At 50.9% G+C, this 55,783-nt stretch overlaps 4 protein-coding genes across 5 annotated transcripts in view; 3 read left to right on the top strand and 1 right to left on the bottom strand.

Annotated features, from left to right (window-relative positions):
• Positions 1-4,760: 4,760 nt before the first annotated feature.
• On the top strand, positions 4,761-14,804 carry Icmt (isoprenylcysteine carboxyl methyltransferase). Its single transcript, XM_028757916.1, has 5 exons — positions 4,761-4,955; positions 6,147-6,235; positions 7,212-7,381; positions 8,074-8,291; positions 10,573-14,804. The coding sequence occupies exons 1-5, from the start codon at positions 4,761-4,763 to the stop codon at positions 10,753-10,755; spliced, it is 855 nt and encodes a 284-aa protein (XP_028613749.1). The 3' UTR covers positions 10,756-14,804.
• A 17-nt stretch (positions 14,805-14,821) lies between these two features.
• Rnf207 (ring finger protein 207) lies at positions 14,822-35,189 on the bottom strand. The gene is made up of 17 exons (XM_028757914.1): positions 34,999-35,189; positions 34,383-34,515; positions 31,299-31,443; positions 31,131-31,212; positions 30,983-31,058; positions 30,774-30,899; positions 30,389-30,435; positions 29,558-29,630; positions 29,417-29,485; positions 28,926-28,994; positions 28,745-28,842; positions 27,934-28,120; positions 27,603-27,788; positions 27,288-27,339; positions 26,884-27,001; positions 24,424-24,504; positions 14,822-15,840 (listed from the first exon to the last, which is right to left on the bottom strand). Exons 1-17 carry the CDS (start codon positions 35,187-35,189, stop codon positions 15,651-15,653), a joined length of 1,923 nt encoding a protein of 640 aa, XP_028613747.1. The 3' UTR covers positions 14,822-15,650.
• A 6,939-nt stretch (positions 35,190-42,128) lies between these two features.
• On the top strand, positions 42,129-49,251 carry Rpl22 (ribosomal protein L22). The gene is made up of 4 exons (XM_028757994.1): positions 42,129-42,187; positions 43,710-43,814; positions 46,342-46,466; positions 49,051-49,251. Exons 1-4 carry the CDS (start codon positions 42,176-42,178, stop codon positions 49,193-49,195), a joined length of 387 nt encoding a protein of 128 aa, XP_028613827.1. The 5' UTR covers positions 42,129-42,175; the 3' UTR covers positions 49,196-49,251.
• A 6,406-nt stretch (positions 49,252-55,657) lies between these two features.
• The window catches only part of Chd5 (chromodomain helicase DNA binding protein 5), a 49,359-nt gene continuing 49,233 nt past the window's right edge, over positions 55,658-55,783 (top strand). Inside the window, exon 1 of one of the 2 annotated variants that reach the window (XM_028757833.1) lies at positions 55,658-55,752. In XM_028757833.1, coding sequence (XP_028613666.1) covers positions 55,674-55,752 — 79 coding nt within the window. In that variant the 5' untranslated portion in view covers positions 55,658-55,673. The remainder of the gene's footprint in view (positions 55,753-55,783) is intronic. The other variant, XM_028757834.1, reaches the window with a different exon arrangement.

Below are 55,783 nucleotides of genomic sequence, written 5' to 3'. Positions count from 1 at the left end.
ATTTTGTGAGCGGGTGAGCTGTTTGCTTATGTGCCTGTGTGAAGTGTCAATGTTTGTCTCATCCCTGCATCTGCCTGCTTGCCTTGGGCTTGTTCTGCTCTTCATGGTCTCTTTTGCTCAACAAAACCCTGATGCTTAGGAAACAAAAAAACGCTGGGGGCTGGAGAGGTTGCTCAGTGGTTAGTGTATACTGGAGGGCTGGAGAGGTGGCTCAGTCTTGTAGAAGACATCTTACGACCACCTGTAACCCCAATTCCCGGGGGGTTCAACTCACCTCTGGCCTCCTCTGGCACCTGCATGCACACACACACATAATTTAAAATAATAAATATAACTCTTAAGCCCAATGAAATAAAACTTGATTTCATCTCAGCCTGTGGTTTAATTTTGAAATGTTAAGGTGATAATCTTTTTTTGGAAGTAGTTTGGAAATGTCAGTGCTGTTAATTTCCTCGGACAATGAGGAATCGAGGCAATAGCCACTAGCCACTAAGGATTGCTCGGCCCCAGCCTGACCATTCTGTTCCGCTTGCAGAAAAAACATGCCCAAATATCAAAAACGACCTGCCCTGCTTCCAGTCAAACTACAAAATACCTGTAACTCCCTGTAGCTACTTACATATGTGTGCATATGTGTCGTCAGCACACATCCCCAGCCCCATTAAGTGGACTCAAAAAAAAAAAGCAAAGCTCCTCTGGCTGGGCCCAGGCAGGAAAGCTGTGTTAGCCTGTGGCGGTGGCATATACAGACGGGGAGAGGCACTGGCTGCCGAGGGACCCTACCCTTGAGAAAGAGGACCTTTTGTGCTTGCCTGGAAGCTCCCAGGACAAAACATATTCAAATGCTTATTTTCAAGAAAAGGCAAGCAGTGCATCCCAGAACTGGGCATTTTCCCTTTCTGTCACCTCTTCTGGGTACAACGTAAGTCCTTTCCTCTCCTATGGGAAAAGCCTTTGTTTCCCTGGTCATCTGGGTGTATCTCTGTGTGACTGTGTCCCTGGGTGATATGCACGCTCCCCGTGTGACTGTTCCTCTGGGCATATGCACTCTCTGTGTATAACTGTTTCCTTAGGTACATAGGCTCTTTGTATGTGACTCTGTAGCTGAGTGTGTGTATGCTGTGTGTGGCTGTCTCCAAGTATATGCGCTCTCCAATGGGACTGTGCCTCTGGTTATATGCACTCTGGGTGTATGATTGCTTCTCTGGCCACAGGCAGTCTTTGGATGAAACTATTTTTACTGGGCGTATGCATTTTCTGTGTGAAGTTTTCTCTGGGTATACACATGTCCAGATGTGTATAAAATGCCTGTTTGCCCCTCTCTCTCAGCACTCCACTCTGAGTTCTGGGCCCTGACTCACCAGTTCCCATCCCCTGGAGCTCAGCCTTTCCTTTCTCCTGCCTCTAGGATAGGGCTGAAGAAGGCTGGGGCCTCCGGGGGAGATGACAGGCAGAGACAGGATGGAGTCCCTCAGGCTCCCCTAATCCCCAGCCCTTAGTCAATTACACTTTGCTTGGTGCCCAAGAGTGGAGGCACAAGCTCAGGGCCTGCAAAGGCCTGAGGAGGGAGTCCTGAGGAGGGGATCCTGAGGAGGGGGTCCTGAGGAGGGGCTTCCTGAGGAGAGGATCCTGAGGAGGGGCTTCCTGAGGAGGGGATCCTGAGGAGGGGCTTCCTGAGGAGGGGCTTTCTGAGGAGGGGGTCCTGAGGAGGGGCTTCCTGGGGAAAGTGTCCTGAGGGGGGCTTCCACCACAGAAGGTTTTCTGCCTCAGAGTCAAGAGCCCTCCCTCAAGTGAGGGGCAAGAAGCACCATCTAGTGGCTCTGATATGTCCTGAGTCTGGGAAGGCCACGAGGAACAGGACGGTAGCCCAGACTCCAGCTCTCAGCCTTGTAACATTAAAGCCTACCATGGCCTCACAGTTGTCACCTTTATGTCCTGCTTAGCCTCTAGTGTCAAATTAACACAGCCTAGTTATCTGAGAAGAAAGCCTAATTGAGGACTGTGCTTGTCTGTGGGGAAGGCATTCCTCACCCAGGTGATACTGGACTGGATGGGAAAGCTAGCTGAGTATGAGCAGATGAGCCAGCCAGCCTGGAAGCAGCGCTTCTTCATGGTTCCTGCCCTGACTTCACTCAGGAATGGACTATGACCTGCAGCTGTTAGGCCATGAACCCTCTCCTCCTCAAGCTCCTTTTGGTCAGCATTTAACCAGACTAGAACACCTTATTTGGAGTGTGTGTGTGTTGCTAGGGTTTTGTAACAAACCATTACATCTGTTTCTACTTCACCTCACTTTGACAAATGTCTCCCAAGCAACATCTCAACACCTCAACACAGTGCAGGGCTTTACAGGTTATTCCAGTGTTATTCGTCCAGGTCCTTGTCTATCACTGAAGGGAGTCAGGATCAGAACTCAAACAAGAGCTCAGCAGAAGTCACGGAGGATGCTGCTTTCCGTTAGTAATCAAGTTGCTCCCTCACAGGCGCACCCACAGGCCAGCCTGACTCATGCACCTCCTCCATCGAGGCTTGTCTTTTCAGATGACTCTAGGCTGTGCCACTGTCACAAAATTTAATAGGACAACAGACAACTGTCAGTCCGACACAGTGAAATCAGGACTCCAGTTTACAGAAGACAAGGTTCCTAGGAGTCACCTGCCTAAGGTCACCAAGACAGGATGCAGAATGCTGGAATCTGCGATAGCAGCCCAGCCTCTCCATCTGTGTGCCCGTACATCAGATGACCTGCTGCTGAGCTGTGTGCATGCAAGGCTCACCCCAGCCCTGCCAGGGCCTGTCTCTCATCTTGGTTAGGCTTGCTCTTCCTGGCTCTGCTTTTCAAATCTAGCACCAGCTCTTGGCTCCTCAGTGGTGCCCCATTTCCGGGAGCTGGCAAGTACTGGCAGTTCCTAAGGCCTCCCATGCAGCTTGCCTATCCTGCAGCCCTCCCAACCCAGGGCCTCTCTCCTGGACTCAAACCAAACCAACCCCACAGCTAGCCTATCATACAAGAAGTCTTCAGTTAGAAGGCATGATCCTGACTTCTCCAACACCAGATAAAATCTGGGGTGATGGCTCACGCCTCAAATTCTAGCCTTCAAGAGGGGAGAGACTGGCATCTTTCAGGTATCTAGAAAGTTCGAGGCTGTCCTGGACTACACAGGATACACTGTCTCAAAGGCAAAACAAGGTTGTGTGCAGTCTGCGCCTTTCATTCCAACAACTGGGAAGCAGAGGCAGGAGGATCTCTACGAGCTAGATCTGTTAGCATCCCTTCTAGGCTCTGCCCCACAGTTGCCTGGCAACAATCGGGAAGGCCTGGCTTACTATAAAAGCTGTTTGCCACCCCCCACCCCCACTCTCTCATTGTCTCTCTCTTATTCTCTCTCTCTCTCTCCCTCCCTCCCCCCCTCCCCACAAGTTCCTGGCCAGCCTCTTTTCTCTCTGCCCTTCTCTGTCTCTACGCCCTCCCTTCTCAACTCCCCTTCCCACGCCCTAAATAAACTCTATTCTACACTATACCTGTTAGCATTCTAAACTCCACCCCCACAGTGGAGTTGGCAACAGCCAAGTAGTCCTGGCCCACTATAAAAGGGGCTGCTTGCCCCCTCCTCCCTCTTGTACTCTTGCACTCTTGCTCTCCCTTTATCTCTTGATCCCTCTGTCCCCTCGCCCCTTCCCCCTCTCTCCACGTGATCATGGCCGGCCTTTACTTCTCTTCCTCCTCCTCTTCTTCTCGCTCTTTTTTTTTTTTTCTTTCTCTCTCTGCCTCTACTACCCTCTTAACTCCCCTTCCCATGCCCCAAATTAACTCTTCTATTCTATATCGTCGTGTGGTTGGTCCCTCAGGGGGAAGGGATGCCTCGGCATGGGCCTGCTGAGACACCCACTTCCCCCATACCTCACCACACACTCACGGAACATATTCTGTATCTCTTTATCTTTTTATAAACACATCAATACCCGTCGTATGGCAGGTACCTCAGGGGAAGGGATGCCTCAACGTGGGTCTGCCGATGCACGCCACCCCACAGCTCACCACACCGCGCTTCTAACAGACGTATCTTGTTCTCTTTATTTTTTATAAAACAAAAAGATTCCAGCCCGGTCAAAGCACCTTGTGTTGTGCCTCATAAAGATGTACAAATACATAGATTTTAAAACGGTGTAAAACTTAACACGCACATCTAACTATAGGCAACATGGAAAACACGCACACACAACTTATGTGGATCAAGGAAAACCGTCCAGAATGTTGCCACCTAAAGGTAGCTCGCCGAGTTCAATCGTTCTCCCCAAATCAAGCGAGGACCGCACCCCACTCAGGAGGATCTCATTTCAGGGAAGTCAGGAAGGCGAGCGCTAAAGCGTCTCGCCCGCCCCGCTCGCGCCTGCGCGGTGTCTCGGTGCGCGCCGGCGGTCGGTTACGCCCAGTTGTCTCTCGGGATCTAAACTTGGGACGAACTTCTGCAGAGCGCCGAGGCTACTTCCGGGTTGCTGCGTCGCTCCCCTGCGACGTCACGCTGTCCCGCGCTGCGGGGGCGGGGCCTTCGGAGCGCACCGCTCGCTCTAATTCCGGCCCTCAGCCGCGCGCGGCGGCAGTCTCGCGAGACCTCGCCGGCAGCGCACAGCTCCGGGCACTTGCCCTTCCCGAGCCGGCGTCGGCGGCGGAGTGCGCAGGCGCGGCCTTCGGGTTTCCCCGGCTACAGTCGGCGCTTCGGCCCGCTAGTCCGCCGCCGGCTCTTCCGCCGCCCTGCGCCATGGCGGGCTGCGCGGCGCGGGTTCCGCCGGGCTCCGAGGCGCGCCTCAGCCTCGCTACCTTTCTCCTAGGAGCCTCGGTGCTTGCTCTGCCGCTGCTCACGCGCGCCGGCCTGCAGGGCCGTACCGGGCTGGCGCTCTACGTGGCCGGGCTCAACGCGCTGCTGCTGCTGCTCTACCGGCCGCCGCGCTACCAGGTGCGGGCTGGGTGCGGAGGGACCGGGCGGTCGGGGGGGACCGGTGGACCGGTTGACCCGGACACGGACCAGGCACAGGGCGGGACGGACAGGATGGTCCGGTAGACCGGGACTCCAGACTCGGACCCGGACCAGGATCGGGGTGGACCGATAGACCTGGAGAGGGACGGACGGGTGGACCTGGACCAGGCGGGCTCGGGGCAGAGTGGGCGGAGTAGGTGCGGACAAGGCAGGACAGTGCTAGGGCAGGGCGGGACGGGTGCGCTGGAGCTGGAGACAGATGAGCCCGGGTCGACGGGGATCAGGAACCGGACCGATCAGGCAGGGATGGGGCAAGGGTAGGTGGGACAGGTACATTAGAACCGGGAAGTCTGGGCGTGGGGACCAGGATCTGTCAGGCAGGGCTGGGTAGATGGACTGGGGACCCGGACCGGACAGGCGGGGAGCAGGTATGGGAACTAGTCTAGCGGGAGTGCGTTAAAGGAACATTATATTACCTAGTCCGTCGGTAGTAGGTTCATCCCCTTTGCCCCTCACCGCGGTGATGCCTTCCATGGGCTTCTATGTCAACCATAAGTTGAGGTCACAGGAGGGACACACTTGTAGCTGTGGGTGTTAATTGCATTTCCTGCCGATCAGCAGCTTCGGCAGATGCACGTCAGGTGGGAAGTGAGCTAGCCCACGAGATTTTAATTTATGGGATGTCAGGTGTGGTGTTTTACCTGCTGGTCAGACGCCCCGCTTCACAGAGGTGACGGGGCACAGAGTTCGAGAGTTGGAGTCTTTGACTTGGGAGCATCAGCCATAAACTGGGCTTAAACAGTTTTTCCGTAGTTAGACCTGCTGCTGCCGCTAGCACTAATAATAGTTACTGTGGCCGTTAAAATTGGTTATTCTTAGGTGCTTTGTATGGTGAATCCTCTGTGCCGCCCTAAAGCACAATCCTGTTGTTATTCCCATGATTTAGATGGGTAAACTCTTAGTAATTAAAGTAACTTGTCCAAGGCCAGAGCCGGACGGAGAAGGACAGGGTTTGAGCCCGAGCAACTGTATTTCATCCTCTTTATCTCTTGAGCAAATGGACTCTCCTCACTGAGGGCCTTGCTAATCCAAGACAATCTGCAGTCTGGGTTTCAGCTCTGCAAATGGAACATCTGGTGGTGACTGAGGCCTTTTCTGGGTGTGTTTCAGATAGCCATCAGAGCTTGTTTCCTTGGCTTTGTGTTTGGCTGCGGTGTGCTGCTAAGTTTCAGCCAGTCCTCTTGGAATCACTTTGGCTGGTAAGAGAGACTTTGGGAGCGATGGTGTTGAGGTGAGGGTTGGCAGCAGTGGGCAAGTAGTGGCCTCTCCTCACCCCCGGCTGGGCTCTTGACAGAACAGGAGGCTGGTTAGGATTCTGAAGAAGCAGCCTCTTGCCTTCCCCGAATCCCCACACTTCAGATCGTGAACACGACTGTGCATGTTAGTGGATTATGTCTGTGGTGGATGGAAACGGGTCTCCCTGTGCCCTCTCCAGAGGGCCCCTCACCTGAAGTTGCTGTGACGAGCCTTTCTCTGAAGGGGTGCAGGTCCGCGGTGATGGGCAGGGGCGAGTCTCCCGGTGTCTTCTAAGCCTTTTCCATCTCGGTTTCTATTAGGTCCCGGCTAGTGCTCCCCCCACAGCCAGTGTAGGACTTTCCCCTACACTATGAGTTCAGTCCCTTGAGCCTTCTAGCCTCTGACTTGGATATGAACCGTGGCTTCAAGGTAAAAAGCTTTATCTCCTACTGTCAGTATGCTGAGCCATCTAATCCTTCTTTGCTGGAATTATTTTAGTTCTGTTGAATTTTGTTCCCCACATGCGTCACCACTTTGTTGATCTCTCCCCTCTCATGTTAACATGTGAAGTTGTCATATTAAACGAGTAAAGGACCAGAGTTGCTCCTTCACCTATGGAGATTCTTTTAGTTTTGTCTGTGACATTCAGAAACATAACAGCACCACGGAACCGCACTTGTGCCTGCTGGAGAGGGAAGGAAGAACGTGCATGCGTGCGTGTGTGCGTGCGTGTGTGTGTGTGTTTTTGTGTGTGCCCGTTCGTGTGTATGTGTGTGTGTGTGCGTGTGTGTGTCCGTGTGTGCGCGCGTGCCTGGTGTTGCCCAGGTGGGTGACAGCAGCACCACATGCCGGTTCGGGGCAGCTGAGCAGCCCAGGACTGTGCTTTTGCCTGACTCGGTTCTCTTGTCTGCTTTACCTCTTCCTTTTTGTTTTAAATAGGTACGTGTGCTCGCTGTCTCTGTTCCACTATTCTGAGTACTTAGTGACAGCTGTCAATAATCCCAAAAGTCTGTCCCTGGACTCCTTCCTCCTGAATCACAGTCTGGAGTACACAGTAGCTGCCCTGTCTTCTTGGATAGAGTTCACAGTTGAAAACATCTTTTGGCCAGGTTGGTGTGCCCTGCTTTCCTTGGTGTGGGAGAGAAGGGTGCCTCCAGAGCTGGCTGAGAGGGTGACATTGACTCACCTCTCAGGTCTAATCTCCCCTGAGCTCTTCTCCCCGGCCCTCTCCTCTCCCTAAGCTATTTATAAAAGACAAACTCCACTTGCTGGAGAATTCTGCTTCTGGATTTCGAATCCAGGACGTTGGCATTTTGCTGTAAGCCTTGCATAACGCAGGGTACTACCTAAGATGGAGCCCTGCCTGGATGATTGTAGTCTTGACTTTGTCATTGGACTGGATGAGGTTTGGGCCTGAATACTGTCTGTAACACGAACATTTCACAGGGTTTTGTTACAAAATCCTCTGAATTGGGACCACACTTAAACTTCCCAAAAAGCCGGATGTGGGTCCTAGGGCTGACTTTGGGACCCAGGACTGTCTCTACTTTTCTCAGCAGCCCTTACTCCTTAGGGAAGGACAGAGCCAGTCCGCCCAGGCAGGGAGAGCTGCTTACAGCTCATGTGTTAGCACTTAACATAGGGTTGGAGTTTTCTTATAATCAGGTTTAATGTGTGAGAAACGCCAGTTGCCCCTGGGTGGTTCCTGATGTTCCTTTCTGTAGGGAGTAGGTTCGTTTCAAACAGTGAAGGGGGGATCGGCGCCCCAGGGCCCCCACTCCCTCCTTGTCTGTCTCTGCAGAGCTGAAGCAGATTACCTGGCTCAGTACCACTGGGTTGCTGATGGTGGTCTTCGGAGAATGCCTGAGGAAGGCTGCCATGTTTACAGCTGGCTCCAACTTCAACCACGTGGTGCAGAGTGAAAAGTCAGACACCCACACTCTGGTGACAAGTGGGGTGTACGCTTGGTGCCGGCACCCCTCCTATGTGGGCTGGTTTTACTGGAGTATCGGCACCCAGGTAGAGTACCAAAGTTGACGCTGCTTTCCTGGGAACTTAGTTTTCTAAGTTTCTTTCTTTTTGGTATCTTGACACAGGGTTTTGCTATGTGGCCCAAGCTAAGTTTGAACTTGTAACCCTTCTATCTAGACCACTTGACTTTTTTATGTTTCTTAAATTGAAGTGTAATAGACACACTATACACCCACCGTTTCTAAGTGTGCACTTTTTTAAGTGTCCTCGTGTGTGCACAGGCTGGTTTGCTCATGTGCTCCCCGCCATGTTGCAGGCTGTGACTCTAAAAGCTGGAGACCAGATCTAGCTTTTTGATGTTTTAGAAGTAAAATCAGGACGTTGTTTTGAGTTAATTGTTTTATTTGTTTTAAACTTGAGGACAATTTATTCTTTAAAAGGAAAACCACAGGCAGGCACGTGATATCTTGCAGCTTCCAGGAGCACAGAGGTGGAGCATCTGCAGGGAGAGAGCTTTAGGACAGGAAGAAGGGAGCCCAGGATGCTAGTCAGGGGGTAAAGCACAGACAGTGGCCAGCAGTGGGAAGAGACAGCCGTACTGCCTTCTGAAAGGCATCTTCTAGGACTGCCTGTTTCTGAGTGTGGGACCTCTGGTGGCAGAGGTACAGTTCTGCCCTGCATTGGGCCCCTTTCTGCCGCTCTGACTCGGGTCTGAAACACCTTGGTCGAGGGAAGGTAGGCTTTAGGGAGGGAGTGTCCTCAGCCACCCTCTGGTGGCTCAGTGGGTTTTTATCAAAAAATAGGTCTAAATGAGGCCAAGGTCCTGCCAGGTTAATGAGTGCTGTGGGCTCACTGTCCCGGATGCAGACAAGCCCTTGGTTTTGACAGCTGTCTCTGGATTCTATACTTAGTCCTAGAACAGCTTGGCCAGAGTGTAACTAGAGCCTGGGTAGCTCACCTAGGGCCCAGACATCCCAGCACTGGGGCATGGGCCGTGGGGACTCTGGTGACCCTATAATCGTGTGGGAGGGGCAGGTGACGGTAGCATTTCTTTCAAAGCTTTGTGTTTCTGAGACATGTCATGATGTTTTCTTTCAGTCACAGCCCTGGGGACACACTGAGGGGAGGTGATGAGTGTGATTTGCCTTAAGTGCTTGTGTGTGCCTAAGTGCTTTAGAGAGGAAGGATTTCTCATACCTTTTTTGGATGATGGGTATTTTCTACATTGTTCCCTGGTACGTGTGCTTGCCTGGGTGTGTGTGGGTGCTTGCATGCACACGCATGCACACGTAGAAGGTAGGTCTCACTTGCAGCAGTACTTACCCCTCATACAACACACGAGCTTTCCTCTTGACTGGGACGCTGCTGGTGGACACTGGAGTCTGATGGCCTAGCTCCGTAGAAGGGTTTTGCTGATGATGAAGAAACTTGCCATCAAGGCTGCCCAGCTATGACTTTGTGCTGCCAGGTGGGCGGGGCCTGGTCACTGAGGCTTCCCTTGCCTACCCTAAAAGCCAGGACACTGGTGTGGGAATGATGCTGCCATGTCAGCTGGGTGAAGGGTTAGCCTCTCAGCATGGTGCTAGGAACTCAGTGAGCGGTGCAGGGACCTGGTAAGGAATGGGGGGGCGTGTCTGGTACCACCAGGACTGTTCCTGATGCCTGCTGTGGGTAGGACTGGGTTAGTGGTTTCCACAGCAACAAAGGAAGCTTCTAGGAGCTGGGCATGCTTTCAGCCTTGAGGGACTTTTTGGCTGGAGAACCAGGTAGGGCAAGGGTGTGTGTGTGTGTGTGTGTGTGTGTGTGTGTGTGTGTGTGTGTGTGTAAGTAAAGAGGAAACCATGTATAAAGACAGGCGGCTAGACACAGCCTTTCTGACTTGTGGACACTTTGACTTTCTGAGCAGAGTGACCTCTGAAAGGAGATGTTTTGGAAGCTCAGATAGTAGCGTAGCCTTTGGCTTACGTGGCCTTGAGGGGAGGAGGCAAGGGTCCAAGACTGGTATGTTCAGATGGGCAGAAGTCAGGGCAGACAGAGACACCAGTGTGAGTTCTTCCATCAGAGAATTCATACCTGAGTTCACACAGGGGCATGTGTTACCTATGATTGAAACCCAAGCGCTCCTTCCCTGTAAAGGTGGTCTCACTTACTAAGGAGAATCACAGAGACAGGCACAAAAGGGTGCAGCCGTGAGCATGGCTCCCAGGGGCGAGAATGCCGTCACACACAGTACTCAGAGTCTTCAGGGCTCCAGCAAGAAGTCCTGTGGGGAGAAGATGCTCAGGCATTGGGCTGCTCTGACCGTGGGTATCCATGATTCCTCTGCCAGGTGATGCTGTGTAATCCCATCTGTGGTGTGGTCTATGCCCTGACGGTGTGGCGCTTCTTCCGTGATCGCACAGAAGAGGAGGAGATCTCGCTGATTCACTTCTTTGGGGAAGAATACTTGGATTATAAGAAGAGGGTGCCCACAGGCCTGCCTTTCATAAAGGGGGTCAAGGTGGAGCTATGACGGGCGAGGCCCTGTGGGACCAAGGACCCTCTGGCCTTGCGCAGCCGAGGACAAAACTGTTTCAAGTTGGGCACTACAGAGTGAGTTTTCTTAATTGTTTTATATGTAGCTAATTACTCCTCAGAACGTCACCCAGGACCTAATGTTGAGAAGACCTTAGGTCCAAAGGAGCCTCGGCAGCCGTCTCCTGCACAGGCAGAGCAAGGAGGGTGTCAGCACCTCTTCCTCCGTGCAGGATGATGACCCAAGCCACAGTCTTCTGCCCCTCAGGTCAGGGTGTGTGTGCACGGTGACCAGGCCACTCGGGAGATGGACACTGCCTTGACAGCACTCAGCCCGCTGGAGGAGTGGTCAGAGTGCCGGATGTCAGCATTCGAAATGCATAAAACCCTTCCTTTCCCCCCAGCCCAGCACAGCTCTAACCTCTGTCTAACCGCCCGTGAGTGCATGAGCACCTGCATTGACTCGAAAGACCTCTGCCCTCAGCTCACCGTACATTTAATCATATTTACACACCAATTTTATAAAAATAGCAGTGTAGATTCCAAGGGACACTCAGCCTCCATGCCTTGGAGTTTCTAAGTCCGGCTTTTACACGGCAGCAGGCAGCACAGACCCTCTGCAGCTTCTGAGTAGCCATTGAACCTGGGCTGAGGATGTGGGCCCCAGGGCTCTCCCAGGGTCCTGGCCTTGGCTCGTCTGTTCCCCTAGGAAGTAATGTCCGTGCTAACGCCTCCGAGAAGGCTGCCGGCCCGCCGTGTGTGAGGTTGTTCTCATTTATCATAGCTTGATTTTTTTATTTTTATTTTTATTTTTTTATTTCTGAGTTGCAATGAGTCTGTCAAATTAGTTTCCTGTGTTTTTTCAAAGTAAGTCACCCTACTGCTGCAGCAAGTTTTCCCAGAAGGTTTGGGCGTAGTTCACACACCTGGAACTTGAGGCAGTTTAACCCTCAACAGTCCACAGTAGAGAGGCCTAGTTGAGTTTTGTTAGCATCTTGGATCTGCTGGCCTGGAAGAACATTGGCTTTCTCTGTGTTTAGCACAAAAGCTTTCAGAGGTGCGGCCCTTGATTAATCCTGGACGGGACAAGAGCCTGGTCCTGGTGTGAGGTCCTTCCAGATTTGGTTTTCTTTGTTGTCCTCAGAGCATCTGCCTTGAGGTGTAGAAGAGTCTTAAAGTCTGCAGGACTGAACGGATTGGTGTACCTCCCCTTCCCCGCCAGTTCCAGCAGAATCCAGATCAGCCTGCATAGCGCTCTCTGCAGCAGCCAGGCCCTCTCAGACTTGAGAAAAACCTTTTCCTTCTCCCCTGTACCACTGAGCAGACATTGCTGGGTTGAAAATAATGAATCTTAGTATTCCTGGCCTTCAGCCATCTGGTAGTCCTTAAGTACAGTTCTGTCTTCCCAGGACTCGGAAGACTCCTTCCTTCACAAGCACACCAGTGCACAGAAGCACACTTGGTACATCAGGTCAGGCAAGCCCAGGCCCCAACAGTGGCCATGGTGTTGCTAAGCACGCTGGCAGCTTGCTGTACGTAGGCCAGGTCTCCACCAGGACACCAAAGTGGGGTTGGTAATGAATGCCAAGCTGGAATTGAGCAGGACACAAGTCCACATGGGTGCTGACCTGGGGCTTGATGTTGGCAGTGGGAGCACTGGCATCTTCAGGAACAACGTGACAGTCCTGCCCCCGTGGGGGACGTTGACTTTGACGCTCACAGTGTACTGGATGGCCGGTTAAAGCAGGACTGCTGTTCTGTGCCACAGTGAACTGCTGCTGCTGGGCTCTTGGCAGCGCTAATGGGCACGTGTGGCTGGGCTTGCAGGTCTGTTCTGTGAGTCCTCAGAGGCCCATTGGAAGGAAGCTGGGGTGGAGGTGTGCTCTGGCAAGAAGGTGGGCAAGGTTAATATGGGTGAGTGTTCAATATTGAGATGCTGTAAGACCTTGTCAGACCGGGAAGAGTGGTCAAGTGGGCGGTTAGTACTGTGTTGTAGGATGCAGCCAGAGTTGACAGAACCTCAGGAGCTGGGTAAATGGGTAATTCTAGTTTATTCTTGACATAGTAGACAGGCATTCCATCAGCTGGGAGGTGGCCCCAGCATCGGTTCCTCCACCAAAACTTCTGAGAATTCAGAACCCTCAGTGCCCTAGTCAGTGTAGTAAGCAGGGAAGCCGTCAGGAGGGTCTCAAGCCAGCCCAGCTGCAAGTGTTCCCTGGGCCAGCCTGCAGACATGGATGCTGCAGCCAGAACTCTGAGACCACCTCCCAGCTCTGCAGTGGTGCTGACTGCTGTTGAGGTGGGGATGTGGCCAGAGCACTGTTCATTTCCACACCCTCCTGGGCTGGGGCCTCCCATCAGAGTGGGGTCACGACTGCCTACCTCACAGGGGTGTTGTGGGAAGGTGAGCTGGACAACAATGAAATCTTAGAAGGAGAACCAGGTGTGTCTATGTGAAAAAGCAGTGTGTGCTAATGTGTGTCCAAAAAACGTTCTGCCAGCTTGGAAGTAATTTATTTTAGATTTTATGGCTTAATTATTTTTTTGTTCTATATACCAAAGAGGCTTACGGGTTTGCCAGTTACCATGTGAGGCCAGTTGGCTCAGGGGCTGCCAGCCATCAGGACCTGAGGCTTAAGAGCGCTGTGGTAGCCATGGCTGTTGTCCACACCAAGCTGCCCGGGAATAACCATGGTCATATGAGTGGAGACAGACCACACTTCCTATAGCCTACCCCACTCACTAGGCTGAAAGCGAGAGGGAATGGATTTTTGGCAGTCGTACCCAGCTCTTTCTCAGTGCATCTAAGCTGGGCTGGCTCCAGCCTCCTGTTCCCCTTGAGGGCCATGAAGTTGTCTTTTTGATGGATGGAGAGTAGCTAATGACAGCCCTTGGCATTGTGGGTGGTAAGGCTGAATGTTGGCATTTGATGTCACCCTCCACCTGCCAGAAGCCAGGAAGTTCAGCCTTAAGACAGCCCCACAGAGAGGGAACCCAGGCCCTGGGATCTCTTGGTGAGATACGAGATTGCACCCTAGGAAAGGTGAGGTGGTGTTCTTTAAAGAGCATCCCAAGGGTGTGGCCAGTGGAAGACCGGGCCACCCTTCTGACACTCCCAGGATGCCAGTTGGCCAGCCACAAGGGACTATGAGCCTCTTCTGGGCAGGATTTGCTAGGTGATTGGTCTCTGCTGCTGTGGGCTGGAGGTTATCCTAACTTAGGAATGCAGCCGTGACAGGTGGCAGCAGAATCCAGTTGATGAGGCATTTCAGGTGTTATAAGGGCTGCTGTGTCCTAGGGTTTCCACAAAGGAAGGCGTTGTTAGGAGATTGATTTGTCTACGTGCAGGCTTCAGAGTAGAGGATTTTGTGTGGAAACTGGGCACCTTACAGAAAAACAGCTACTTGGCAGTCATGGGGCAGGAAGCATTTAGAGGCCCTGTGGCAGCTAAAAGCTGGTGTGGCAGTTTGTGATGGCCTCCAAGCAGGGCAGGAAGTTTAACAGCGGTGTCCTTGGTGGGAACTGCTGCTTGGACCTAGGGTATAGCCTTATCAGTTCTTCCCACTTATTGCTAGCTTGGCCACTCAGGGCAAATCCCTGAGGGCTCAGCCAAAGCTCTTGGGCTGCCTCCTCCAAACACGAAGCGAGGCCTCCTCCTCCTCCTCCTTCTCCTCCTCCTCCTCCTCTGCATTCTCCCCTGCCTTAGGTATCTCTGCTTCACAGTAGCGGCAAGGTAGAGCCCTCAGCCTCCCCATGGGCGGGCGGTGGCTGCATGGCTGTGAAGCTTGTCCCTCGCTCGTCCTGAACTCGGCAGGCCTCCGTCCTGAGTGGAAGCAGGCCTCCGTCCTGAGTGGAAGCAGGCCTCCGTCCTGAGTGGAGGCAGCTTGTCTGACCCATTGCAAGGAAGGAGAACTATAGAGTAATCACTGTACTCTTCTTTTTACATACAGAAATGTTTATTTAAATATATTAAATGGGATTTTCTTTCACAGATACTGAATATTCTTTCTAATTCTTAAATAAAACTGTACTTGGTTTCACTATGAACAAGTGTGACTGTGTAGACCGTAGAACTATACCCGATAATCGTGTCTAGAGAGTTGGGCACCACCAGCATCAAATCATCTGTATTTTGTCTATTGGCTGTCTTCTGAGCCCAGTGGTTCTCAACCTTCCCAGTGCTGTGACTTTCTAGTACACTTCTCATGTTGCAGTGACCCCCAACCATGAAAGTGTTTCAATGCTACCTCATAACTGTAATTTTGTTACTGTTATGAATAGTAATGTAAACACCCGACATGCAGGATAGCTGATACAGGACTCCACAGGGGTTGCGACCCCCCCCCCCCAGGTGAGAACCACTGCTTTAGCACTGTGGGTACCTGAGAGCTGTTCAGGAAATCACACGGTAATTGTGTGATGATGGAAAACTGGCGTTGGCTGTGTAGGTGAGTCAGGCTGAGTGCTGTCTTAAGACATGAATCGGGGGCATCGTTTACCCTCCCAGAACAGACTGTGGGTCATGAAGCTTCACAAAGTTTTTAAGATTTATTTGTGTATGTATTTTACCTGCATGTATGTCTGTGTGCTATATACATGGTACCCATGGGGCCCAGAAGAGGGCGTCGGGTCCCCTGGACTGGAGTTCGAGGTGGTTGTGAGCACCATGTGGGTTATGGGGTCCGAACCCCAGGTCCTCTGAAAGAGCAGCAGTGCTCCTAACCTCTGAGTCAACGCTCGCAGCCTGTGTGCCAGTCTTGAGAGAGCTGGCTGCCCAGACCCAGTGACTAAGCTGATCTCTCTGCGTGAAGTCACCCTCATTGGGATTTTGCATGCCTCCTTTATTGCATATGTGCGCAGGAGTCAGTTCTTCTGCCATGTCCGTCCAGGTTGTCAGGCTTGGTAGCAGGCCCCTTTAGGCCCTGAGCCAGCTCTCCACTGCTCATCTCCTGCTTCCAACTTGGGCCTGAGGTGGTCTTGGTTCTTTAGTGAAGGCCCTTCAGGGAGACTGCTCAGGGGCCAGCTGCCTCCACTGGGTTCAGAAGCCTTGTCTCTCTTCTCGATGGTGCATCCCGCGTCAGTCCTAAAGAACAGTCTGATGTGAGCTGGGTGACCCCACCCCTGTCACCTCACTGTGTCCAGCTTTTTTTTTTGTTTGTTTGTTTTGTTTTGTTTTTGAGACAGGGTGTCTCTGTGTAGTTCTGGCTATCCTGGAACTCACTCTGTAGACCAGGCTGGCCTCGAACTCAGAAATCCGCCTGCCTCTGCTTCCCAAGTGCTGGGATTAAAGCACTTGGGAGGCACGTGCGCCACCACTGCCCGACGTGTCTAGCTTTCATAATGGACATCCACAGAGATGATACAGTGCCTGCCTCTCGAGCCTGCCATCTGCAGTGAGTCACCCCAGGTCATGGCTGTTGGCAGCTCAAACACCAGGGCATCTAAACATTTCTGCGGCTCAGACTGGTGGGGCCCATGGCCTGGGGCCTCCCTACAGCACATCAACTTTGTGCAGAAGCGGGAGACCCTCCTGTTCTGCCTTCAACACTACTTCAGACAGCCCTGAGTACAAGGCCTCTGCAGTCCTCACAGTGACTAACGCCTGCCTGTTTGTGCTTCATTGTTTTGGTTTGGAGTGTTCGTATTGCAGCGTGGCCCCAATAGCCTAAATTCTCCAAGTAGCCCAGGCTAGTTTTAAGCCCTTGCAGTATTCCATCTCTCTAGTATAGTGGTTAAACGTGTGTGTGTGTTTGTGTGTTACACATTACATACGTGTGCATGTGGAACCAGAGGACAACCCAGGGTACTGTTCCTCAGGCCCCAGCCACACTGGGGGTCAGGGGAAGACAGTCTCACTGGCCTAGAGTTTTCCAGGTAGGCAGGCTCTGATGGTGGCCAGGAAGCCCAAGGGTTCCTCCTGTCTCCAGTGCTGAAATGACACTCAGCCGTTTGGTTTGGTTTGTTCTGTTTTTAGGCAAGGACTCACTATGTACCCCTGGCTGTTCCAGGGGGTTGGGTGTGGGAGATATATGTATGTGTTAGGAGCCGCGTCCGCCATCGGAAGATGGCGCCAGTTTCCTGCTTCCTGGTTCTTCTGCAAAGAGCTTTAGCAGAACACCAGGATAGCCTATCAGAAGCAGAAAAGGAAGAGAGCGCTAAGAATGGAACGAAGAGAAAGGAAAAGAAAAAAGAAGAAATTAAAAAAGAAGTAGCTACAAAAGTGGAACAGAAAGGGCCTAAGAAAAAGTTGTACCCAGTGTTAACTGAGTTTCGAAATCTAAGAATTAACGACTCCGCCTCTGAGGAGACGTCCTCGGGGGACGAAGAAGATACAGAGGATACCGACACCTCATCCTCTGATAGTGTGTTAGATCTTGAGGAACAGGCAGAGTTAGATAGAGAAGCAGCTCGTTATGAGTCTGAAAGATACGGGCTGGATTCGCCTTATGCACCGGGGTATGCCCCATCTGCCCCACCATTGGAGGAAGTAGTTAGAGTTAAAAAGAAAAAACCAAAAGAGAGACAGGAAAGACTGCCGTCCAATTCTCTTATTACAGCTAAGGAGAGAAAAAAGATAAGAGTAGCCTTTCCTGTATGGGAAGATGCTAACCAAACTAGGCAACATTCACAGCTAGATTTAAAACAATTAAAAGCGCTAGCCGAATCAGTACAGACTTATGGAATCAATGCCTCTTTTACTCAGGCATTAATAGAAAGACTTGTGGTCAGTGCCATGACACCAGATGACTGGTATAATACTGTTAAGGCTTGCCTGACTATGGGACAGTATCTAGATTGGAAATCTATTTTTCAAGAACTCTGTGCTTCACAGGCAAGACAAAATTTAGCTCAGGGGCATCCACAATGGAACTTTGATATGCTTACAGGACAGGGACAATGGGCCATCAATCAAACGGCCTACCCTGTAGAAGTATATGAGCAAATTAATAAGGCAGCTGTAAAAGCATGGAAAAGCCTACCTAACAAAGGACAGGTTTCAGGAAACTTGACAAAAATTATCCAAGGGAACACTGAGCCATTCTCAGACTATGTGGCTAGGATGATGGAGGCGGCAGGAAGGATTTTTGGAGATCCTGAGACAGCCATGCCTCTCATAGAACAACTAATTTTTGAACAGTGTTCTAGAGAGTGCAGAAATGCTATTACACCTTGGAAAGGAAAAGGACTAAATGCATGGATGAAGGCTTGTAGAGAAATAGGAGGACCTCTATCTAATGCTGGATTGGCAGCTGCTGTTTTAGCGGCTCAGAGGACCTCTAATGTTAAATGTTTCAGGTGTGGAAAGCTGGGACACATACAAAGACAATGTAGAGCACCTGGCACTACTAATAACAATCGTCCAAAGGTGCCTGGAATGTGTCCTAGGTGTAATAAAGGAAAACATTGGGCAAATGAGTGTAGATCAGTTAAAGACGACAGAGGACGTGTAATTTCCCCTCTGCCAAAAAACGGGCAACGGGGCCCACGCCCTCAGGGCCCACAAATGTATGGGGCGATAGAGAACCTACAGAACAACCCTCAACAACATCAAAGGATAAGACAATCAGGAGAGCCACGTCAGGCTCGGCAGGACTGGATCTCTGTGCTACCACCAGAGCAGTACTAACACCTACCATGGGGTGTCAGCCTATACCTTCTGATTTTTCAGGACCCTTACCTGAGAATACAGTAGGACTAGTGCTAGGAAGATCGTCTACGACTCTGAGAGGATTAACTGTTCACCCCGGAGTCATAGATCAAGATTATGAGGGACAAATAAAAATCATGTGCTCATCACCAAGGGGAATTAGCTCTATAGCTCCTGGTGATAGAATTGCACAGCTATTGGTCCTCCCTAGTTTACATTCATTCTTTCCTAGTAAAGGTTTAACTAGGGGCATGAAGGGATTTGGCTCCTCTGGAGGACAGAATGTATTTATTTCATTAGATTTAGATAAACGCCCCACCTTAGAGTTGAAAATTCAAGGAAGGCTTTTCACAGGCCTCCTAGACACAGGAGCAGATACTACCATTATCTCTACCAATTGGTGGCCAAAAAACTGGCCTGTTAATAGCTCTTCACAAACCTTACAAGGTCTTGGATATGAGTCTGCTCCTGATGTTAGTGCAAGAGTATTGCATTGGGAAGATTCTGAAGGCAGACGAGGGACAGTTGTTCCTTATGTCTTGCCACTTCCAGTTAATTTATGGGGAAGAGATATCCTTAAACAATTGGAATTTAGGCTCACTAATGATTATTCTACACAGAGTCAAAAAATGATGAAAGAAATGGGGTGTGTCCCTGGAAAAGGATTGGGGAAGGCCTTACAAGGCAGGATCAGCCCTGTTTCTATTACAGAAAAACAAGACAGGAAAGGGCTGGGTTTTTCCTAGGGGCCATTGAGGATGCATTGCCTATACCTTGGTTGTCAGAGGAACCTGTATGGGTTCCTCAATGGCCGTTAACCTCTGAAAAACTAGCAGCTGCAAAAGCTCTAGTTAAAGAGCAACTAAAACTAGGACATCTGGAGAGTTCTCAGTCACCATGGAATACACCTATATTTGTGATTAAGAAAAAATCAGGTAAATGGAGGTTATTACATGATCTTAGAGCTATTAATAATCAGATGCAATTATTAGGATCAATTCAAAAGGGTCTGCCACTGCTGACAGCCTTGCCTAGACATTGGGAGATTATAATAGTAGATATTAAAGATTGTTTTTTCTCTATACCTTTACATCCCAAGGACAAAATTAGGTTTGCTTTCACTCTCCCAAGTATTAATCATGAGGAACCAGACCACCGATATCAATGGAGGGTCCTGCCACAAGGCATGGCCAATAGTCCCACTATGTGTCAAATATATGTCTCTTCTGCTATTGAATCAGTTAGAAAACAGTTTCCTAAGGTTAGAATTTGTCATTTTATGGATGATATACTCTTGTGTACTAATAACAAAGAAGTTTTACACCAAGCGTTCTCTCTGTTAGTTTCTACCTTAAAACAGAAAGGACTATCTATAGCGCCTGAAAAGGTTCAGGAAGGAGAGATAGGAAATTTCTTGGGAGCGATAATTACTCCTGAGTATATTAAACCACAGAAGGTTACTATTAGAAGAGATAAATTAAAAACGTTAAATGATTTTCAAAAGTTACTAGGGGATATCAATTGGATTCGTCCCTATTCGAAATTAACTACAACTGAACTTCAACCCTTATTTAAAATACTTGAGGGAGATTCTAACATTACTTCATTGAGAACTTTGACCCCTGAATCGTCTAAAGTATTGGATAAAATAGAGATGGCCATACAACATGCTCAACTAGATAGACTTAACCCCGAATTATCTTTCCAGTTATGTATTCTTCCCTCTCCTCAACAACCAACTGCAGTACTGTGGCAAGAGGGACCCTTGCTATGGATTCACCCACATAGCTCTCCTGGAAAGACTTTAGGCTATTATCCTACCTTAGTTGCAGAATTGGCTTTAAAGGGACTTCAACTGTCCGTGATGCATTTTGGACAATATCCTAATACAATTGTATGTCCTTATACTATGTATCAAATTCAAGTTTTATGTGCATCTCAAGATGCTTGGGCAATTTTAAAATGCTCATTCCCTGGAAATATTGATAATCATTATCCTAAACATCCCTTGTTACAATTTACTCTTTCTAACTCATTTATATTTCCCAAAGTTACTAAGACACATCCTATTCATCAAGCATTGGATATTTATACCGATGGTTCTAAGACAGGCATTGGTTGTTATGTGGTTAATAATGTCCCTACTCGAATTCAGTTTGATTATACATCTCCCCAATTAGTAGAATGTGCTATTGTAGCGATAGTGTTGCAAAGATTTTCAGAGCCTATAAACATAATTTCAGATTCGCATTATGTTGTAGGAGCTGTTAAACAATTAGAAGTGGCTGATTTTATCCACCCTAAAAGCATGGTTGCTGAGATATTTAAAGATATTCAACACCATATTCGCAATAGGTGTCACCCATTTTTTATTCAACACATGAGAGCACATTCATTGCTTCCTGGGCCTATGTCTCAGGCTAATGCTATTGCTGATAAAGCCACTAAAAACCTATATTGGGTAAGCTCGCCATTAGAAGGTGCAGTTGAATTCCATAAACTCTATCATGTACCAGCTAATACCCTAAGATTAAAGTTTCATTTAACTCGTGCAGAAGCGCGAGATATTGTTCTGAAATGTACCTCCTGTGCAGAATTCAGAACCTCTCCATCTATAGGGGTCAATCCCAGAGGTCTGCAACCTCTTCATATCTGGCAAATGGATGTTACACATTGCAATGCCTTTGGAAAACAAAAATTTATTCATGTATCTGTGGATACATGCTCTGGCATCATTCATGCCACCCCCCTTGCGGGAGAAAAAGTGTCACATGTTATTACTCACTGTCTTGAAGCCTGGGCTGCTTGGGGCAAGCCCCTTCAGCTGAAGACTGATAATGCACCAGCTTATACATCTAAAACTTTTCAACAGTTTTGTCTGAGGCTTGGTGTCCGTCATATAACTGGCTTGCCATATAATCCTCAGGCACAAGGGATTGTGGAACGTGCCAATGGCACGTTGAAAACTTATTTACAAAAACAAAAGGGAGGAATAGGCCCCAACATGGGACCTAAGACATCTATCTCCCTAGCCCTATTTACCTTAAATTTTTTAAATCTGGATTCTGATGGACAATCTGCTGCTGACAGACATGTGGCTCCAAGTCCTCAAAAAGAATATGTTAAATGGAAAGATATCTTAACTAACCAATGGAAGGGCCCGGATCCAGTTTTAGTGAGATCCCGGGGAGCGATCTGTGTTTTCCCACAGGATCAAGAAAATCCAATCTGGATACCAAGCAGACTGACCAGAACTGTGAAAGAGGACTCACCAACCCCTGAAGAAAATGCTAAAGATCCTGCTGATGATCTGCCTGCTTGAGAGAGCGATAAGTATACCATTGTGGGCTGTGGTAAGATCATGGCCAGTTCCCATCCCAGTACATTCCCACTCTAAAGTACTGCCAATGTTTACATCATCAAGCTGTCAGCTGGAGGCACCATGTGCCATACCTTTAAACAAAGAGATTGTCAAGTATAATGCATCAAAATTTAGATTAAATGATACTTTGTGTTTCACCATAACAAACAGGGCAGAGACCCCATGCATTGTACTTCGCAATGCTACATTGGGACACTGGATTGATCCACTTGGAGATTCTCAAATAGGCACTGGTGTCCTGCTCGAGGTACTCAATAACATAGTGGCAGGACAATCTGAGGCCAGTGGAGATACATCTAATAAAAAACAGTCCCCTGTGAATATCACTACATTATTGCTAAAAAGTAAGGTAACCATACTTGAACGATCATATTGGCAAACCAATAATGCCACTAATGTCAGAGTGTGGCCATGGTGCCCTCCAGATCAGTCATTTCCACCAGTGTTTACGCACTGCCAATCTAAAAGGATGCCTAAGGTAGAAGTATCTCGAGGCTTCACCTTATCGCCACCTCTAAAAAGGATGGCTATGACAGGAAATAAAACAGGGAAGGTAAACGAATGGCCATTTTATCAATGGGTGTTGACAAATTTAGCGGGGGCTGCTACCAGTTTATCAGCCTTTGCAACTCTAGGTGAGTCACAACATGACATTTGGAATGTATCAGCAACCAGAACTGATACTACACCAGTGATATTGAATGATATTAAATATAATAACTTGTTGGCAAATTATTCAGCCAAAAGGGCAGCAGTTTGTGTTTCGGCTCCCTTCTTTTTTATTTTAGCAGAATTTAAAAATAAAAGCAGCATATTAGATTGTGCGAATGTCACCTGCCATTTGACAGAATGCTGGAATGGGTCCGCATCTTTAGCACTGCTGGTGCGGGTTCCGACCTTTGTCCCTATACCGGTGGATGCCGATCCCGATAAATTTCCAATAATCTCTTTAATTAGAGAAAAGAGAGATTTTGGCATCACGGCGGCCATTGTGACGGCCGTTGCAATGTCGGCTGCTGCAGCGGTGACTGCGGGTATTGCCCTAGCCAATCAAGTTCAAGCAGCAGAAACAATAAATAATATAGTGAATGCCTCGGCAGATGCTATGGTAAAACAGCATAAAATGAATAGCCATTTGATTTCTGGAATACTGCTTGCTAATCAGCGAATAGATCTATTACAAAGCAAAATGGAAGAAATTGCTGATATTCTTCAAGTAAGCTGTGTAAGTCATACTAAACACATGTGTATCACACCCTTGAAATATAACAATGAGTCTTTTACAGAAAGTACTAAATTATCTAATTTTTTACAAGGAAATTGGTCACAACAGGCTGAGGAGCTACAAGAAGAACTCCTGCTCACGATTGCTGTTTTGAATGGGACCAGAATAAACCCGATTGATGTTGAAGACTTCACTTCCTGGCTCACGTCCGCCTTCTCCCTTTTTAAGGAGTGGGTGGGGGTAGGAATGTTTGGCTGTATGATCTTTGGGGGAATGCTGATCACACTCTGGTTGCTCTGCAAATTTAAAAAACAACATCGTAGAGATAAAGTACTTATCACTCAAGCACTGCTTGCCTTAGAGCAGGGAACATCCCCTCAAGCTTGGTTGAATATGCTTAAACAATGAGACACTATCATTCAATGGGATACCCTGAGGGCTCGTGTTCCCATTGCACCAGGAATCCTGAGTGGTAGTCCTCCACACTTCCCAGGGCTCGGGTTCCCATTGCACGGGAGATAAGTGTGGAGGGTCTCACAACTGTTTAACTGCCTTGAACGCCTTACTGCTAGAACAGTGGGCTTGATCGGCGAAATAACAGTTGGAAAATTGTTGCAGCAATTTAATAAAAAAGGGGCAGATGTTAGGAGCCGCGTCCGCCATCAGAAGATGGCGCCAGTTTCCTGCTTCCTGGTTCTTCTTGCGAGCCTTGCTTGAATGTGCGCCTGCGCAAGGCGTGAAAATCAGTATGCTAATTTGGCGACATCATAAGAGCCAATGAGTGTGCGGCACATCTCCTAAAGCGCTATATAAGCCACTAGCTTTTGGGGCTTGGGGTCCCTCGCCTCACTACCATCTAAGAGAGCTGTAACACTAAAAGAGCTGTAATAAAAATGCTGCCAGAAGAATCCTGAAGCGTGGCGTTCTCCTTTTCGGCGAGGCGGCACCCCGCATGTATGTGTATATATTTATACATATATAAATATGTATATGTTTACATTTCCTGCCCTCAAACTCACAAGGATCCTCCTGCCTCTGCCTTCTTAGTTCTATGACTAAAGGTGTGCACCACCATTGCCTGGAGTGACACTCAGCAATTTTCAATGTGGTCGTTGAGGGTCAAGCGTTTATACCTGAGCCATCTCCCCAGCCCGTTTGTTTTACAACCTATTTCTTTTATCTCTTTTGTACATTCGCAGAACATGGCTCTAGCTGTTGAGCCTCTTCCCTAATTCTCACAGTGTCCTGGGAGCAGCCAGCTGACGCTGCAGGTGAACCTGGGTGTCTGATGGTTTCCAGGAGCTGTGCTGGCAAACCATCACAGGGTTCAGCACGCAAACCTTGTTTGTCCCAAAGTTTGCCTCTCGCCAGATCACTCACTCCAGCTCAGGCTGGAAACAACCTGCCTTACCTGGCTGGGATCTCACCATTCCTGCCCTCGTCATACATGTTCTGCCGGTGCTCCATGTGCTCATCTGCAGGCACCTGGAACCTGAGAGAGAGAGGCCGTCTAGACTGCGTAAGAGCAGCGAAGTCCCAGCTGGTGGCTTCAACTTCACACTGCACCGGACCAAGAAGCAGCAGGTCACCCAGGGCACACTAATGCTTCTCCCTTGGTCTGGGAACATTTGCCAAGATCCAGAGGCTTGTTGGAGCCGCTGGTCAGGCCTGGCCCTCACAGGCTATCTGGTGGTAGGGAGAGACACCTCAGGACAAAGGAAACAGTGGGCCAGGTAATAAGGAGTGACAACGTCCCAGGCCTGCTTTAGCTGGCAATATGGCGAGTCTTTTGTTGACATCAGTGATGAGGCCCATGAGACAGCCTGGAACACAAAGCTTTCAAGCCGAGGTCCAGACATGGGAGCCAGTGCAGCTGCTCCATGGGGAGCCGAAAGGCCACTGTGGCCTGACAGAGGTGGGCAGAGGGGCCCCAGAGAGCTGCCATGCCCTGTTGCGATAGAGATTGTAGGTTCAAAATGTTGTGACTATGGGGCACCTTGAAGGGCACAGGAGGGTTGGCTTGTCACAGCAAGGGACAAAGAGAATGGGCTGGAATGGAGAGTTCAGTCTGGGTTTTGGTATGGGTTAAAAATGGGAACAGGCAGCTGGGTGTCATGGCTCACGCCTTTTATCCTAACACTTGAGAGGCAGAGGTGGTGGATCTCTGAGTTCGAGGCCAGCCTGGTTTATAGAGTGAATTCCAGGACAGCTGAGGCTACACAGAAAAACCCTGTCTTGAAAAACTAAGAGAAAAAAAAAGTGAGAAAAGGAATCAGGCTTTGACCACACATGATGCCATTGAGGAGTTGGATGTGGGGGGGGGGATGTCCAGACTTCTGTTGGCCACTGCTGAGCTGAAGAGCCTTGGACACCCTCACAGAGACACCAAGGAGGACATAGCTGGAGGTGAGTCTGGGGCACAGGAATGCTAGGGTGCACTAGGGAGTATCTGCATCACTTTTTGGTGCTTTTAAACCAGAGCCCCGGGACCGGGTATGACAACCCAGCATAGTGCGCATGCTTGGGTCACCCAACATCAGGTTTAGTCCATAGTGTGAGCATGCACATAGGAGAGGAGGGGGACAGGGTCATGAGTGGGGTCACCTCGGAAGAGAGAGGAAGGTGAGAAATGCCTGGGTTGAGCCTGGGAGAAACCACCATTCAGGCAGTGGGCTGAGGAGCGTAGGGCCAGGAACCAGGAGATGGCTAGCCACAGGGAAGCACAGCAGAGAATGCAGAGAGAGAGAGAGAGCGAGAGCAAGAGAGAAGCACCCAGCCCCACACAGAGGCCTCTAGGAAAGGACCAAAATCTGCAGGTCTTGAAGTGTCCCTCTGGTGCACCCTGCAGGCCTAGAGCTGTGTGGATGAGCCAGAGTCACCTGCAACACTTAAAACCAGCACCTGAACAAGGAGTAATTCAGAGAAAGTGGGCCTTAGCCACAGCTTCCTGAAGAAGAAATCAAAGCTTTCTACTCAGTGGCAAGAGAGTGTCCCCAGGAAACAGCACTAAGAACAGAGTACCAAAGGGAACTTGAAAGTCAGAGGGGTGCTCCCAAGCTGGAGGACCTCAGTTTGATTCCCAGAACCCACAGGAATGACTCCTGCTGATTGTCGATCATTCCTTTACACGAGCTCTTTAGCACATGTGTGTGCCTACAGATACATGCACACAACCTACAGATACATGCACACAAAATATCATTATTATTATTTTGGAGATAGAGTCTCACTATTTAATCCTGGCTGGCTTGAAATTTGTCATGTAGACCAGGTTGGCCTCAAACTCACAGAGATCTGCTTGCCTCTGCCTCCTGGATTCTGGCACTAAAGGTGCACAAACACCAGGAACAGCAGAAAAGGGAAAGAAGAGCCATGAAATGAGCAAGAAGACAGAAGCAAGTTCAGGAAATACACAAAACCTACAGGGTGAAAAGGTGACAGGGAAGGCCAGTGTCCCATACAAAGGAGAGACGGTCAAGTTGGCACCAAACCCCAAAGCAAAAGACCTGGACTTCAGACTGAGAGGAAACAGTGGCTAAAATCACCTCACCCTGTGAGATTTCAAGACACAAGTTAGACGGGTCTGTGGGCTTCGGAGAAGAGTGAGGTCACAGTACATGGTTAGGAATCGGAAGAGCTCAGCCAGCTCATAACACAGCACTTCCTGGACCTGGCCTGCTCAGTTAAGCTCTTCGGGAGTTTTTTTTTCCTTTGTTTGAGAAATCTGGCTGTGTGAGCGAGGCTGCCTCAGCCTATAGGGTGCACTGCCACTTCTTAGGCAGACCTTTGCAGATTCTAATACTGGGTTTGCCAGAACCTGCCAGCCTGGGCTGCCGGCTTCCCCACTGGCATCTTTCCCATATATTCTCACCTGGGCTCCAGTCGCTCCTTCACCCGGGCAATGGAGCGGATGTAGGGCGTGATCTGCTTGGTGATGGTAGTAAGGTAAGCATTCTCCTGCTTCAGCTGGAGAAGGTCATGGAGCTGGGCTGTAAGGTCCAGGCCAGAGTGTTGGATGTAAGCTGGTGTTAGATTCTTGTTCCCAAGCCTGGCACCACCTAGAGACGCTAACTTAAAGTGACATCTGTGACCCAAAGGAACAGCGTGTGGTGTGGACATTCCACTGGCTGGATCCTAACCCCAGATGCAGATGTGAGGCGAAAACACTGGGAAAGAGCAAGGGTGTGCGTGTGTGCATGTGTGTGTGTGTGTGTGTGCTGGCTGGCCCCTCCCCTGCTTCCATGGGGATTAACACTGAGCACCACTGCCAGGGACCTTCATAAATCTCCTGCTGGGTAGCTACTCGCTGGTAGGAGTCCTCCCAAATCTGAAAGAGAAGAGCGGTGTTCTGGTTGGGGTTGGGGGAGAGACATTTCGCTGGTGGTGTTTCTGCTCTGAGAGCCACACACACACACAGACACACACACACGCCACACGCCAAGCTGGTCCGCGTATTTCTCAGGAGCAAAGCCTCCAGCCACAGAACCCCCAGCATGAGAGTCTGGCAAGGTACCATACCAGGTACTCTCCCTGCTTCCTGCCGCGTGCCTTTTGTAGCCAAGGCTAGATTGAGCTCCTGGGAGAGGTTACCTCCTGGAAGACGGCTCTCATGCCTTCTATGGAGGCATACTCGGAAGCGATCTGCGTGTCCAGCAGCAGGGACCTGTGCAGGACATCCCCCATGATCTCCGCCTTGATGAGGGAGTGGTGCTTCGTGAGGTCTCGGTGCAGTTCCTGGACCTGGTCCTTTAGGTTCTGCACCTCCACCTGCAGACCCTGTGGCAGGAGATGAGAGGGGGCGTGGATACTGCCGGGTCCTCCGGTGGGTCCTCCGGTGGGGGAGTGGCTTCCAGTCAGACAACAGGCTCTTAACGAAGAAGGGGTGGGGCCTCACAACCCCGCCGTTGCCCAGCCCCCTCACCCGAAAGGAATCCTCGTAATGGCGGCAGTGTTCTGTGAAGGGTGTGTCCTCGCCCTCGGCCAGGAGCACCTTCGTGCTAATGGAACGGTGTGGCGAGGGTTTCTGGACAGGTGACCCTGACATCTTTCCCACTGGAGAGGGACAGCTGGGTGTCTTCAGCACCTTGGGGCTTGAGCCTCCTGCCAACCTGCGGAGAAAACCGGTGTGCATAGGGTCCTCTCCTCCTCCGACTCCCTTGGCTGCTCAGGGAGCCTCTGACCCCTCGACCCACCTGCAGGATGGAACTCCTGGAAGCTCGCAAGGGCCCCTGGCAAGGCCAAAGGAAAGGAAACTACGTGATTTTAGTGGTTTCTAAAAGCCACCCCCAACCCCGGGTTGGATCTGGGTACACCGAGGTGCGCTCCCTCCCATGACACATAAGATCTGAACTGACTGACAACTGGTCTCACTTGCTCTGAGCTGGAGGGCCCAGCCCTGTACATGCTGGCTTCACAACTTTAAATCCCTCGGAGGCCCAGGCTTTCAACTGTGCCGGAAACATTCCGATTCACAGTGACTCTGCACTCCCCCCATACACCCCGGAAAGTGGTCCAGAACTGAGCAGCACCCAGTCTCTCAACCGTTCCTGACCAAGCTGCTTGCCTGCCCCGGACTTCCTGTCCCAGCGTTCTCAAGGGCTAGGCCACGTCCCTCCCTCCCTCTCAGACTGTCGCCTGGCCCAGACACCAAGTGCGGAGCTGGGCGCTCTGGCGGGGAAGGGTGGTGCGGGAGCCCTTCTCAGTGATCCCGCTCGCCCGCCTGGTTGGCTCACGTGTTGGCACCGCCCGCGGTGGACACAGCCCGGCGTGGCCCCAGCAGCAGCAGCGGCTCCAGGCAACGCGCGAACTCTGCGCAGTGGTCGCTGGCGATCTGGACCGGGGATTGGGTCATGAGCGGCTCTGCTCCTAACCCTGTGTCCCCCAGCCCCGACCCCCGACGGGGCGCCCGCGCACCTTGCTGCTCTGAGCCGGTCTTAGGCGATGCGGCTGCGTAACGATGCCTTGAAGTCTCTCCATCAGCTCCTGCCACAGGGGAAGAGCTCAGGACGAACTCAGGACGAGGGGGTGTGACAAGGAGGTGGCAGCCAAGGTGGGAGAGAGAAGTGGAGTCACTGGAGCTAGTCTAGCAGACGTTTGACCTCGTTTCCCTTAGAAATTCCATCCTTCCTCTAGGAGTGGTCCAGAAACAGGCACTACCCACACCCATAGGAAGGGAGGTGGGGCTCCCGCAGACAGGCGCTGCAGTTTGGTGGAACAGAGGCTTCTTATGCTCACTTTTAAAAGGGATTCACCTCGGCCGAAAAGGGCTTGTAGTGGAAGGAAAGAGAAGCCCAGAGACACCCCCCCCCCCCGCCACCCTGCAGGCGATGTAAGACACGAAGCCTCAATGCAGGGTGGACTCTACATGAGGACAGGAGAGAGGGGATCCTGCCGGAGACACTCACATAACCCAGATCCAGAAACTCGGCTTTGCTGGCCAAGCTGAGGAATGAAGAGCAGATGACCAGGTGAACCTGCAGGGGTGAGGAGCGTGCTCAGTGTCTGGGCTGTGGGCTGTGTCCAGCCCTACACACCCTCAACCTTACCTGTAGAGTGGGCAGCAAGGATGCCAGGTGGGTCAGCTGTTCCTTGAAGGCTTTGTCCTTCTCTTCATATTGGCTGGGGGAGGGGCAGGCTAGGCTGCCGTGCTCTCCAAGGGAGGGGATGCCTGCCCCACCTGGAGGATCTTGGAATCTACAGCCCTGTCTTTTCATTAGCGTGTGTGTGTGTGTGTGTGTGTGTGTGTGTGTGTGATATGGAGGACAGAGGCCACCAGCAGGTGTCTTCCTTGATAACCTCAAATCTTGCTGTTTGAGACAGCGTCTCACTGAACTCGGTCTTACTGAACTCGGTCTCACTGAACTCGGAGATCACTCATTGGCTAGGCTGTCTGGTCAGTGAGCCCCAGGGGTCATCTCTGCTTCCCTGGGGTTGGGAGTACAGCTATGACCACTGCGTTGTTTTATTAAACTGTGTACCGGAGGTGTGACTTTGGTTCCTTGTGTTTCTGTGGCTTTTACTGATTGAGCCATTTTTCTTAGCTCGGAGTTTTGTTTTGTTTGTTTGATTGTTGAAGCAAAGTCTTGTGTGGCCCAGGCTGGTTTTGAACTAGCTGTGTAGCAGAAGCTGGCTTTGAACTCCTGATCTGCCCGCCTCTACTTTCCAAGAGCTACAATTACAGGCTTGCACCATCACCGCGGGCTTCCCCGTTTCTTCCTTTCTTCACAGGGAACACCCTGCCCACTTTTGGTGACAGACATCTGTGTGTCCTCCACCCCTCCCCAACCCCCCACCCCCGTGTGAGGTGGAATTGCCTGCCAAGGCTCAGGCTCAGAGCTGGAGGTCGAGGGTGGGGGCAGGGACTTTTCACTACTCACCTTTGCACAGTCTGCAGCAGCAGCGCTTTCCTCTCTGCCAGTCTGTCCTGGGAGAGAGAGCCCACCACTGACCTTCGGACCTGGCTCTGCCATCCCCTACCATAATGCCTTGGGGCATAGGCACAGGCAGCATGCTTAGCATAGAGCTCTGCCGAGTGACCTTCCTCCTTCCTGCATGACACTGCCTGAGAGCCTAGCTGCTTCCACGTCTAAGTGTCTCCTCTCTGGGGCAGTCTTCTAACAGCAGACTAGGCTAGCCTCTGGCATCCTCTGGAACTCTGCTGGCAACTGTGATTAATGTCTAAAAGGCACTGTGACTTAGCACCTGCCACTACACTGGAAACGCCATGAGGGTCCCCGGGAAGTTCCTGGTCCCAGCCCTCACCTGCATGCTGCCAAAGAGTGCGTGGATGGCTGCCTCCTCCTCGGCGGCACTGTGTCTCACCTCCTCCACCATGGCCTGTAGCAGCGCAATGGCCTCTTTCGTGGCTGTCTGCAGGGCCTTCACCGCCTGGGAACAGCAGGATCTCAACTCCACTCCTCCAGGTTCTCACAGCCCCCACCCCATCCTGCTCCATGGTCCCCCGCTCTCACCAGCACCGCCTGTTCCAACCGCTCGCAACCTTGCACATAAGCGGACTCCAGGTCCTCACAGTGGGCCCGGCTCTCCCTGACGGGAAGCAGCTACTAAGATCCGCTCCGTCCACGGTCCGCCCGTTCCCTGCATGCTCCCTCTACCCACCCCTGCATGTCCCGAAAGCAGCGGATGCACAGCAGCGACTTCTTGTCGGTGGAAAACATGATGTAGGGCTCCGAATGAAGCTCTGGGGGCGGGGGCGGGGCGCAGTGATGAGAGCCCGGAGACACGCCCGCCTGGTGCCCGCCCCTGGCCAAGGTGTGCCTCACTCACTACACTTCTGGATCACGTCGCGGCTGCGCTGGCCCAGGGCTACAATGTCGTGGTGCGCGAACATGCGCGCGCGGTGCGTCTCTTCGCGGCAGCGCGCGCACAGGGGCTGCCCGCAGGTGTTGCAGAAGTACGTGGTCTCTGCGTTCTGGGGACCGAGAGCTGGCTCAGACCGCCCTGTCCTTGGGCTAGAGTTCTAAAAACTCAACTGACCACAGTCACCGTGTCCTTGAATGCATCAGTCCTAGCCCAGGCAAGGGTCCGACTAAACCCAGCTCCTTCCTCCAGTCCTCAGTAGCAGAATTTACATTAGTTAAAAATTACATTTATCGCCGGGCGGTGGTGGCGCACGCCTTTAATCCCAGCACTTGGGAGGCAGAGGCAGGCGGATTTCTGAGTTCGAGAGTTCGAGGCTAGCCTGGTCTACAGAGTGAGTTCCAGGACAGCCAGGGCTACACAGAGAAACCCTGTCTCGAAAAACCAAAAAAAAAAAAAAAATTACATTTATCGATTCACTTGTGTATGTGGATGAGTGCCCAAGTGCCACACCATGCGAGTGGGTTCTGAGAATGAAGGCAGCAAGTGTCCCCGCCTACAGTGCCAACTCTCTAACCCTCCTCCCTGGGCTCCACTACACCCCAGATTAAGATGAGGATGTTGGGGGCTGGACAGATGGCTCGGCAGTTAAGAGCACTGGCTGCTCTTCCAGAGGACTTGGGTCCGAGTCAGGATGCTCACAACTGTCTGTAACACCCACCCTAGAGGATCTGAGGCCCTCTTCTGGCTTCTGAGGACGCCAAACACCCACTTGGTGCACAGACATATAGGCAGGCAAAACGCCCATACACATAAAAAAAAAAAAGTAAATAAAATTTTAAAAACGAGGGCACTGGGGCTAGGGAAGTGGGTGTAAGGAGGGCAGGGGGCTTAGAAAGGCAGTTCCCAGAGACAAGAGGCAGAAACTGTAGCATAAAACCTTCGAGGAGAGCGCACAAGCGTCAGGCCCCCTTGGTACTCTTAATAATGGACATGGTGTTGTGCCCCGCCCAGGCACGGAGCATTGGCTCCACAGGAAGGCCCGCTTGATCACCTTCTTTTCCCAGCTTGGCAAACTAGGCCAAATCACAAGCCCTGTCAGGCTCCCAAGCTCTGAATACCCCTCTCCCTACAGGAACCAGCTGTGGATAGAGGCTGACGCCTCAGTGTCTGACAGCAAGGTGCATGATAGCGTGGAACCCAGGGACAGGGAGAGGAGGGGAGACCACTCATGAGACCATAGCTCCACTCACATTTCTTAGGCCATCTGGAGTGAGAACTCAGTGGGGAAGGGCGTGGATAAGCACCCTCAGGGGCATCAGGGGACATCGGGGGCAACCCCAGGGCTAAGAGTCCAGAGCTTGGGGTGTAATGAACATAGCTATGGCTGTGATCCGTTGAACCCTACTTCTTTTAAAAATGTTTATTTTCTTTTCTTTTTTTTTTTTTTATTTATCTATTTTATTTGATGTATGAGTACAGTGTAGCTGCCTTCAGACACACCAGGAGAGGGCATCGGATCTTATTACAGATGGTTGTGAGCCACCATGTGGTTGCTGGGAATTGAACTCAGGACCTCTGGAAGAGCAGTCGGTTCTCTTAACTGCTGAGCCATCTCTCCAGCCCAAAATGTTTATTTTCATTTCACGTGCCCTGGTGTTTTTTTTCCTGTATGTATGTCTGTGTAGGGGTGTAGTATCCCCTGGAACCAGAGTTATAGATGGTTGTGAGCTGTCATGTGGTTGCTGGGAATTGAACTTGGGACCTCTGGAAGAGCAGCTGGTGTTCTTAACCACTGAGCCGGCCGTCTGTCTCCTTAGCTCTCAAGGCTCATTTGTCATTTTTTTTTTAACTACCTGTGTGCAGGTACACGTGTGCCAGAGAATGTGCGTGGAGGTCAGAGGTCAAACTCAAATCAGCAAGTTATTTCTACCCACTGCTATCCAGCTGGCCCAATACTGGTTTTCTTTCCCTCTTTTTAAAAAGGATTTTCTAGCCGGGCAGTGGTGGCGCACGCCTTTAATCCCAGCACTTGGGAGGCAGAGGCAGGCGGATTTCTGAGTTCCAGAGTTTGAGGCCAGCCTGGTCTACAGAGTGAGTTCCAGGACAGCCAGGGCTACACAGAGAAACCCTGTCTCGAAAAACCAAAATAAATAAAAATAAAATAAAAAATAAAAAAATAAAATATAAAGGATTTTCTTTTATTTGCCTGGATGTCTGTCTGCGTAACGTGTGCATCTCTGCTGCCCTTGGAAACCAGAAGGGTGACTGATTCCCCTAGGACTGGAGTTACAGACAGGTGTGAGCCACCATGTGGGTGCCCACATTTGAGCCCCAGTCCTCTGGGAGAGTAGCCAGTGTCTTCCACTGACCCCTCACTCCCGCCCAGAAGCTTCCCAGTCTTTATATCAAGAGCCAAGACCATTTCCTCATAGCCCCGCCTCCTGCCTTGCCTGTCATCTTTACTCCTGGGTGAAGCTTTCTCAGCATGAGGTGTGTACTCCTTCTGAGCTTCTTTCCAGCTCCAGGGCTATCAAACCTCTACATGCCATTCCATAAGGGCCAGGGGGCCTTGCCTTCAGCCCCCTGCTGTCCCTCCAGCTACTTACAGCTGCAAACACTATTGGCTTTAGCTACCTCCGTATGCTTAAGTAGTAGGGGCCATCAAGAGTCCCCTAGGCCTGGGAACTAAGCCACTGCTCCCGAGAGAGCTCATAACTCCACCCTGACCTAGAGACTCTAAAGTTAGCGCTCCCTAAGTTGAATGGCCTTGACTCCTGTTCCTGTCTGGGTATTGGCTTAAGTCATTTTTTCCCCCTGGATCTTGCTCTCCTCACCAGTGGGAATGACGGGGGCGTGACTGGAGTCCAGGGGATTCCAGACAGCGGCTGGAGACTTCCCTGATGGATGTGTGTTACCAGGGCACATCTGGACATGCTAGACAATGGCTGGAGACTCCCCTGATGGATGTGTGTTACCAGGGCACATCTGGACATGCTATAAGTGTGAGGGATCCTTTAATCTGACACCCACGGCCTTCTGCCCCCTCACCTGCTTGCTGCACTCCAGGTCACAGTTGGCACAGCGAACGGCCTCCACGCCATCCCCAGAACTATCCACCAGGAACTGCAACAGCCGGTCCACCGGTGGGAGGCCACTGGGACCCTTCACCAGGGTCTGGTGCCTGCAGAAAGGCTGCAGCCAAGATCTGGATGCCCTTGGAGGAATCTCTCCCCACTACCCTTCACATTCCAGGCAGGAGCTAAAAATAGCAGTCTCAGGGTAGTGGGGTCTGATATAAATACAGCAGCCAGCTCGTCCTGAGGGCCCTACCCTGCTCAGTTACTGCGTAAGCCTGTCTCTGTTATAATGGGAACAGCTACTCAGCAGACTTCTTATCTCACTGGGACATTCCGAGCACCCTTACCTCTCCTCCAGCCCTAAACTAGCCCCGATGACTCTGGGAAGGTTGTGGTAAGGGCCACCTAACTGCCTCCGTTAACCTGACTAAGCTATGGGGGGTGTGTTGGTAATGATAATGATAATTCTGTTTATGATAACAGACTGTTCTCATCTCTTTTGCCTAGGCTGGGAACCTCACCGTCTACACATAGGCCCTCCCCAGGATCAGGGCAAACTTCATTCTCTCTGGGTTTGGAGCACTTACTGGCACAGTGGACAGGACAGGCGGCCATCGGTGGCCCGGCCACGCAAGCAGCCAGCGCAGAAGTTGTGGAAACAGTCCAGCAGGCACGGGCGCTCGTACTGTGCGTGGCACAGCGGACACACGAGTGGATGGCCACTCGCAGCATCCAGGGCACCTAGGCCCTCCAGAGGCGCAAAAATTGCTCCAGACATTTATGTGGAAGAACAGGACAAACAGGACAGCGGAGCCCCGGTCACGTCCAGGACCTGGAGCCCCGGTCACGTCCCTCTTACCTGGTCCTCCTGGGTACGACTTAGCCAATGGCTTTGGGGATGTTGGAATTCGAACCCAGTAGCGCCCCAGCAGAGACAACAACGTTGGGGGGGGGGGCAGGATTGATTGGGGCCCAGGCCACCGGTCACCTACCTCTCTCATAGTCTCTCTGCTGTGGCTCTGCGGGGGAGTGGTTAGCCCTAGAAGGTCAGGTTGCCAGGGTGGGCAGTGCTTCCTCCCCTTCGTCACATCTTCCACCTCCTTTCCTTTTGCAATTCTCCGCCCTACGTCCTCTGGGTGACCGAGAGTGAGGTTGATGTTCCTTCCTCAAAGTGTTGTAGCTTTGTAGAGCGAGGTCCAGGACCAAACTGATGCTAATCTATAGTCTCCCCGCTCTACCCGGCGCCCGGAAGGAGTGAAAAACCCGGTGCATGGTGAGGGTCTCCGACTACACTAGACCTCACGGGAGACTGGAGCCCAGAGGCCGAGGACACCGGGTCCCGGACCGGATCTACAGCCAGCGGGACAAGGTTTCCCTGGCTAAGCAGGAACTCTTCAGCTAAGGACCTAAGAGGGAAAGGCGGGTTTTGTAGGCTCCATTTTCTCCATGGCCGGCTGGGGGCTCCAGAGAGCAGTCCAAAATCTCTAGTGCGGTTTGGAGTCCTAGGCCTGGCTAAACCCGGTGTGGTGTTCAGTCTAGTAACTGATCTCTCCAAGCTGGTCTCCAGGTGATGGGGTGAGACTTCCCACACGTGTGAAAAGCCCCGTGTTCAGAGGTGTGGGTTTGGGTGGGAGGTTGGGACCGAAGGTTTCTTCTGCCCTGCCTTGTTCATCCACGGGCCTCTACGCTGGGTGCCCTCCCTTCCTGGGGGGATGCTCTCATCTTTCTACAGTCATGTTTCCCTAAACTCCTAAAACAGCTCATTTTCGATAAATCAAATCCAGGGCTTGACCCCCAGAGAAGTCTTATTCGCTTGTTAGAAAAAACTGCGGCGGCTGGGTTTTGAAACACGAGCCAGAGTTTGCCTGAAGGCAGTAAATTCTAAGTGGGATTACCAGTTCTCTTTCCTGAAAAGACTCTACTATGTTATTTATAGTGTGCATGTGTGCATGTGTGCATGTGTGCATGCGAGTGGGCCTGTGGAGATCACAGGGTAACTTGCAGAAGTCCATTTTCTCTCCTCCATCCGTTTAAGTCTGGGGGTTGAACTCAGGACATCTGGCCTGGCAACAAGTGCCCGTTATCTTTTGAGCCATCCTGCTGGCTCTACCTGTTTTTGTTGTTGTTTTGTTTTTAAGATTTATTTATTGGGCTGGAGAGATGGCTCAGCGGTTAAGAACACTGACTGCTCTTCCAAAGGTCCTGAGTTCAATTCCCAGCAACCACATGGTGGCTCACAACTATCTGTAATGGGATCTGATGCCCTCTTCTGGTGTGTTTGAAAACAGCTACAGTGTAATCATATAAATATAATAAATACATAAATCTTAAAAAAAAATTTATTTACTTATGTGAGTGCATGCACAGTCATGATCTCCAGGCACACATGTGGTTGCTGGGAATCGAACTCAGCTCAGGACCTCTGGAATCCAGGTCAGTGCTCTTAACCACTGAGCCATCTCTTCAGCCCCTTCCAAGAGAGCAATGGTGCACTCATATACATAAACTAAGGGTAAATCATAAAATAAAAGGAGTGGTCCAACAGTTTCCCATGTTCAAACAAAGATTTTTATGTTTTTTTTTAATTAACTTATTTCATTTACACTGTAGCTGTCCTCAGACACACCAGAAGAGGGCATCAGACCCCATTACAGATGGTTGTGAGCTACCGTGTGGTTGCTGGGAATTGAACTCAGTCCCTCTGGAAGAGCAGCCAGTGCTCTTGACAGCTGAGCCATCCCTCCAGCCCTATATGATATATATATATATATATGTGTGAGTGTTTTGCCTGCATTCATGGCTGGGCACCACATGCATGCAGTGCTGGTAGATGCCAGAAGAGGAAGCCAGATCCCCCGGAACTGGAATTACAGATGATTATGAGCCACCATGTGGGTGCTGGAACCCCTCCTCCATTATCTGCAAAAGTGCTCTTCTGAGCAATTTCTCCTGCTCTGTTTTTGTTTTGGAGACAGGGTCTCACTATATAGCCCAGGCTGCCCTCAAATGTTGGATCCTCCTGCCTCTACCTCCTGAGTGCTGGAATTATAGGTGTCGAACCACTATGCAGACACTAGATATTCTTGAACTTGTGTTTCGTTAATCCATGTGTTTATGTATTAAATGAGCATCTACTGTGGGCTGGATACTGTACCAGGCATTGGGACATAGAAAGAAACATAACAGTTATCTTAATTAGGGTTTTACTGCTGTGAACAGAAACCATGACCTAGGCAACTCTCATAAAGACAACATTTAATTGGGGCTGGCTTACAGGTTCAGAGGTTCAGTCCATTATCATCAAAGGTGGGAGCATGGCAGCATCCAGGCAGGCATGGTACAGGAGGAACTGAGAGTTCTACATCTTCATCTGAAGGCTGCTAGCAGAATACTGACTTCCAGGCAGCTAGGAGGAGGGTCTTAAAGCCCACAGCCACAGTGACACACCTACTCCAACAAGGCCACACCTTCTAATAGTATCACTCCCTGGGCCAAGAATAGACAAACCATCACACCAATCAGGGTTAAGTGAGTATACAAATAAACCCAGCAATGTCAGACTGTGTTAAATTGCAATATTATTTAATATTGTAATAAGGGAGATGTGAGGAAGAGTGGGGGGGGATTTGAGGGAGAGCAGGGGAGGGGAGGGGGCTCCAGGCCACACTAATGTATCAGAAGCGGAGGAGAATACTGAACTTGAGACTTTGGAGGCCACGGACATCCCAAGCAACTCCAAGGCCCCAAGACCTTGAATAAATTAGAAAAAAGACCAGAGTGGACAGAGATGAAGTTGCAGTACTGGGTAGGATGAGACACTGGAAGGCCTGGTGGCAAGCTCAGCAAGGAGGAGAGAAGGGTGAGAAGTCTCAGGTCAGGACGAGAGATTCAGGAGGAGTAAGACGGAGAAAGGAGGTCAGGTGACCTTTGTAGGAGCTATCCTGGTGCTGAGAGAATCTGACCTGAGTGCATTCATCAGAAGAGTGAGGGCAAAACTCAAAGCCATCATCCCCAACCCAGGCTCTGTGCACAAGGGTGGGGTGGCCAGCTGCAGGGACATCGGGGTCCTGAGCTAGGCAATGTTTGGAGTTCTTGGGGGAAGGGAGCACTGCGGGATGAATGGGGTGGTCTTCCCCATGAGGAGGGACTGCCTAAAGCAGCAGGCAGGAAGGCAGAGGCTGCAAAGGCTGCAATGTTCGCACAGCCTCCTCGGGTGCCAAGGGGAGCCATTAACTGTGAGGAAAGGTTGGCAAGTCAGCCGTGTTCTAGTCAGGGGACCTCACACTGCCCCTGAGGTAGTGTCAAGTCCCAGTGAACTCTGGAAATAAGGTAAGTGGGGGCTGGTGAGATGGCTCAGAGTGTGGAGATGCTTGCTGCCAACTCAGATGACCTGAGCTTTACATACACACACACACACACACACACACACACAGAGAGAGAGAGAGAGAGAGAGAGAGAGAGAGAGAGAGAGAGAGAGATGCACACACACACACAGACACACAGACACACACAGACACGCACACTTTTTTTTAAATTGAAAAGGGGAAGGAAGCACAGTGGTTAGTGACTGCTCTTCATCCAGAGGAGTTGGGTTCTGGCCCCAGCACCTACATCAGGTGGTTCATAATGACCGTCACTCCAGCTCTAGGGCATCTAATGCCCTCCAAGCATGTACACACACACACACACACACACACACATACACACACACACACACACCCCACTCTCCATCCACATAATTAAAAAAAAAAATGCTGCCAGGTGGCGGTGGTACACAATCCCAGCACTCAGGACACAGAGGCAGGCAGATCTCTCTGTGAGTTTGAGGCCAGCCTGATCTACAGAGCAAGTTCCAGGATAGCCAGGGCTACACAGAAAAAAATGCTCTCTTGAAAAACCACCACCACCAAAAAAAAAAATCTAAACCCATTGAAAACCTGAGCCTGGCACAGCAAAGCGGAGCTCGCCCCTTGTAGCCTGAGGTGGGGCATTTCCGCAAGTGAAAACTGTGAAGAGAATCAGATCCCCTTCCCACCACCGTGGAGTCACTGAAGGAGCGCGTGGGTCTCTGGAGTAATGAACAAACCGTTTAGTTCTCCTCTGGGTCTGGTTTTCTTGACTTTCATTTTTCTTCCTGGGAGCCATTCTCTCCCTCGGGCAGTTAGGCTAGATTCCAGGAAAAAAAAAAAACAGACGGATAAACATCTTTATGATAATCTCTAAAAGTATCCCCCCAGGCAGAGCGAGCCTTGAAGGTCAGGTCACTTTACCTGAGGAAAATCGCCTGGAGCAGGAGTGACCTCTAGGGAACTGACGGCTTTTTAGCCGGGACAGCAGGGCTTCCGAGTCCCTCACAGAGCCAGAACCCTGAAGCTACCCAGCCAGCCCACTAGCCTGACTGGATTACCCGCTCTGCTGCCTCTCCTCCCCTTACAGATAGACTTGGATTCACTCCACCCCTTTTATCTGTCTTCCCCAAGAAGCCATGTTGACTAGATTGCCTTTCTTTAGTATTTGTCTTTTTTCTCTAGTACATTGGACAGGTGAGTGTCTAGGCTTGTGGGATTCCTGGAGCTGATGGATTTTGCCCTAAATAAATCACGTTGGACCTTCCTAAGCTAGGGCTGAGTTCTCTTTCTCCGTAAGACAAGCTGGCCCTAAATTTGTAGTAATGCTCCTGCCTCAGCTTCCCTGGTGTCTCCTTTACAGACATAAGCCACCATCCACACCCAGCTTTTGTCCGTGGGCTTTAACAGAATATTTAAGGGATTTTTAAACTTTTTTTCAAGGCTCTTAAGATGGCCCAGAGGGAAAGGATATCTGCTATGGAACTCAGCAACCTGAGTTTGGATCCTCAGGTCTCTCTCTCTCATACTAAAAAAATGTTCTCTATCTCTACACATGAGCTGGGTATGTTGCCCCCACCAAAAATGATAATTTTTTTTTTTTGGTTTTTCGAGACAGGGTTTCTCTGTGTAGCCCTGGCTGTCCTGGAACTCACTCTGTAGACCAGGCTGGCCTTGAACTCAGAAATCCACCTGCCTCTGCCTCCCAAGTGCTGGGATTAAAGGTGTGTGCCACCACCGCCTGGCAAGAATATTTTTTAAAAAGGTTTTTTCAGGGCTAGTCAGATGGCTCAGCATGTAAGGGCACTTGCCACCCAACCTGACTTCTTGGGAAGGAAGGGACAGACTCGCACAAATACACTAGCATATATTAGCATGGTGTAAGCATGGTGCTGTGGTCTCAGACATGTTGGGCTGAATTTTTTTATAACCATTCTGGAATATATAGTGTCTTCCAGCCACAGGTTTGACGGACACCATAGTCCCTCTAAAGAGGGGAGACTCAGACGAATGAGGAGGGTTATCTGGGGGCTATGAGAGAGAAGGGAGAGCTGTTTCTGCAAGTATTGGAATAAACGAATATCAACGCTGCTTCTGGAATGTTCCAACTCCCTCTGACAGAATAAAGCAAGAGTGGGTAATGCCAACACTCAACAACAAGGAGGAAGCAAAGCCAATTCTTATAGAACTTAATTGTCTGTAGCATCACAACGTTAAGAACAGCAGGCTGCCCCTGGGTACGTCGGTCCATGCGTGTAATTTCAGAGTTTGGAAAAATGAGGCAGGAGAATGCTGAGTCTAAGGGCGGCTTGCAGTCAAACCAAGCAGGAGATAAAACAGCAGGCAGCTTTAAAGCCTGATGAGTAAGCACAGACACTGACTTTACCCTGACCAAAAAGCAAGGTGTGTTTCCTTTAAAGATTGTAAATCAAAGCCGGATTTTTAGGGAATCCAGGTAACAGAACTGGACGGTGTGGTCACAGTTCAGGATCCTGGAGGATATAACTCTCTAGGAACACAAAGGGCCATGTCAATGAGCTGTACACCTAGGGAGGAAAATCCTCAGTACGCACAAGCGGTTGATGAGCAAAAATAAGACCCTAAACGCTGCTGAACCAGACACTGTATGGCCCAGATCTGGGTGATCCTGGAAAGCTGGAGGGGGCATTCTGGAACTGGGGAAGTAGAAGGCGCCAGCTTGAACTTAAGGGATCAAACTGGAGCGTGCTCCTGGGGGCAGAAGGAAGGCTAGTCACATGGTTGGTATGATCTTCCAAGATGTGTGTTTTCCATAGGATGAAGAAATATGGTACTACAACTCCCCACCACCACCATCGTTTTTTTGGAGGCAGGTAGCTATGTACCTTGGCTGGCCTGGATGCAACTCGCTGTTGTAGATACTGTAGCCCAGGCTGGTCTCAAACCAGCTACGTTCTTGAGGCGTCTTCCTGCCTCTGCCTCCTGAGTGGTGGGATTACTGCTGTGGCCTGGCTACATTGAGGATTCTAAAATTCTCTGTGGTCAAAAAGGGATTGTCCCAGTCTCCTTAAGATACTGTGTTCGATTCTTATCCGGTCAGCTGGTGAATTGCTTAGGGAACGTCCGTCTTAATTCTTCGAGACTTTCAAAAGTAGAGCCCTTTTATTTCTAACCTAACCCCTTTATTTCTCTTGGGCTCGTCCAGTCTCCCTCGATCATTCGCAGTGGAACAGCCCATCTAACTCCTCCCTTTCCCGACAGCCGACTTTGCGCCGGGAAAAGCAATAGCTGCCGGATCGTAACTTAGGTGGTAGGGAAGGGCGATCGAGAGGCGAGGGCTGATCGATTGAAGTTGCCTGGCTCCTTGCGTGCACTGTGCGCTGCGGGTTCTTCGCGCCTGCGTAGTGCGCCCCCCTCCCTTTCTGCCTCCTCTGCCGCCATGGCGCCTGTGGTTAGTATGGCTCCGCGTGCGGCCGCGGCTCCGTGAGCGGCACGTGGGCCTGGTGGGCTGGCTCGGGCGCAGGCTCGCGTGGGGGCACCGCGCCCTGCAGCGTCAGGCAGGGGTGGCCTGGCAAGCGGGCGAAGGAAGCCGGAATCGCGGCCGGGTCCAGCACGTTGTGGGCGGAGGAGGCCGCGGCTCGACGCGGTGCGGGAGAGCCCGGAGAGCTCGTGGTGGCGAATCGGGCTCCTCTTAGCGGCCCGCGGGAGCTTAGAGGCTGTGAGCTGGATATCGCTGGAGCCTGAGTCCAGCCCCAGGCTCCGGGCAGCGGGCCCGATTACTTGGGCGAGGGGCGGGGAAGACGGATGTGACCTGCCACCCCGGGCAGCCGAGTGGAAATGGCCCTCCACCTGGTGGCCGGGTTTTAGGGACGAACCTTGAGCTTGAGGAGTTCTTCTAGCACCCCTCGAGGGAGCTGCTTTTATTAGGGTGCAGCAGTGTACAGTTCTTTCCTGGCGTCGGGCGAAGGAGGAGGCCCAATTCGATTCTCTGGGCTGAGGCTAGGCTATGCGCCACCTTCGTGTCAGGCAGTTCTTGGAGATCGCTCTTCTTGGGACTAAGTGGTTTTAGGTGGTGCTTTGTTTTGTAGTTGGGACTCTTAAAGGTGCATTTCTAGTCGTCTTCATTTTTCCACCTTGGCTTTCAAGTGCTTCGGTGCATTTGTGTGCACTTTGGGTTAGAATCCTGTTGGGAGCTTTTGGGGCCCGTTGTGGGTAGGTGCTCTTACTAACCTATCCTTTTCTCGGGGATAGACTTGAAAGGAGTCATTTTGGTTGGTAGTTGGAAGACATTGAGTAGAACAGTTTTCTAGTAACTGAAAGGTTGACTCAGTGCAAGTTGTGGACGGTCTCTTGAACTGGGAGGGAGGTAGTGTGGTTTTTGTGAACTGCAGAACTTGAGTAGCAGAAATTCAGGTGAGTTTTTGGAAGTTTCAGGGGTCTGTAGAGAGACGATTGGTGGGTGTTAACTTTGTAAAAGTCAGCTGGACCCTCTTAGGTGTAGTTTGGAAGAGCTAAGTCAAGCTGAAAATGGCTGACCACACTCTTAACTTTGAGGCTGGCATGGAAGGCAGCTAGACTGTTGTATGGTTCCTTCTGCCATTCCTGAGAAGGTCTGGGGTGTGGGGATGAAATGCTGTGGTCTGAAATTCAGGGGCCTTGGGTAGAGTTCACACTAAAATTTACTGTGCAAAGCACTTGTAGCTTGCATTCACAAGTGAGTAGAGTAAGAGTGTTATTTGGGGAAAATACTACTGAAAACGTTCACGTGCTGACCTTAATGCTTGTGAACATTGGGGTTGTCTGGAGGGCACCCACCCATCTCGGTCTCCTTGGGCTTGTATTTGTAAGGACTTCTTATGCCTCCGACATGAATGGGTCGTGTGTGTGTGTGTGTGTGTGTGTCTGTGTGTCTGTCTGTCTGTCTGTCTTGGGGACTGACTGCCTGAGGCTTCCTGTTTTCTCTATACTCCTAGAAAAAGCTTGTGGCCAAGGGGGGCAAAAAAAAGAAGCAAGTTTTGAAGTTCACCCTCGACTGCACTCACCCTGTAGAAGATGGGATCATGGACGCCGCCAATTTTGTAAGTGACGTTCTGCTCTGGGCTGGGGAGCAGTGGACTCTGAGAGGTGCAGTGGGGACCCTGTCCTGGGGTATGACTTGTTGGGCAGTCCCTCTTTCTTACTTAACCAGAGCCAGGGCAAATTAGGTATTTGTTGCTGAGTCTCTTGAGATAGGAGTCTGATAGACTGTGACATATAGGTGACAGCTAGCAGTTCTGCCTTCTTTTTCTAATGGTTTCCAGAGATGACCTTACCCATTCACCATTGCACTTGGTTTGGTCTGTATGGGCAGCCTCGTCCTGGGCCTCCTGGGTCTCTGCATCCTCAGGAGATGACAGGAGCTCACCACAGTGCCGATGCCTGAGTGTTTGCTTTAATCTGCTTATTTGGGGTGGGGAAGGGTTTGGTTTTTTCCCCACACTCTGCTCTCTTTGAGGTTCCCCTCTTATTTAAAAAATTATTGTCTTTTAAATTTTTGTGTATGTATGTTTGGTGCATGTATGTCTCTGCCATGTGTGTACAGTGCCCATGGAGGGCCAGGGCATTGAATTTTCTGAACTGGAGTTACGGGTGGTTGTGAGCTGAGAACCTTGTTGGTGCTGAGAACCAATCCCTGTTCCTCCAAATGAGCAACATGTTCTCAACTGCTGACCCATCTCCAGCCCTGTCCTGACTTTTTTCTTTCCCCTTTTATTTGGCTCTAATCCCCAGTATCCCTGTGTTCCCCTGAATTGTTGGGTCTCTGCAGCCCCCTTTTGGCTCTGGGGACTGAGGCCTTTGGATGTATGCAAACATCTTCTAAGTTCACAGTGGTTTTTCACATCCCAGAAGGTTAACTGTTAAGAACAATCATTCTGCCGGGCGGTGGTGGCGCACGCCTTTAATCCCAGCACTTGGGAGGCAGAGGCAGGAGGATTTCTGAGTTCAAGGCCAGCCTGGTCTACAGAGTGAGTTCCAGGACAGCCAGGACTACACAGAGAAACCCTGTCTCGAAAAACCAAAAAAAAAAAAAGAAAAAAAAATTCTGCAGAATTTGAAAATGTACAGGGATGATGTATAGCCATTAATATGAAGTACAAATGGAGTTAGCCTGTGGCTACTAACCTTGTCAGATGTGCCTCGGTTGGCTCCTAACATCCAGTGACTTCTCCGTGGCTTTGGTCCTGTGTGTTGGTGGTTTCTTTTTTCTTAATTAAAAATTATTATGATTACTATTTTCTTGATGTGGGTGGGTGGGTGGGTGTGGTATTGCACACCTTTACCCCAGCACTTGGGAGGCAGGGGCAGGTGGATTTTTGTTTTGAGGCCAGCCTGGTCTACAGAGTGAGACTTAAGTCTGTATGCCACATGTATCCCTTATGCCCTTGGAAGTCAGAGGAGGGCACCAGATCCCCTGGAATGGGAGTTGTGGGTGGTTGTGAGCTGCCTGTGGGTGCTGGGAAGCAAACTCTGGTCTTCTGAAGAGTGGAAGGCTCTCCAGCCCTTGGTTGCCTTTCTGTTGGGCATTTGTGTGTTGGCCTTGCCTGGTGTTACCACTGTGGCCTCTTTGTTCAGCAAACTACTCCTTAGCACATCTATCTCTGCTAAAGACTTCCCTTCTAGAAGACTTTTGTCAAAGTTTGGATTTGCTTTCTAATTACTCTGCTCCAGCATAGTTCATAGCTTCTCACTGGAGTTAAAAAGAGCTGAAGATAATTTGTTTTTTAGTTGTCTTGGGAGTTTACTCAGGCTCTTCCTTAAGTGAGCATTCTCACCTGTCACTGAGCCATCTCCAGTCCCTACAACTGTAGTTCTGAGCTGAGAGGGACTTCGTCTCTTTGCAGTGGCTACAGAGCAAAACAAAAAGTCCCTTTTGGACAGAAGTCCCTGCAGCCTGAGGTGAATGGCTTGCCTTGGCTCACATGGTGCTTTGCAAAGTCTGTCTGGGCTCATGGGTCCCTGTCGCTTCTGCGGTACCATGCAGGTGACTCCGGGCAGGTCTGTAATTGTTTTGTCTGTGTTTGTCTTTGGTCTTCTCTGCTAGATCTAAGACCCATGCTCTATGCCCCTTAGGCTCAGAAGTTGCTTGCTGCTTTGCATGTTGATGTTCAAGTTTGGGTTTTGGTTTTCGTTTATTCTTGGCCCCCTTTGCTTGGGTTTTATGTTGGATGAGGATCTCGCTGTGCCACCCGGGCTTACTCGTTACAGTGTGACTGTGTGCTGCCCTCTAAGCCTTCAGTGGGGACACGTTTCCTCATGCATGGAACCAGTCAGGGCACCATCTTCAAATTGCATGAGGTTATGTTGACTAATGCCATCATGAATTTGCCTTGTAAGCTTCATGACCTTAGTCTGATTAGAGTCTGCTCAGAGGAGGACTCCCAAAGTTGTCCTCCAGTGGTCAGACACACCATGGCACACCCACATACATACATGTGTACATACTACATACACACAATTGTGAAGACTGGAGATGTTAAAGAGATCTCTGGGTGAGTGTGGGGGGCAGTCTGAGCGGGTCTGCCTCTGAGAGGTCAAGCATGCGCTCACTGGTTGATTTTTTTACAGGAGCAGTTCCTCCAGGAGAGAATCAAGGTGAATGGGAAAGCCGGCAACCTTGGCGGAGGGGTTGTGACCATTGAACGGAGCAAGAGCAAGATCACTGTCACTTCCGAGGTGCCTTTCTCCAAAAGGTATGAGGGGGGTGTCCTGCCTGCTGTGGTGTGTCAGGGCGGTGAACGAGCATGTGTGAGCAGATTGACTTTAGTCCAGTGCATGTGTGTTCAGGTGCCTTGGAGCTCAGGTGCTCCCGAGCTGGAGCTGTCCAGTGTAGGTGCTGGGATCTGGACTCTGGTCCTAAAGAGCAGTGTGTGCTCTTCTGTGCCTGAGCCGCCTTACCAGGCCTGTTTAACTGTTTATTTGGCTTGTGGTTATTTCTAAATTTTGCAGTATTTCAGGCTGTGAAAGGGACACAGATTTTGCCTGTGTTCTGTTAATTTTTTTTTTTGTTTGTTGGTCTATTTGAGACCATGGCCTAGAATTCACAGGAGTACTGTGGCCTCTGCCTCCCCAGTGCTAGGATTAAAGGCAGTGCCACCATGCCTGGCTATTAAATTGTTGCCTTTTACTGTTGTTAGCTCACTGTGGTGACAGCCCCATCCCCCACCTCCTATAGCTTAGACTGGCCTCAGACTCACATGGTAGCTGAGATTGACCCTGTCTCTTGAGAGCTGACAGGTGTATGCCACCACACTGGGATGAGAGCATTAATTTTTAATTCTGGTTGTGTTTCTTGTAAGTTCGTCTGTGGGGTTGAGAGCTCTGGTACCAATGTGGATGGGTGTGGCGCTGGTGCTTTTGCCGCGGGTGTAAACGGTGGTGCCTTGAGTGCTGCCTCGCAGTCAGGGCTGCAGCTTTAGTGCGGGGCGGCCGGCTGGGATGGGTGAGGCGGGCTGTGCGCAACCAGCACCTGTCTTGGTGAGCTTGTGGGGTGAGGCTGTCTGCCGCCTTCTTGACTTCTTTTTGCTAACACACCCCTTTCCAGCAAGTTCTGTCTTTGCTCAGTGCAGGAGGGAAGGGGCTGTAGTTTGGACTGTAGCTTTCTTTTCCTTTGGGATTTTGAAGGTGTTCCTCTCTACCTCGGGCCTGTCCTCACAAGCTGTTCCTGCTTTAGTCTTCCACAGCAAGGTGGCTTCCTTCTGTTGTGGAGACTGAAGAGTTGAGCATGAGGCTCTGTCCACAGTGGGCGTGGAGGAAGTTGGAGACAGTCTGGAGAAGTCGCCATGAGAGCTTGGGTGGTGGCTCAGGCGGGCCTTGAACTTAGCATTTTTCCCACTTCTGTTTCTAGAGTGGTGGGACCACAGGCTGTATCCCATGTCTGCTCATTGCTTTCTTGATGATAATAATGCTATTTTCTAAGAAATCCAAGGGTGTTCTCAAGTCTAGGACATCTTTTATCCTTGTCTCTGACCCTGTTTTACTGTGAGTTTTGTTTTGAAACTCTGTGAAGTTTTGAGTTAAGCTCTTCAAAGCATGGTCTGGGAAAACAGTAACATAACCTGGTCTTTATGTAGCTCAGGCTGCCCGAAGACGGAGTGCTGAGATGGACTGCATGTGCTACCGAAGCTGGCGGTTGCTTGCTTATCTGCAGGAAGGCTGGGCAGAGCTTTTGGACTGCCAGTGAAGTTGCTGGTTAATGCTGGTCCTTGTTGGTGGGCCAGCGTTAACCTGCACACCTGTGTCAGTTTTCCCGAGTCTATAAAATACAGTGGGCTTTGTTTGTTTTTGAGACAAGGTTTCTCTGTGTAGCTCTGGCTGTCTTAGAACTTGCTCTGTAGACCAGTCAAGTCTTGGACTCATAGAGATCCTCCTGCCTCTACCTTTCAAGTGCTGGCATTAAAGGTGTGTGGCCACCACCATCCTGAGGCCTGTTTTGTGGTGGGGGAAACGGAGTTGAGCTGGATTTGCCCAGTCTCCTCTTTACGGCTCTGAGTAGCCAGCTGCCGGGATCTGACCTCGTGGCGTCTTGAGTAGTCGGGAGGTAAGCACAGTTAGGTGTTAGCAGCAAAGACAGCAAGTAGATTTTAAAAAGTTGTAGTGTGGCTGAGAGCAGCTCAGGTGTGGGGAATGCTTGTCCTGTGTGGGCCTCATCGTGGATTTGACCCCAGCAGAGGAGGGAAAACCTGAAGACAAGGCAAGACAGACCATAAGCTTGTAGCCTCAGGCCGAGCGAGGCAGACCATTTGAGGCCAGCCTGTGTAACAGTGGGGCCCATCTCATAACAAGAGTGTCTGGGTGGCACACGATGTGCCCATGGTTTGGGTAATAGCCATGCCATCAAAGACGTCAGGATACAGAATAGTGATAAGCGTCCTGGACGGCTTTGGTCCGCCACCTCTGAAGGCTGTGGGGATCTCGGAGGGCTGCAGGAACCTTGGAGGGTTGCGGGATGCGGAAGTGCTTGGGGTTGACCGGAAGGTTAACGGTTCTCAGCAGAGGTGTGAGGCGTGTGTAACCGAGTGTGTAACCACGTGTGTAACCAGCAGCTTACCTGTGTGATCTTTCTCTAGTGGTCACTACAGTTTTGTAGGTGTCTGCTTTTATTGCCAATTTAGGGATGTGTGACAGACACTTGCCTTGTTGGAGCACTGCCTTGGGTGCACTTGGCGTGTGTCTGGAAAACATTACAGTTGTTTTCGATGTGTTTAATGAAGTTTAGATGTTTCAGAATGCAAAAAGCTGCTGGTCTAGTGTAGTTCTTGTGTTCTTTCTCTGCAGGTATTTGAAATATCTCACCAAAAAGTATTTGAAGAAGAACAACCTCCGAGACTGGCTGCGTGTTGTCGCCAACAGCAAAGAGAGCTATGAGCTGCGTTACTTCCAGATTAACCAGGATGAAGAGGAGGATGAGGACGAGGATTAAGACTCATTGCTCTACAGTGTTTTGTATTAATTCATAAATAAAACTTAGGAACAAAACCCGGTGGTTTATCCTTGCATCTCTGCAGTGTGGATTGGACAGGAAGTTGGAAATGACAGGGACTGGGCGTTATCTGGGCTGCTGCTCATTTGTGTATAGATACTTTTTCCTGCTCAGAACCTTCAGTTCTCCAGTAGTAATGCCAACAGAAGCACCAGGCTAAGGGGCTGCATCTGACACTGAGCAGGTAGAGCCTGGTGGTTGGTTGTATCTGTTTCCCCTCTCACAGTAAGGTTTGAGATGCAGTGTGGTGCTCCTTGGTAGAAGCAGACAGGCGATTTCTCTGTGTGTGTGTGTGTGTTTTCTCCTGGGAAAATGGCAGCCAGTAAGACAGGTTTCAGGGACATTTGTCTCCAAGTCTGAACACAGGCTGCTCACAGTTGTGTATACTAACCACCTTCCTTCCTATTGAAATAAGAGGGGGGTCTTCCAATATTACTGCTGCATATTCTGCTCTTTATTATTAAAGGGTCTGTAAATATATGCTGGGCAGCCATGCCTTTAGGTGGCTCTCTATAGGGTATTTTCTGAGTCAGAGGTCAACAAGGGCTTGTAGGGAAAATTAAAACTCGTGGCTTCTATGTCTTTGCAACAAGCTGTTTGTCTAGTCTCCAGCAGAGGGCGAGGAAGACAGCTTCCAGATGTTCCCATTAGGGGGAGTCCCTCCAGACTCAGAGCTCCAGGGCCTCTGATGGGAAGATGTGGAAGGGCTGCTTCCTAAGCAGTCACAATTGGACTTTGATAAAAGTCGTAGTCTGGGACCACAGCCCAGTGGTGGAACTCTGGCCTAATGGGCTCCAGGTTTAATCTCCAGTCTGTGTACCTGCAGGGAACTGGGCATGGAAGGCCCTGTGGGGTTTTCTTGCCACTGTGTGCCTGGAGGACTGGCAGGTGGGAAATGTCTTTATCAAGGGTTACCTTGGAAGACTTCCCCCAACGCCATACGGTGCTCCCCTGGTCAAAACCTGTGCAGAAGCATCTGCTGGCTCTCTAATAGCATGCAGTGTTTAAAGGGGTCGCTTACAGCCAGTGGCCACACTTGAGGCCCGGACATCAAATGTCCAAGTTCTGCCGAGCTTCCAAGTAAACTCGTAGTCCATGGATCGAGTTTAACCTGTTGAGGCTTTGCAATACTCCTGTGGCAAAGGCTCCAGTGTTTTCTATTTCTATGCAAATTTCTTGAAGCAGAACTGTTACTGTCTTTCCCTGCCCTTGGAGGAGGAGGCGTTTCCTTCCAACTTCAGGTGCAGCCCCTCGTGGTGATTAGCTTTGTGACTTGGGTCTGTCGATCTCGTTTGTTACATTGGTGTACCATGTGGTGGTTTTTAGATCGGCTGTAAAAAAAACATTAACCCTGGCTTGATTAGCATATGCTTCTAAACGGTGGTCCCAGATTTTGAAACTTGTAATAAAATGGAAACTCGCTGGTTTTTATGCCTTTCTAACTCCTGTACTTGAATGGATGTTGATCACTTTTTCCATTAAAGTGGCTGACACATGGCTACTGTCACTGTGCAAGGCTTTTTTTCTTCTCAACCTGTTAAACTTTCTTCTCACTGGTTAGTTGCATCCGGCACAGAAAAGTATGTTCTGTCTGTTAACCTCCCATCCATAGAGTTGAGCCTCCATGAGCTTGGCTGGAGTTGACTGACCCTGGAGACTTGCTCTGCAAACATCTGACTTTTTCCAATGGGAGGTAGAGTGGAGTGGACTTGAATTCTGTTAGACCTGCCGCAGCAGCTGTACCCAGGCCCCTCCTAGACCTGTCTCCTCTATGTCTGTCTGGCCTCGTGCCTTACCTGTCTTTATCGGAAGTGTTGGCACAGAACACTGGAGTTTTAAGCCTTGACTTCAGTTCACGGAAGTCATGAAACGGTGCTGGCACAGGCTTGCTCCCTGCCTGTAGCAGTTGCTCCAGGTGCCCTCCCTTGAGGGTTGGTGCAGCCCAGGAAGTATGTACAGGAGTCCTTACTCGTTCTAATGTGTACTTCCAGAAGCCCCCACAGTCTCTCACCCCTGCCTTTCGTAACTTTCTCCCCAGTAGGAGCTAAGCAGTTCAACACACAGGTTTCCCTGCTGGTACCTTGCCTGAGAGCCAGCTCTGACCAGACACCTCTAGCTGTCTGGGGTGCTTAGCCATTTGAGCTGAGTGGGGCACAATTTACTGGAAGGGGAAGACCCTAGAGAGAAGGTATTACTGTTCCTTTTAGAGTCACAGTGTGGGCTCGAGAGATGACGCAACAGTTAAGAGCACTGACTGCTTTGCCAGAGGTCCTGAGTTCAATTCCCAGCAACCACATGGTGGCTCACAACCATCTGTAATGGGATCCGATGCCCTCTTCTGGTGTGTGTCTGAAGACACCTGCAGTGTACTCATACAAAAAAAATAAAGTCGCAGAGCCTGGAAGTTAGTATGGACATGGCTGTGTGGCCTTTTGGAGTGAATGAAGCAGGCAGGGACTGGAGGGTGTTGGTCTCTTAGAAGAGGTCACCATGGGAATGGGGGTGGTGTCCCAGAGGATGGGGTGCTGGTTGGTGGCAGAAGCTTCATTGTAGCAGACCCCATTGGCTGAATCATAGTAATTGTCCTGATTTGGGGTTAAACTGAGGTTGCTTGGGAAGAAGAGGTTAGGGTGGGGCGGAGACTGTTTATTGACTGCTATCTCCATGAGACTGCAGGTGAAGGGGGCTGGGACGTTGGCTCAGGAAAGTGCCACACAAACAAGAGGATCTGAGTTAGGATTCTTAGTACCCACGTATGTTCAGAGCTTTGCTCCTGTAATCCCCGTGCTTGAAAGGCAGAGGCAGGAGGATCTCTGGGACTTACAGCCAGGCTAGCTGATTAGCAAGCTCCAGATTCAGTGTGGGGCGGGGAACCAGAGACCTCGTCCATAGTTAGGAGTACTGACTGCTCTTTGAGAACACCTGGGTTCACTTCCCAGTGTCCGTGTGGCCACTCACGAGCATGTGTCCCTCTGCTGGTGTCTGTGGGTACTGCATGCCTGGAGGCAAAGCACAAAAATCTTAAAATGAAAAAATAATGCTAGGCGTGGTGGCTCATGTCTTTAATCCCAGCACTCAGGAGGCAGAGGTAGGCAGATCTCTGTGAATCTGAGGCCAGCCTGGTCTACAGAGCGAGTTCTAGGACAGCCAAGCTAGCTGCACAGACAAACCCTATGAGTGTATGTGTGTGTGTGTGTGTGTGTGTGTGTCTTTGGTCCCCAGAACACATACACTAGAAAAGGACCTACTTCCATTAAGTTGTCCCCTGGCCTCCACATGAGCACCACGCCATGCTTGTGCCCGCTTCCCTAAATAAAAAGCATGTAAAGAAATACGATAGACAGCTACTGAGGCTTGAGGAAGACCACACTGACTGGTTTCCACGTGCACCCGTAAAGGCACACACGCTGAGGGCTGCCCTAAAGGATGCCAAGACCATGCTGCTGTTTGATGAGAACTCGGACTGCGCCATATTTGTCTAGTGAGCTGCTCTCCAGCCAGAGCCCAGGCATGACGGTTGCCCAGGCAGTGACGGTCAAATGCTTCAGGCTGACTACTGTCCCCACTTAAGGGCCATTGCTCCAGCCTTCTCTTTCCGAGAAGTTCTGGCCTTCCTCACGATGTCAGGTAGTCTGAACAAGGTTCATTCTTTTAGACAAAAATGTCCAGTCTGAGCCAGGTCTTGGTGTCTACAGAGGGAAACTGTCCTTCCTCCTACAGGACAACTGGCCATCCTGAGTGGCTGTACCCTGCTGAGTCGAAGGTGCTCAGCAATTCTGATCGCTAGGTACAGGCTATCCACTGACCTCGGAGTCCAGCGTCAGGAAGTGGCCACTGGTGTGGAGACAGATTGTTGAAGTTGCTCCTAGGAGTGCGTTCACACAGCCCAGAACTGGAGATTGTACTGTATGTGCAAAAGGAGACCGGCTATTTCAGTTGTCCAGAAACAAACTGTTTCAAATTTCATAAAATAACAGATTAAAAATAATTTTATTTTTGAATTGTCACCAAAGTGTAATTACAAGCCCCATGATCAGCAAACACAAGACTCCTGTCTCCTGATAGTAACCTTAATGAGAGGTCTAGTCTCAACAGTGGAGTTTACAGAATGCTTACCTTTTGGTGATTGCTTTTTAACATCAGGCATCCTGGGTCCATTGCCCATTGAAAATGCACATTTGATAGTGTAATAAGGGGTGTCCTTTAAAAATCACTGGAGATTTGCAGTTTACACACACACACACACACACACACACACACACACACACACACACTTCCCTCTACCATCCCAGTTTGGTCTTTGATCATTAGCTAATGCTACCCCAGTGCAGTCACTGGGAGAGCATCCTGAGTACACATCCCATCTTGACCCCAACTTGCTGCAAATGAAGCAGTTGGAGTTTTTCTTGAGATATCTTCATTTTCTCAGCCTGGCCTTGGGAATCAGAACCAGTTAGTTGTGTATGTGTGCATCTGCATGCCTCTGCACACGTGGGGATGGGGGAGGCTTTCTGGTGTTGAGAGATATGTCACAAATTTCTCCGATGTGGGACAGAAGACCTTTGAAAAGGTTTAATGTTCAACAGCAGAGAGGTCTTCGGGGCTGGTCATGAAGGGTGGGCATATTCCACTGAGCTTGGGATTTTCTTTCCTGGACCCTTAGTGGTCAGGGAGACAAGTGGTGTGGAGAGAGCCAGCGCGCTCTCCAGAGGAGGATGCAGACTCAAGCCTCGAGAGTCTGAGGCTCTTCCTGACAGGAGACAATCCACGGAATTTGGATCCTTAGCCACCTTCCTCCTGCTGGCTGGTCCTTTTGCCTTGTGCAGGGGACATCTACTGTCCAGGGAGGTGTAAAAGTGACCTGTGTCACGGAGGGAGATTCCTAGTCTCCTTCCTGTCCATCCCGGGAGGCTGGGCAGATCTGGGAAGAAAAGGTTTCCTTTGGGGTGTCCTTACAATTTGTACAGAAGAAAGCTTTACCAATGGCTCTTGTTACCCCGACCCCTATCGACTGCTTTGGAGCAGCCTGGTGAGTGCAGCCACCTCAAGAGGTCTTGTCTTGTCCTGAGGACACTCAAACTGGTACAGATCATAAGGTTCCCCAAAGGTGCCAAGACAGGGAAATCCCTCCTGCTGACAGTGCTGGACACTGGAAGTTGGTCTATATGGCCTGAGTGTTCCCTTCAGGCCTGTGCACCCCGTCACGCAGGACCTGTCCCCACCGGCAGCAGTGAGGTCCACTCCCTCAGTGTGTGGCCAGAAGCAGGACATGAGGATGACCCGCACTTTACAGGACTTCGTGGGACTGGAGAGCTGGCGACCTCCTGCTGGGCCCCCACAACTTCTGTGCTCTCCAAGTTGCTGTGAGACTTGGCTGCACCGGGCTGTGAAGCTCTCATTTAAAATTCTAGTCTTGCTCCCCAGGGCTCCTGCATCCAGCTTCACCTTTAACAAGCCGGGCTGGCAGCCGCCAACCCTTCCGCTAGGCGACAGGTGTCCTGTCCTGAGGGGCAGTCCAGGACACAGAGCATGCAGAGCCCCGGGGACCTGGAAGTGTTTGAGCTGGACACAGCCCAGTTTTGGAAAGAGGGTATGTGTGGGGTGAGAAGCCACGGCTTTTTTTTTTTTTTTTTTGGATAAATCGTGCCCACTGTCACCAGAGTGACCTTAAGTGTGGGACACATTTTCTTGGACTTCTCTTTTGAAAGGGGTTTGGCGGCCTGAAACTGAAGTGGGGGTGAGTCTGTTGTGTAAAAGGCTAGTGGGGCAGCTTATGGCTCACCACCCGTCCTGCCTCTCGGGCCCAAGTGCCTTTGCGGGCAGGGTGGCGACCGCTGGCCCTGCCTGGGGTGTGCGCGGGGGAGCACCGCCTGGACTCCCCACTGTGCCCGGGCCTTCGAGTCCCCCGCAGCCAGCTTGGCCGTCGTATCTCGGGTCGGGCGGGCATCTCGACGGCTCCGGGCACCGGCCCCCCACCGTGCGCTCACCGAGCTGCCCAACACTAGTCCCCCCAACTTGTTCTCGGCTGTTAACTAGTCGCGCTGGCGGAACGATGGGATGGGGTTGCCACAGCAACCAGACTGGACGTCACAATCCGGGCATGTGTGCCGCCCCCCCGCCGTGCCGCCGTGCCGCGGGCGCTGCCGCCGCCACCCTCGGCCGGCTGCGGGACTCGCGCTGCGGGGCGCGGTGGGCGGAGCGGCCCGGGCTTGGCGGGTGCGGACAGAGGCGGCCGAGAGCTTGCGGGGTCGACACGGGGGGGTGGAGGGGGGGGGGGGGGGGGGGGCCCGGCGGCCGCCATCTTCTCGCCGAGACCGCCTCGCCCGCCTCGCGGGTCCGTCCGGCAGCGCACGGGTTAAGGCTGGCACCGCGCCCGGCGGGAGGGGGGCGCCCACCTCCCCTCCCCCCCGCGCCGGGCATGCGGGGCCCGCTGGGCACCGAGGAGGAGCTGCCGCGGCTGTTCGCGGAGGAGATGGAGAACGAGGAGGAGATGTCAGGTGAGGGGGCGCGGGGACCTGCCGGCCCGGG

This window comes from Grammomys surdaster, unplaced genomic scaffold (assembly GCF_004785775.1).
Source record: "Grammomys surdaster isolate TR1022 unplaced genomic scaffold, NIH_TR_1.0 126185, whole genome shotgun sequence".
NCBI lineage: Eukaryota > Metazoa > Chordata > Mammalia > Rodentia > Muridae > Grammomys > Grammomys surdaster.
This window is presented reverse-complemented; position numbering and strand designations above follow the sequence as displayed.

What these genes read in the sequence shown, in the direction of transcription:
- Icmt (XM_028757916.1), top strand. Translation starts at nt 4,761, where the DNA reads ATGGCGGGCTGCGCGGCGCGGGTTCCGCCGGGCTCCGAGGCGCGCCTC. An exon ending in TCTTGGAATCACTTTGGCTG is followed by an intron (nt 6,236 to 7,211) that starts GTAAGAGAGACT and finishes TGTTTTAAATAG; the next exon opens with GTACGTGTGCTCGCTGTCTC. An exon ending in TGAAAACATCTTTTGGCCAG is followed by an intron (nt 7,382 to 8,073) that starts GTTGGTGTGCCC and finishes CTGTCTCTGCAG; the next exon opens with AGCTGAAGCAGATTACCTGG.
- Rpl22 (XM_028757994.1), top strand. An exon ending in TCATGGACGCCGCCAATTTT is followed by an intron (nt 43,815 to 46,341) that starts GTAAGTGACGTT and finishes ATTTTTTTACAG; the next exon opens with GAGCAGTTCCTCCAGGAGAG. An exon ending in GAGGTGCCTTTCTCCAAAAG is followed by an intron (nt 46,467 to 49,050) that starts GTATGAGGGGGG and finishes CTTTCTCTGCAG; the next exon opens with GTATTTGAAATATCTCACCA.
- Rnf207 (XM_028757914.1), bottom strand. Translation starts at nt 35,189, where the DNA reads ATGTCTGGAGCAATTTTTGCGCCTCTGGAGGGCCTAGGTGCCCTGGAT. An exon ending in CCTTGCTGCCCACTCTACAG is followed by an intron (nt 29,486 to 29,557) that starts GTAAGGTTGAGG and finishes TCACCCCTGCAG; the next exon opens with GTTCACCTGGTCATCTGCTC. An exon ending in GACCGGCTCAGAGCAGCAAG is followed by an intron (nt 28,843 to 28,925) that starts GTGCGCGGGCGC and finishes TCCCCGGTCCAG; the next exon opens with ATCGCCAGCGACCACTGCGC.